The following is a 72,089-nucleotide window of genomic DNA, read 5'->3' on the forward strand; positions in this document are numbered from 1 at the left end:
ATAGTCAGAGCCTTCTGGTTCTCTCAATTTGAGTGTCCTGACTGGTGTCTACTGCAGGTACCGGAGAACGCTGTAAATAGAAAAGAAAAGAAAAGAAGAAAAAAGGAATATCCATTTAAATTAATAAAAGGGGATGTAACTAAGCTTAAACTGCTAAAAAAAAAAAATCTCTAATTTTTAATGGTAGCTAATTTGTCGGCCAGACAAATTTCAATTACTACCCACTTAATCCAGTTTAGCCTGTTCCAGCTGCCGTAAGATAAGAGGCAGGGTAGATTGGGTAGATTGCAGGCTCAGTGACAAACAACCCTGCATTCTCACATTACTAAATTAACCTAGCATGTGTGTTTTTGGAAAAGAAAAAAAACTAACCAGAGAGAATCCAGGTATACACAGGGAAAACATGGAAACTCCACACAGAAACGCCCCGCTCGGTATTTGAACCAAGAACGCCATGAACGCCATTACTCTGTTGGTAATGTTAACCTATTTTCTACATGCTTTAGAAATTCAAATGTGAAGTCACTTACATTGTTTATTTTGCAACATTGGAACAATAATATGTGTGTCACAGCTGGATCCAGAGTAGTCCAAGCATTACCTTGCTTTATCTTTATGATCAGAGAAAGGGTACAGCTTGGCAGTTTTGAGTTATGGTGCTTTTACTTTTGTCCATTTATACGGTGGCCCTGAAGTGCAAATAACAACGGCAAAAGAGAAAACACAAGAGGGGCCACCGTCATTTTGGATCAAATTTAATTTCAATAACATTTTTTACCCATGTAAACACACCTGAATGCAATATTAAAGTAATTAAAAAGTTTTTTAGTGTTTAATACATTTGTCAAGATATTTACACATTTTGAAAGAGATATAAAAACGCCCTGTACGTCTAGTGGTGATATTGAAATCTTTTACACCTGCTGCCTCATACTGTTTGACGGTTATGGTTATATGCGTTGGTGTGAATATCTATGTAGCCACTGCTTTGTAGTACGTCAACTTGAAATCCCGAAATCTCATTTCAGCATAAATGTAACTTCTCTATTTAACTTCTCTATTTTCTCCAGTTTAATGACACTTTTTTTTTTGTTATTTTGCAAGAGAAGCCTCTTTTTTTTCAATCACTTTCACACCAGAAGTAAATAACTGACATTCTGATATCCATTCCAAACTCCCTTTTTAATCACCAAGTTTTCAAGGGTTCCTTTTTAACTCCCCACCATGAGATGAATACATTTTCGAAAATAACTTTCTAAGACTGCGTATCATTATGATGAAGAGTGCTAACACAGCAGGCACAATATAACCACCAAATTGCCCTTGAGAATTAGCTTTTTCTGTAATGTATCCTCGAATGGTTTAAAAAAATGAGCTATGTAACACAAGCTTATACCTATTTTTCTCCAGAGTATCCATGCCCCTGAGCCAGAAAAGCATCTGCTGGAGGAGTTAAAGCCATCCAGCAGCTACTGTCAGTGCAGGTCCCGTTGGGCTCTGTAGAAACCAGTGATAGACACCCACACCTTTAAAGCACCTGGGCTCTCTCTGGCCTTAAGCAAATTCACTACACTTCTTTCCTTTTTTTGGAAAACTTGCCAGGCAAAAAAAAGTCAATTCCCTGAAAATGTGATTATAATAAATAGTACCATTTTGTGTTCTCAGTTAAAATGGTGTTCTCATGAGTAACTGCTGCAAAGAGATCTAAATGCGCAACCCTAAAACAACATTTTCAAGAAGTTCCATGCCTCCTCGTCATTCTATCATCATGGTCTAATCTAAGAATGTTTTGTAATGTCATTTTTTAACATTTCTGCATTTGAAACATAGAATGAACTAGACTCTTTTCCCTATCTCTGCTTTTTTTTTTTTATCATATGTGAAAACTAGGCAAAGACCATAAATCTAACAGCAGTGTAGCTGATTCAATGTATTTTTACACCTGAGGAGTCAGAATGACCTTTTTTTTTCTTCCCCTCCCAATGCTACGCAGCCAGATACAATAAGGAACAATGGACGGTACCAGATATCCAAAGTTGTCTGCAGTGTTGTCAGAGAAGCCACTGCTTGAGAACGGTGCTGTTCGATATGTCACAATTTGATTCCTCGAAGGAAGGCACGTTTCAAAGAGAAATACAGAGACATAAGAGACGGCTGGCAGCCTGAAGTAGAGAAATGTGAAACCTCCTCCATAATGGGGGAGGAAAGATCGACAGTTACTGTGTCACCACTTGTCAGAAACTGGAGTGGGGGTATACTGTGGAGCATGAGTTGTTCTCAAAGTAGTTTTACATGGTACCTTCTGCTAGCTGTCAGAGCAGCACTTGAGGAAAGAAGTTCAATAAAGGATGTCGACTATTGGCTAAAGAAGCTGATAAAGTGAGAAAACTGAGCTGCAGTGAGGTGTCAGACCACAATTAATTATCCCCTTTGAACTTACAAGGGTACAGTGGACCAAGCTGAAATTCCATGTGTTTTATCTGGGAACGTTTGTCACAATTATACATGAACCATGTGTATTGTCTGTATCCAATTAGGGAGCCAAGCTAATTAACTGTGTCACAGTTAAAAGTGAGGGGGTGGCGGTGAATAGGCTGTTGCCTGCACAGATGCAAGGCAAAGTAACACAGCCACAAAAAAATGAAATAAAAAAGTAATGGGATTATTGGACATGATAACTCCAAGCTACAGTGATAACAGTGTTGCATCACATCTGTGTGAGGAGGCACGAGCGATGTTTTAACTACACAATATGTATATAATATATATGTAATCTAGTTCATTAATTCTGTATTCATTTTCATTGTAACTATAACAGACGTGAATGCAATATCATTTCGTTACCCTCAGTCTTTCATCAAACGGTGTAATATTAATGTTGATACTGATGTTACCATAATCCATCCATCCATCCATCCATCCATCCATCATCTGCCGCTTCTCCAGGGATCGGGTCGCGGGGGCAGCAGCTTGAGCAGAGAAACCCAGACGTCCCTGTCTGTATCTATGTTATGTGACTGTTATATTTATTTTTACTGTGCAGTCCATAAGCTATGCCCCACCCAAGAAACTGAAGTCCATGTCTTGTTTGGTTTTATTGAGTTTGTCTAGTGCCATTATGCTTTTTGTATTATTTAATAATCAAGGTGCTTCATTTATAACCTTGGTTTGTATTAGAACTGAGTGGTTACTGATTGTAAATGGAGAATTTTATATTTAGCCCTTCTTCTCAGGGTCCTGTCTCATTTGATGTAGCTCAGAAGGAGGAAATGAGAGAGACAACAAAAGCTTATGTCTATTGTGTGTGCTGCTGTTTTACAAAATCTAGTCTTAAGTTTCTACAATGCAGCGTAACAGCAATAGGAATGTCACAAGGTCAAACACAGACTGCGATAATGCATTGAGTGCAGCAAAACTTAAAACAAATCATACATAAGAATTGTTTCACAGCGTGAAAGGAGCTGCATTGTCAGATTTTGTTTGTAAGTATACTTTTTGTGACAGATCAGAAATGTGAGCGTATGTATATCAGAGAAATTTGAACCAAGTGCTGCCATTGGCAGGTGTCTATATCCCATCTACCCAAAAATTGCAGCCAAATATGTCCTGAAATGCAAGATAAGAAGAAACAAGGGGAATACCAGCACACTGCTGTGTCTCTGCAGAGAGATACACCAATACACACTTCCACTGGGCAATAAATGTCTGATAATGAAGGGATTACTTTGGTGTGTGCCTGCATGATGTTTCACAAATATTCAGTTTGGTATGACTTTTAGGTTTTTGAGTGACCCAATTGTTATTCCCTCTTTTTCAAAGAGAGTTTATTTTACTTTAGCCAGGTTTAGACACAATTTAAATAAGTAAGAATAATCAAACCTTCATGTTCAATTTGCAGAATGAGTAAGAATCTATAACATCTTTTGTTACATAGTTTGATGTGGATATTGGACCCCAATGTGGCTATATTTTATAGAGCTTTAAAAAAATGGAAAGAAATTGTTGTAACATCTCCAGGATAACTTGTTAAACAAAGAGAACTCAAAGAGATAGTTTAAAGGCATTTCCTTGTTATTTTAAAGGAGGTTTTTAACCACATTTTAATATTTGTTTTAATATCAGACAAGCAAATGACACCTTTTGGGAAATCAGATGGTATTGGTGGTTTTCATGAGATGACTATATTCAGTGACATTTTTCTCAGAACTCAAGCGGCTTCCATTACTGTGTCATACTCTAGTCATTAATCAGCGATTATGATGATGGGGGCAAGGTTGCTGTGGAAGAAAAGAGGACATTTTGAGTGGTTGAGTTTAAGGTCATGTTTATTGAAATATCTTGAGCTATTACTGTTGAGTGATGATAGGTTATTGAACCTTATTACTCTGTTAAAATGCTAATGTCTTCAGACAAAATGTGTTAACATGAGTACATCAGTAGAATGAGCTTCATCTTGTAAATAACTGCTTTTAAATTAGGGAGTGATGTGAAGAGGGCCAGTAGATTAAACGTATAACAATTTGCACAGATCCAAATAGTTTCCTGTTTAGGCTGAGATTGTAAAGACAACACAAATCGATAGACATTTTTAAAGCTGTCAAGGCATATCTCTGACTTTTATCGACACTGCTGATGTAAGATGTGCAATGATTTATGTAGTTATTTAATTTCCACAAAACACCAAAGGAAGGAGGCTTGAGACTCCATAATTGCTATACTTGATATTCTGAAACCTGTCCAAATCTTACCATGGCAATACTGTGGCTGTGTGCTCCTGAAGGAAAAAGCAGGCACTGAAATAAATGAAACCGTTTGGATAGACAACAGAGGCAGTCTGGGGGGGGTTGCACATTGTTGTTTTGGATGTACAGTAATAGAATGTTTCCCCAATCTATCACCACAGGCCTGCGGTTAATCAACACTGGAGACAATAACCGATTAGTGAAACGAAAACATGGGGAGGGAAAAAATCTCTTGCATGTTTATGTCATGATCTAGGTATTTAAATTACTGTTTACAAAATTCTGATGAGAAAAAACATCACGAACAAACAAAAGGAAACTGTTACATGGCTGATGATCAAGCAGCAGGGTGAAGCGGTCGGATTTAAAAAAACTAAAAACAACAAAAAAGCGTTTGCTGGGGGGTGCGGGTCGGCCTCCCACCTTATATGCTGTATGCAGCTGGTCCATGTGTGCAGCAGTTTTTCATAAAAAAAAGTTACATAACAAAAAAATCCAGTAGATTAATAATCACAAATAAAATGACATTTGGGTCACCCAGTGTTGAGAGGAGAGAGCATAGCGCTGTGTCCTTGATACAGTCTATTCATTGATGGAAAGCATTGAAACAAAGCACACATACAAACAATATCGGGTAAACATTGAGGGACGTTTAGCAGCAAACTCCATCCTGAGTCATTTAAGATGGTTAAACGAGACATATCGGGCTTTTTCTCACAAGATGACAATATTTTCTGAGGTCTTAATGAAATGTCCGCAGCACGCTTTGTTGAAAATAACACAGAAATACAGTAAGACAGCTCGTGTTTTAGCCATCGGTTTACATCATCCTCTTTTAGAGCATGGACTGACCCTCTCAATGTAGTCTGCTATTCTCATCTGCAGGGTCTGCCTCTTTTGAAATAGACAGTACTCAATGACAACTCTGGAGGTAGATTATTTGTTGTATGTTTCCTCATACAAAAATAGAGATTTGACGCTAGTTGGCTATACTCACGTGAAATTGTACGATACTTGACTGGCAATTTTAGTTTAAAATATGTATGTTCTGTTGGACCTCAGCGCTGCGTTTGATACTGTAGATCACAGAATCCTGTTGCACAGGCTGGAAAACTGGGTTGGACTTTCTGGAGCGGTCCTTGACTGGTTCAGGTCCTACTTAGAAGGCCAGAGTTATTTTGTTACAATTGGCAGCTATGAATCTGAGCGAGTGGCCATGACTTGTGGAGTCCCCCAGGGGTCAATTCTTGGACCTCTTCTGTTTAACTTGTATATGCTCCCTTTGGGTCAGATATTGCAGAATTTTAACATCAATTATCACAGTTATGCAGACGATACACAACTTTATGTGTCTCTGTCACCGGACGACTGCAGCCCAGCAGATGTACTGTGTCAGTGTCTGGAGGAAGTAAACACCTGGATGAGAGAGAATTTTCTACAATTAAATGAAGACAAAACTGAGATCATTCTGTTTGGTAGCAAAGAGAAGAGGGTCAGCGTTGGTACATATCTTGAGACTCGGGACCTTATAATCACTGACCAAGTTGGTAACCTCGGAGTGTTGATAGACTCAGATCTGACTTTCAGCAGCCACATCAAAGCTGTCACCAAGGCAGCTTTTTACCACCTCAGAAATATCAACAGAATTAAAGGTTTCCTCTCCCAAAAAGACCAGGAGAAACTCATCCATGCATTCATCTCCAGTAGACTCGATTACTGTAACGCTCTTTTAACTGGACTTCCCAAAAAGAGCATTAACCATCTGCAGCTCATCCAGAACGCTGCTGCTAGAGTTTTAACCCGGACTAAGAGATCTGAACACATCACACCAGTGTTAAAATCTTTACACTGGCTGCTGATGGTTTACAAATCCCAGAATGGTTTAGGCCCAAAATACATCTGTGATATGTTCAGAGAATATAAACCCAGCAGAGCATTTAGATCCAAGGACTCAGGTCAGCTGGTCCAGTCCAGAGTCCAAACTAAACATGGAGAAGCAGCATTTAGCTGTTATGCTGCAAATAAGTGGAACAAACTGCCACTGGAGATTAAACTTTCACCAAATGTAGACATTTTTAAATCCAGGTTAAAAACATTTCTTTTCTCATGTGTCTATGCATGAAATATCTTTTAACTTACCTAGACTGTTGCCTGATTTTAAATTCATTTAAATGATTTTACTTGTTTCTCTTTATATTCTTTTATGTATTTTTAATGCTTCTTGCACTCCCTGCTGCAATGCTTTTATTTTATGTAAAGCACTTTGAACTGTTTGTACATGAAATGTGCTATACAAATAAATTTGATTTGATTTGATTTGATTTGAAAGTTAGTAGAACCCAATGAGGAGGATCTGCTGTTAATAGCAATGCAATAAAAGAAAAGAAAGAAAAGAATTAGGATGTCCCACCTCTAGGGTTCAGCATATCCAGCCTGATCTAGAGTTGAGAATGACTTCAGACAACCACATATATGCTCTCAAACACAAAAGAAAAGTGAGTTTTTCTTGACCCCTTTAAGGATAACTATACTGAAATGCCTCTTCAGCCAATCCTTGAGCAGAGCTGCTTAAAGTATAGGTACAACATACATGTAGGCTACTGTTTAGGAAATTTGAGATTCTCTGAGGAATCATACTAAAAAAAATCCCACTTGGATATTTATTGGAATGTACATCCAGTACAAGACAGTTTACATCCTCCAATGGCAAAGTTTAAAATTGCATATGTACTGAAATAATGTATAATACAGGTGAAATTTTCATATTTCTGGATCTAAAACTATTTACATAGAAAATAGAGAACATAGAGTCTCTGCTATGCACTCAAAGTCTATGCAGAGATGTACAGTCGTGAGTTAAATTCCTATAAGACCATCATGAAGCATTAAATACTCAGTTGTTTCCTAAATGTGTCAGAGAGTTACTGTACTGATCTTCCCACTTTCCAGTTCTTATCAAGGACTTTGCCAATGCCTTTTCCCCAGCCACATGCTCTAGCCCTACTTGGCAATCCTCCGAGGCTATAAGGGATAAGCAATATAATCCATGCAGTGTGCTCTGGGCTTTTTCCAGGTTCTCTTTCCATTTGGACAACTCTACGGGGAAGCAGTCTGATCAGAAATCTGAATTGGCTCCTCAAAAGCAAAGGTGCACCAATTTTACGAAGAGACACTTTTAGGAGAAGTACTGTTTTATATTAAAGCTAATATATTGATTGCAGTATTTCTCATGTCTTCTTTTTATAGTTTAAAGTTTTGTCAAAGTTATATTAGCAGAAATGACAGTTTACAAATTGATACATCCTAATATTTGCTCAAAATCTTAAACGAAATCTTTTATCTTAAACGAGGTTTAAGATAAAACAAAGCAACATAAACCAAAGGCATAATCATGTTGTTATCAAAATGTAAAGATATTTATTTGACACAATTTTGTTTTCATGGTTCCACAACATAATATTTTGCCTTCAAATGTTTAATGCATGTGAAATTATTTGATTGAATTCAAAATAAAGTTTGGTAAGATGGTAAAAGCAAAATATAATACAGGCTATTCAGTTGAAACCAAGCTTACATTCCCAGGACAGTTTGATGCTGGAACTAAATTGGAAAAATTCATGTTCCAGGTTTATTAATAGTGGTCCCCAACAGCAACTCACTAAATGGATAGTAAAGGCTGTAGTGTATTTATCTGGCAATCGTGGATACATCACTTTATATTCTGGGTAATTGATAAGCCTTTGGAAAACTATATACTGCAAAGATATGATCTAAAACATCATTAGTCTCACATAAGTGATAAAAATAGAAAAATCAAGTTATTTAAACTGCACAGAAATTTGATCATTTCTTTGTGAACTCTGTTCTTTTCAACTAGTTGTAAAACATGTATAAAAATACTTTGGGGCAGGTGAGTTCTGAAGTGAGATCCCCTGCCAACAGAGGCTTCAGTTTGTAACAATATTTGAACTGTATTCAGAATTTCTGATAATACACTGCAATGTGAGTTTGCCCTCAAACCTGCTGAGTCCATTTAATTAGCTGACTGTTATTTAGAGGTGTGCTTTTTGTGATATGTGAAATAGTGACACAAAAAGGAAAGAAAAGTCTTTCAAGTTGAGCAGTAGGCTTTCAGGCTTTGCTTGAAAGGTCTCTGTGACTGCCAGTCATTTTCATGTTAGTTTCCCATAATGGGGTTTTATTTTCCTTTATCCATTATTAAGCATCATCTGTGGCACATGGTATATTATTTACTTTTAATAAGTTCATTTATACTCCATATGATTTGGTCCATCTTATTTTAAATATCAAACGATTCAGTTTTAGACACTGTTGCATTTTAGCAGAAACAACTGAATGCATGCACATTTTCAGTCTTAATGTCATACAGAACAAATTTTACAAGCCTATTTTACAAGAATCCTCCATGCACAGCTTGGAAGTGCAGTCAAGAGGTGAACGGAAACAACAGAACACCATAATGAGTGGTTAAATCTGCCATTAGTCATGACCAATCAAATCACCTCTATGCTTCCCTTTCAAAGGAGTAATTCAATCAAATTTTAGGTGAACAGCGGGGTCTACAACAAAATCGCCATTAAGACAAAAATACTGTTGATGGTGGGAGGAAGAAAAAAATAATCACAAAAGTACCGGCACTAGACTTTAACCTTGGTTTGTAGAACACTGAAAAGCAAAACAAGCCCCTGCTTTCTAAAAAGAGAACTGCTGAGCACCTGCAATCACGCTGACAGACAAACGACAGTTTGAAGCATAGTAAATCAAAATGCTATGGGAGTAGGTCGAAACTGATGTGAATCCTTGAGAACAAAGTGTCAATGCATTATCTTAACTTATTCCAAGAGGGCATTTCAGCAAATTTACATATGACATTTACTTAATTCTTGGCCCTCATTCACTGGCATTGCTAAAACTATGAAAACAAAATTGACTTCCGCCATCAAATCTTAAACTGCGAACCGGAGCTTTGGAGTTTGAAAGAAAACAAAGGTTGCTTTGAGCCATGGTGGATAATAGAGTAGAGTAGCTTTAAATATATTAACTTTTGCTGCTTTGATGTCCTCCACCTTACGTTAACTGTTGGTCTTGGAAGTCCTCCAAATGTATGGAAGTGTGTTAACAAATCACTTGAAAACTCCTTCAACAAACAGATCTCTTCATGTGATTTTTTTTTTTTATGCTTTTGAGTCATATTTAAGTCCCACTGATAACATATTCAGATATTTTTGATAATGGTTCCTGTAAGTGCAAAACATGGTTTCATCAAGTAAACCCGAGGAAATTTGCTCTGGGGAGTCAAAATTGATCATCCCATGTAACAGCTGTCAGTCTTGGTTCCTGCATTTAAGATGTCAAAGGAAGCTATGAAATAGTGCCTTGAAGAAACTACTGCCGGTGAAACATGCCTAATAAAACACAGACTGTAACACTGACAACCTGGGAAAGACTCACTAAAAATGGACTGGGAAGGCTTGCTTGGTCTGCATTAGTAGAACCACTTTAGACAAAACTCCAAATATAATAAACCATGTTAAGCATGGTGAATCATATTAAGCTAAACTAAATTCGAGTCAACTGTTTTTTAATCTAGTTACGCATTGAGCACAAAAGAAACTAGATGTTACATTAAAAATTTCCCAAGGCCTGAGACTGTGCCTGTAAAAGACATTTAATTTTGCCTTTATTCCCTGAAACACTCGTTTCAAGTTCTACCTTTACTTGCTCGAGATTGTTTGCACTTTCAACATCCACCTCAAACTTGTGCAAAGATCAAACATCAAATTCTGGATAAAGCTACTGTAAACTCCAAGTTGAGGATCACCACTGCAGATGACAAGAGCTGGACCTATGGCTACAACCCAAAAAAGCTGTGCATCAAAGAGGAAGGTGCATCAAATTAAGAGTATGACTCATAACTGTACTTTTCTTTGATATTCAGCGGGTCCTGCACTGTGAATTGATCCTCCTGGGTACCACTTTAAAGTGATACTCCGGAGTAGATTCAACCTGGGGTCATTTGAACCGTGACATCCAGCCAAGTAGCCCACCCGCAGTTTTTTCGATATTGGCTGAACATCAGCTGAGTTACTGAGTTATCCCGAATAGCTTCGTACAAGGGTTAATGGATCCTGGTCCGTATCTCCAAAATTACCACACTAAAATCACATGCCATGACACCAAACTTCTACAGGAGTACAAATATGGTCTGTACTCACCAAACGTTGCATTTGGAAGTTTGAAAATAGTCCAGGAGTTTATTATTATCAACACAAGCCTGATAGCTTCTCTGCAGCTAAAGCTGCGTCGACGTCACTTCAGGGAGCTGGGAGCTTCAAAATAAGATGAGGGTTGATCTACTACTGTAGACAACAAAGCAAGGCTGCTCAGTTTCTCCATTGATAAAATAACTTCACAACTCTACAACATAACAATTAATAAAAAAACATGTAGAATATAGCATATACTTTGTTGGACTCAGTATACTTTGTTGTCTGGAGTATCACTTTAAGTCCCAGTATAACATCATGAGTAATGTGAGCGACAAGGTTGGGCACAGACAACACACAAATCCAACACAGTTGTGGTGATGTAGCTGCAGCTGTAGTTACAAATGTACAAGTGCAAATTGTCAGACATGGCTTTCAAAAGCGTGTTCAGGAGTAGCAGGAGTGCTGGGAGCCGTGTGTTGCTGCACACGCCCTGTTTTCAAAGAAGACATTTACATCAGGTACTACTTGGGCCAACGATAGGTGCATGGTTCACATATAACCCAAACTACTGGAGAATGTTACAGTTTTAAATAAAAAGGTCTTTGGTATTTTTAGCTTCGGTTTTCAAAGAGAGAAACAAATTCAAACTTCCTGTTTTGACTGCATAACCCTACTTTGGTCCAATTCAAATGATTCTGTGCAAACAGAAAATGTTTGCATGCCCGTAATAAGAGTCCTACTAATACTCCTAATAAACTAAAACTGAATAAATAAAATGGGACAAAACTCTGTTGTGCTCCAGCTTCTGTTGCTTTTAAATAATGTATTTTCTGCAGTATGTCCATACAAATAATTAGTTTTCAAATGTTCTGTGACTGACCTTGCTGTATTCAAAGTGGCTAAATGAAACTGCTGCAGTTTGTCATTTTTTTCCTTACTGAAGATGACATTGTAAAAGTGTGACCAAGGACTTTTTGCCCCAGGCAGTATCTTGCAATACAGGTAAGCAAAGTTGATTTGGAACATATTTGCAAAAACTGCCTTGTTTGATTGTGTTATTTTGACCCATTTAGGAATCAGAACATAGTTTTCAAAATTATAGATGACAGAAAAAAATGCTTTTAGAAAACGGTTTATTCCTGAAAAAAGATAAAACACCTTGAATAACTATTTATCTGGAAATAAAGTAATTTCCACAGCAGAACACTGCATTACAAAATCTGGTCAAAAGCCCACAGTGGGTAGTGGACTGTAAAATTTCTATGATATAGTGCCAGCTTGGTAAAAAAAAAAAAAGCAGATGTTTCGCTTGCTGAGCTTGCTGACTTCCATGAGGAAGTCTTCACAGACTGAAAGAACTGTCATCACTTTGGCTGGGACAGGAGCATCCTCAGGGCATTTCCTGTGAATCCACCATCCAACCCTTCTTCCTGCACACACAATCTTACTCCACTCAAATGTCATTGTACATTAGAGGGGATTTATCCCCACCAGTGATGGAAGTCTCTCCCTGAAGTTGCGCGCAAAATGTTAACTTAAATGAATTGCTGGGAGTGATGAATGACATCATACCAGAAGTGTAGGGGTGCGTAATACAGTTAAAACGTTTCATGTGACCCATCATTCTTGCTTAAATACTATAAATCTGAAAAAGTTTTTTTTTATTTCCTTGGGGCAATAATAATCAGAATCGATTATTTTCCCCACAATGACTGGGGTGACACTTTATTGTAATAGTATCAAGGTATGAAAAAAGTTATGGCATTGAATACAATTTATTTTCGTATTGCATAGCTAAACAGTGGTAGAAATGGTTTAGCAGTAGGTTTACATATGAAATACAATATCGTCACTGAAAAAAGTGCTTTAAAAATGGTAGATTAGAACACTAAAGGGTTTATGTAGTGCCTCTGCCCAGGCAACATAACTTACTTGGTAAAAATTAAGTAAAAATTAAGTCTAGAGTGAAGCAGTGCCTTAAGGGCAAAAGGTAAGGGACAACAGAGCCCGCAATCCACTACTGTAGTTTCACAGCTCAATCAAATAAGAATATGCAGAAGGCAAATCAGAGTGCATTTAAATTGGCCAATAAGTCAATGTGAACACCAGTGGGGGTTGAGAAGCTAAAGGAAGACCAGAAGGACACAACAAATCACATATAATATTGAATAACAATGTCGCCAATAAGTGAAGGAAGTATTCAAAAGTATAAGCTTCAAGAGCAAAAAGCACTTTGGACATCCAAAGTGCTCCTCACTATCAGGCCTCAGGTGCCTGTTCACATACTGACAGAATTAATAGCCATAAAATGACAGCCAACAAACTGTCATAAGTGTCCTTGGTTCAAGACCTGAGCCACTGTTGTGCATTCAATTCTCACACAGTGTCAGCTGGTGTGACCATGAGCTTCAGCTCCATGAGTAAGACTCTTCAAATCTATTCACAGCCCGAGTGTAATTATCTAATAACTTAAGAGAAATGTGAAAAAAAAAAAAAGAGACGGGTACTGGCTGATCTGTCAAACCTTTGATGGCGCCATACGAACCAAATGCATGCAAGTTCTGCTTGATTCTTCAGTCAAATATGACTGCTGAGTACTGCTCAATTGTTGTGACTGTCAAGCTTTTTGCTGGTTTGGTTCAAATATTGTCTTCTCTTTGGTGAGAGGAAGTTCTGTGAGGAAGCACATCTGTACTCAAAACAGTTGGGGTGCAATCAGAGACAATAGTACTGACATTCACAATATAATAACCCAGAACATCACCGAAATTTGGAAAATGATGGAACTCTCAAATACGTAGGATTTTTCTTAATATGCTGTTCTTCTTTGGCTCAGTATTCTCCTCTTGTAGATATTAAACAGGAGGAAATGTTTTATATCTTTTGCAATCGATAAGAATATGGATAATCGCCATTCCACAGTGGTGTAATGACCTACCGAGCGCTACCAGAACAGGGGCGTCCCTGAATATCTTCAAGAAAATCTTTAAGACCCAGCTTTTGTCGCTTTTGATAAAATCAACTTACAAATCTGCTAAATGCATAAAGATAAACATATTCTAGGGTGGAAGCAAGTGCCATGAAACCCTGCTTTCTTGAAAAATGTACCAATGATAGTTGCATTTCAGATAAGCAAAATAATTTGGACACCCAGATTTGGCCTTGACAAAACCATCTTCTGTGCTGCAAGTCAATTGTGTGGCAGACTTATTGTGTCAGATATTCCAAAAATCTACAGTGTTTACAGAAACTAATTTGGTCAGAGATGAGGCAAAATTAAAAAGCACATTTGTACACCTTCAAGGTTAGCAATATTTCAAAAGAACAAACACAAACTCTACATTTCTTCCAGCCAGTTAGAGATACTGAACAAGGGGAATCATTGTTTTTATGTGTTTTCACAATATTTTTGCCCGTTTGATCAGGCACTCATCATTTATATCGAAGTAGCAATAACAAAGTTTGAATTGGAACTAGCGAGCGAACAGTTCTGCCCTTCTCATGAAAATGTGTCTTCCCTAGACGCTAGAATAAGAAGAACTTGGGCCGTGTGTTGGAGAGGAATAAGGAAAACTAGAACAACTTAATTAATTTAGTCAATGCCGGAGTAGAAATGCTGCACAGCAACAGATCTGGCAACACATCAGCAGAGCATGCAATGCTTCACAGAGGTTCTAAGGCTGCACACCTACTCATAGAAAGGAAGTTTCAGGAGTAGCTATGGTCTGTGGAGACCTGGTGGACTGATATTGTGCAGAAACAAGGTGTAAGAGTTGAAGATTACCAGCCTCGTTTTTTTACCTGGTAGTCTCAGCTGGGATCAATGGATACTCAGATACATGGCTACAACTGCTGGCTGGAGTTTCTCCCTTCCTGGAAGAATCCTTACTGGACTAACCAACTAAAAAAAAATGAAGTTACACAATCTAACAATATCGGAAACTTAGTCCACAGTTGCAAAGTAAAAGAAATATCTGACATCTGCAGTATGCACTTGTGATTTCACATGTAAGCGGTTCACTCCAGCTAATGCAAGCTCTGTTTGACTGGCTGACTTCAAACAGTGTCGAACGTGACTCGTGCATGTGCTTTGCTGACCTGCTGCGTTGTGACTGCCTGTATGTATCCACACCAACATCCGGAACAGTTGTTCTAAAACACAGGCATGCCTGTGGAAATGACCACAAATACAAAAGTTGTGTAATCCATTGTTGATACTAATTAAGTAGTGAAGACAAAAGTTGGCAACAAGCAACTTAAGAACAGTCAGATTCAGTTTCACTGAAATCATTCATAATTATCATCAATCATCAGAATAACAGCTTAGCTACATGTAACATATTGCCTACACACTTTCTGCTATTAGGTTAACCCTCCTGTTGTCTTGTCGGTCAAAAGTGACCCACTACCATGTTTAGCATAGAAAAAATACCTTAAACTATCTTTTTCCAACTTGAAATTTTATGACTTTTCCTAAAGGGACCCCATCATTAGAAAGAGTCATATTTTATTTTTGTTTATGTTTCCATGTGGGCTGTACACCACTAGGGCACAAAGATCGTCTTATGGGTCATTTTTGAGCTGTGAATTATAAAAACACCTCCCTTTCAATATAATTAATTCAGAAGTAATTACTTCATATTTATATAATAGCAATAATAAACCTTTATTATGTAAAAGAAAACTGAGAAAACAAGAAAACTGTTGGTCCAACTGACAGTTGGTTTGTGGTTAAAAAAAAAAAAAGTGTAATCCTGAAAACTGGTGATTGTCTTTTTGTATTGTGTAACAAAAAATAAATTATACAAAAAATGTATTGAATTGAGTTGAATAGATAAATAACAGGTGGTTTCATCATACAAAGTAGATTTTGGATTTAAAATTAAATTAACTTTATTTTGGGGCTTTGGTAGAGCGGGTCATTTTTGACCCAAAGAACAAGGGGAGTAAACACAATGTTAAGACACCACAGAGCACTGCTCATTTTCTTATGATTTTGTTTCAGTCATTCATGTAACACATTTTTCAAATTTCTGACAAACTCTGAAGTCAGATTTCTTTCTGTTTCATTCAAACTTTAAACATAATGCAATAAAATACCTTTGTTTCGCACTTTCTCGAATTGTCACAAAAACTATGGCAAGGAGGTAGGAGGGAATGGAGGACAGCTTTAATCCACAGACTTCCAAGCAAAAAACAGAAAAAGAATGGTGTTATGACTAATTCCCAAATATTGTCTGTGATTTGGACAAAAACAACAACTACACATTCTGGAGTGGAAAGAACTGATCCCCAAATGGCTTCAAGTTAAACAAGACTATTGCATCATTTTCATTCTGTTCAACTTTAAATAGGAAAAAGGAAGGAGGCAACATAGTTTGGCCCTCTCAGGAGATTTGATCTCATATATAATGTTTACTAAGATCTCAGACCTTAATTAGTTTCTTGGGTCTGTAGCATGTTCACAATGCCTGTTAGGAAAAGCCAAGTGAAGGAACTTTCAAAGCTCTTGTCCCGACCATCAGCAGATCCTCTAAGCAACTGTGTAGAAGTTTGAAAATTAAAAGAATTAACTCTGACTAGGGGTGCGCGATCTGACGATATAAAATCGTGACTGGCGAGGAAGAGTGGAGAATCGCAGGCGATCTACCAAATTAGAGAAACCGTATAGATTGCCTTTGCCAATCAGCGCAATGATTTTTTATTATTTTTTTTTTTTTAATGCTGGTGTATGGTGTGTGTCCCCGTTAAAAGACACGGATACAGATGTCCAGTTTGTGGTGGATTTATTTGGCATTTACACACAATAAACCCAGGGTGTACAGGCTAATGTTAGGTGAAAACAGCAAAGGGAAAATTACAAGCTGTTCACTGCTGCATCGGGAGGAGAAACGAAACTTTACAGCGACATCGTCTCAAGCACAGGTGCGGTACATTCAGGAACATCGGAACGTCTATGGTGCGTTCACGAACGTTGGACGTATGAAAACTCACCGTAAAACACAATATAAACTAGAAATGCACTCAGAGAGTGCAGACCTCCGCCGGGTCGCGCCACCTTGTGGCAGGTCGCAAGATTGCAGCACGAACAGACGAACATCCAGACAGACAACCAACAGACTCGAGCGATCACATAACCTCCTTGGCGGAGGTAATTAATGTATTTAACTGAAAATAACCAAACAACATGGGCTTTCTAACAGGTGGAGTCAAGTTGTCATCAGTGGTTCGTTTTTCTAGTTCCGGTTGCTTCACTCTCACTGTGTCAGATGTCATTAATTTAATCATTATTTTTCATCTTGAATTGGCTTACAGTTGAATTACAATGTGTTGACTGCCAAATTCTTTCTTTTACTCCTTAGCTCTTCTGTGGTTCAGCATGTCGACTTAACTCTACTGTAATTGGTCTTTCTTTTTTTTTTTTTTGGATGGAAGATCGTGATAAAAAATCGAAATCGTGATTTTATGCAAAAAAATCGTGATACAACATTTTTTCCATATCGCCCACCCCTAACTCTGACAAAGGAGGAAAACGTATAAGGAGATAGTAAAGTTTCTTAGTCATTTTGCTCAGTTCATAATACAATTAATGAATGATGATTAACAAAGGAAGACCAAAAGAACTTAAGATTGCAAGAGAGTCTGAAGAGGACCTTGGTCAGACTGGATTGGTGGTACACTGTTCTAATCTGCTGAAACGCCTGCACAAACATGACTTTCATAGTGTCATCAGAAAAAAACTTGTGCCAAATCTTCCCCACAGGTTTCAGTGTTCGAGGTTTACAAATGAACATTTAAACAAATTTAAACGAATTTTCATTCGTTGTGTGGTAAGATGAAGTTAAAATTTAACTGTTTTGGTAACACACTCGTAGCCTCGCCCCCATTTCTTGGTAAAGCTTATTGAAATTGTACAAAAGCTGATGTACTGACCAAGGTTCAATTCCATCCTGGACCTTTTGCTTCACGTAATCTCCTATCTGTTCCTGCCATCTTCCGGCATAATAAAGGTCATTTTTAAGGTTAAAATGAAAACATTTTAAAAAGCAACTTCTTGGCTGCAAATTGCATCAGAAATTGTTTGACCCTCATCAGCAGTTACATGACAAAACAACTGAGTGATATTTCTTAGTAGCTGGTGGTTTTAACCAAACATTCCATCAGCAGGTTAACACCTCCACATGAGGATGAAAGATCCTGGACATTACTGGCAGTTACAAAAGCCTCCCACGGCCTATTTTGGGTCCACGAGACCAAGTTCTTCAGCTAACTCACTCGTATTTGATCGTGCTGCTCTGGTTTCCTGTTTTTATCTCAGTGGATTCATTGATTCATTTGAATGACTTTTTACAAATCAAAGTCTTACCAAATATATTTGTCTCATTTCTAGTCAAAATATCTCATTACACTTAATATAAGACAAAACTGCCTAACAAGCACTATTTCAGCCAGATATAGGGACTTGTTTGAAGACAATACATCTTGAATATCTTGTTAAATGAAAAAGTCTTTGAAACAAATTGTTTTGAGTCACATATCACATGAAACAAGCTTTTTTTTACATTTGAAGAGGTTTTTAAGCTAATTTCAAGATCACTTTTATCTCAAAAGTCCTAAATATCACATCTTATTTCAAGAAATCTTGACAAGCCGATTTTCACTAGTTCCATTGGCAGATTTATTTTGCGTATTTCAAGCAAAAATGTTCTTACTTATTTTTGGAGGGGCATTTTTTTCCAGTGTGTCATTTCTAAATAGGGTGAAGGAAAAGAAGATAGAATAGATATCTTAAACACACCTCAAAATCTACATTGAAACTACCTCAAAAGGAGCTACATATATCTATCCTCTGATACCAAGCTATCGCCAGAAAGAAATGTATCTCAATGGGAAGTTCAGGTCGTGTCTCCAACTAATTTTGTAGTTTCCAAATACTTTTTAAATGCAAAACCCCTTAAAAACACTTTAGTCCTCGATGCAGTTATTTTCTTATCCATCAGTACTGCAAAAAATAGCAATCTAAATTAGTAGACTGTTCTCATGGAGCTATAAGATTCGGTAGGCGCAGCGCTCTACTTCTGCACCCACTCATGTCTATGAGTTGCGCAATGCGAGAATGGACCTGCACTACATCGAGCTGAGTGCAGGGCAAGGTCAAGCACGCTGTGCTGAAGTTAAAAGAAGGGAACAGCACTCTAAGACGACATATCGACATGTCCGATCTGGCAGAATTCAAATCATCCACTTCAAATAAACTGGCAGATGTTCTATAGAGTGATGGCTGCCTGAAGTTTGTTCTCATTTTTTTGATGATTCCCCCCACCAGAATTGCGCTCCACTAGGCCTGAAAAAGACCTGGAAACATTTTTAAGGTGTAGATCCAAAACGAGCCACGTTTCGTGTTCAGCCCCACAGATATTAGGAAACTCCACCCTCTTAAAGCTCGTCTCCTCATCAGTTACAGTAATGCCAGGGGGAAAAAAACACAAACTTTGCTTGATATATGAAATAAATCTCTCTCTAGTCGAGAGAGACTAGAGAAGTGCCTTTTGTAAATCAGGTTATCATTTGCTCACTTTACTATAATCTTGGTTTAAATTACAAAAAGTGTAGTGAGGGATGAGAAAGAGGGTACATTTTAAATAACTTTATATCGATTTAGCAAAGAACTTTCTGTGTTCCTTGAATTCCCTTTAAAAAAAAAAATGTAAAATCAAAATGAAGTTATCCTTGCATGGTTGTAAACTGACGGTTCCTTTGATGCTAAACACTTGAAAAGCTTGGATGTTCAACAAGAAGAAGTAAGTGCAGAAAGATAGACACTCAAACTTTTGCCGGGCAAATTGTAAAAGATCTTCATATGACCACTAAGCAAAGCAACAGAAAAAAGAAGCTCGCGGGGCCCAGCTATTGTGGTCTTGTTGTTGCCATACAGAGATCTGTATCAATAACCCATCAGCAGCTGCAGTTGTTATGCCAGCACAGCAAACAGTGGGTAGACATCTGCACACGAGCGTTCCTTTGGGAAGGCAAGGGAAATCAGAGAACTAATCAGTGGCAGCAAGGACTGTGGAGGTGAATGAAAGTGCAGCGCATCAGTGATGCTGATGGGGGCTGACACTGAGAATTGGGAGAGGATCAGGAGACACCCTTTACTTAAGGAAGATGTTTCTTCAGCCTGGAAAACTTTTATTTGATGTAATTGAGCCCTCATCGGGAGGATGAAAGAGAAAAAGAGTGTGAAAACTGTTGGCCTGTGAAGTGAAGCTGAAGAATGCAGAAACATGTTATATATCCTGAAGTAGTTTAGTACAATGCTTGCTTTTGTTCTCTGATCTTTGCAAAGTTTTTTGGACCGTGTAACAACATCGTAATTAACATCCCAGGGGTATAAATAGTAAGTATATTAATACTAACTCTATGCAGAGATTTACAAAACTACCCTCTTTTTTTGGTGTGGCTTGTTAGCGATAAAAGCACCACAGACGCACTCGCAAATACATGCACAACCATCCCGTACAGACACGGGTAGAAGTAAACACGGCGCACCTCTCCTCCCTGAGTCGTACATACAACTGCAGTACAAAAGCCAGCACATGCACATGTGAACAAATACAAACACACACCTACTGCTTAATCTCTCAGCGCCATGAACCCAATGAGGGAGTGAATTATGAAGTGTGAGGACTTGGCTTGGTATCAGAGGGAGGCTACCTCACTGCTTGTTTGGTTGTTAATTAGTTTGGCCTGTTTGCATTTTTATTTATCTGGTGCAGAGAGTTTGAGCTGATAATCTATTCACACTGATACGAGGGGATAAACCTTCAGCTCAGATTTGGTTGGCCGGTGAAACTGCTGCTTTCCTTAAATTATTCATCCACAGCGCAGCTATGATTGGCATCCCATCAATTTCAAAGTCACCACACTCAAGTGTTTATCTGGTTATGGTATATATATATATATATATATATATATATATATATATATATATATATATATATGGGAGAGGATATCGGCATTTGAGGAGGCATCACTTCCCGTCTATTCCCTTCTCACGTCTGAGCATCAAATACCTCTATGATGTATCAGTCCTGTCTTTGTTCCCTTCAGCGAATTGAAATGTTATATCATTCTCAATAAGGACGTACTGTATAGAGACAGATTGATATGCATCCAACATGTGGCACGTAATGAGAGGAGATGACAGAGTGGCTGGACTGCATGTGCACCTGCCACATACTGCCGGCCAAGTCAGACGAAGATCGAGATGAACAGGGCAAAATGAAGCCCCCCCCCCCCCCCCCACCCAAACTCTCTGTGAGGCTGATTTACAAGTTATGGCCTTTTTCTCCTTCATTCTGCTGCCATTGAAAGAAGATTAGATGGGGCCGATTGCTTTAGACATCAAACACCGTACAGTCGATCCATCAGCAAGCACTTTCAGAGTGCATTCGCAGAGTCCACCCTCTTCTTCAGCCTCTAACCTCCCCTGTTTCTCTATTCCACACTCAACTGATGCACACTGGGATGTAAGGGCACTATTTTCTCCCTTCCCCACGTCTTCTCCTCCCTCTTCTCCCCCTCTTTCCTTTATCTGTAACGTCTGAATGGCAGCCAATCAGGGGCAGAGTCGCCTCAGCCTCAGCCTCGGTGACATCCACCGCCAGAAGTGATACACTGCTGGAGAAAGACGGAGAGGAGGGGACAGAGAAGGAGGAGGAGACAGAGGAAAAGAGACACAGAGGGAGTGAGAGGAGATGAGAGAAAGAAAGTGCAGAGGAGGAAAGGGGAGAGGAGCAAGAGAGCAGGGAGGAGAAACAGTGCGAGGGAGGGAAACAAGCGTGAGACTCTCTCCCATCCACACACACTCACGCACAGAGACCCATACACATTCGCACCAGCTGTGCTGTTGTCAGTCCTGGAATGTAAGCACTGCCGTGAGGAGTCATATTCTCCGCCGCTAAGCACTGCAAAGGAGTCGGAACACAGTACTGTGCACTCAGTGACACAGATGGATGCTAAGCTGTGAAAACCAAAGGTATGGGCTTTTTCTGATTACTGTTTCGGGGTGAGTCTTTATTTTTTTTTTACTGCCTCCAGACTCCTGGGGATGATCTGCTCCTTGCACTGTGACAAAGCCACACTAATGGAGCAGTGATGATCTCTCATAGAAATGAGTGTTGAAACTTCAAATAAGCTAAAAAAAACAAAAAAAACAGCCGTGTTGACTGAACCTGAAAATGATTCAATTTGTGCTTCAATTTTCTGGTTTCTGTGTATGTAGGGTGTGCTCGACATGGACAGAAACTCCACAGAGCAGTACTTCAGAGGGTTTCAATCATCTGACTTTTGACAAATTGAACTAAATACTCCCTGATAATGCTTAAAGAAAACAAACTCTCATTAAATTAATTTCAGTCCAATTTTATGACACCTGTCTGACAGCATAAATGTAACTTTAAGGTGGGTGCTCTTGCTTCGGATCAAACTGTAGACTTGTATTAACTTTGTCACTTCAGCACCATCCGGCTGCTAAAATCCTGTGCACCAACGATGCCTCCAAAGGCTTGTGTGCATGCACAAGTGGATGGCAGGCGCACAAACCTGTTTAGGCGCACATGTGCGACATATATGACTTTCTGCAAGTGTGGGCATCTGAGTGTGTGAGCATATTTTTGAGCCTCTAAACCAAGCTGCGTTTGTATGTGGCCGTCTGCTGAGAGGCTGTGAATCGTTTCTGAGGTGTGTGCTATGGGCAGATTTGATGGAGAGGCGTTGTACCATTCATATCTCTAAAAACGCTTCAAGGTGTTTATCATGGTGTTCGAGCAACCGGAGCAGCCAACAGTGTTGTAGTCTATGTACGGACTTAATCCAGCCTCGACTCCCCATTTCTTGCTTTTTCTCGCCCGCCTAGTCCTCTGCGAGCTGCCTCCTCACAGGCAGCTTTGAAGGCGCCAAAGTGATATATCGGGGTTTAGTGGCACGCTCCAGGGCATCAATGCAACGCCATTATTGTTTAGTACAAATTAGCCATTAACAGGCTTCTTGAATTATTGTCTGATGTGGAGTGACCTTTCAGCTTCGAAATGAAACGAGGTGGAAATCTGTTCTCCCACACAGCCAATTGGCTCCAGCAGAGCAGGTTTAAAGGTTTAGACATGAATATTTGTTTGAAAAATATAAAAGTGAGAAAACAGAGACGAGAGAAAACAGTGTGTGAGAAGCAACATATTTGCATTACAGTATTTTCATGTCTTCTGCCAGAGTGTCCTTTCCTTTTCGTCCAATTTCTGGACAGACTTCACAATTGCGCTTCTGAAATGCATACCCCTAACGGCAGGCATAAAAACACAAACTGCGCGTCTTTTTTCAAACAACAAATAGGTTGGATTATATGTCACCCTGTTACCGTCAGCATACCCTTTAGAAGAAAGTTCCTCCAACCCTCAGTAGCTTTCCAACGGGCAAGTGTGCACTGTATCACTAAATTGCTTTGAGGATTTTAAAACATGAGTAAAGCTTGCTGAGGTTTGCCAAAGACTGCAGCCACCAAAGGCCGATTTAGGAAGGTCTAGGGCTCCACCAAGTGGATGCTTGCACAGGTGCTGCGTCTTAGTGCATCAACGCCCCTCATGCTAGATTTATACCCTGTCCGTACAGGTCTGTCAATACCAGCAAGCAATCACTGGAGCCACTCAAACTGCCAATCAAATAACACCTCAGGGAGTTTAATTTAGTTTTTTTCCTCCTTTATTCTCTCTTCTTTTCTTCTATTTGTCGTGACAAAAATATTGCAAACTGGACCAACTAATAATAAAAAGACAACCAACAGTAATCCTGACACCAACCTGATGACCATTTCACCTTCATGTCCCATCCTTCCCAACTTGTTGAATTATTTGATCCCAAAACCTTGGACTACAATTTAAATTGGGTTTTAAAGCCAGCAGTTTCAAACTGGATAAATATTTGTGTGAAAGGTAGGAGGATTTGGATAGCTGATGCTTAATTATGTCGTCGAAGCTTTATGTAACGATGCATCTGTGAATGAATGTACCTGCTAATATACTGACTTTAACTTTATTATTACATGCAGTATAATTAAATATGTACAGAAAGAAATGCTTTTCTTCGTGAATAACCAGTAAGAGCTTGAATTTTTTTGTTAAGTTCTTCTTTGTTGCTTTTATTTTTATACATTAGATCCCACCAAAAGTATTTCACTGTGGATTTGATTACTTTTATCAAAACATGATAAAGCATCACCAAATGTATTAATTGCATTAGCAGTTAAAGAGCTATGGTTTGTAGCAAGATAGAGAATCAAAAGTCAGTTTATTTCCAAAGTCAATTTATAGCTTTAACAGTTTTCCCTGTGTAGAGAATTGTCAATTTACTATGCTTGTTAGACCTCCAAAGGTGGTTTACCAGCCGGACTTCTTTTGTGCCAATCATTTTTTTTCCTCCTAAATTCTGAAAATCCACAAAAGTGCTTAGTTGCACAGCTCAGTTTTGGGTTTTAGGGGAGCTCGCATGTTCAGTTTTAAGACGCATGTGCATGAAAATTCATACAGGCGACTGTGCAAAGCTGTGCTTTTCTTGGAAGCATATTCTGATGAGCAGCTCGTTCATATCTGATCAAATATATTCTTATTCAGCAAAACAAGAATGTATAATTTGCAGATTAGAGAAATGGAGCACAGAAGAGCTGTTGCCACTCAGATTGCGTATTTGCCAAGATTAAGAATAACTCCTCTGGACAACCCTTAAAAGCAAATTTAACAATTTGGTTCCATCGTATCCTTGTGTTTTACTGCCAAGCCATATACGCTGCCTACAAGTTAATCTAATCATACACAACTTTTTTTTTAATATATGCCACTTAATAGCCTGAATAAATTGAGATAATTCAGCTAGAGTCTATAGGATCTGGCATGAGTTCAGTGCGCTCATTCATCCTTTAATGGAGTGTTTGGAAGAATTCTGCGAAGAAACATTGGCCTAATGCTTAATAAGCGCACCCCATCAAAGATTAATATCCAGAATGCTATTAAGACTCAAGGACAGGCTGGAATGATAATTAGAAAATGCAATCACAGGCATCAGAACAGATTAATTGCAAGGCGGCGCTTCCTGATTTCGGTAATGCATGTGTCACACTTATGTCACATTTCATACAAGAAAATAAGCAAGAAAAACATTGCACTAATCACTGATGTAAAACACGGTTTATATTTTGCTCATGATTTGCACACAGTCAGGGTTCAATAATGTCATCGATTCTTGGAGGGTTCTGGGTGATTCTAACATGCTGCCACTGCTATGGCATCGACACGTATTCCATCATAAAAATACTGCTGACTGAACATATTGAATTAAGTTTACCTGCTCGAGTTACAAAAAATAAATGGAACGAGTCATGTTCTACACCGAGAGCTCATTAGCTATATGTTGTGTTTTTCTATTCAAAGGATTACATTCATTTATATTTGGCACTTTGCTTCCATCAGTTGAACAATAATACTAATTTGTTCATAGACTGTAGCAGATCCTTTGTTCATACGACTTACTCCACTGACACAACAGACTTCATTTAAAAACTCTGAACAAAAGGAGAGGAATTGACTCACGTGTGCCTTAAATACAGCATTCCCTGAGGTTGCCTAAACAGGTTCCCTAAACAGCGAATGGTTGTCAGGACAACTCTCGTACTCTAGCCTTTATATAGGAAACCTACTAAATGGGTTCTTTTAGAAAGAGTGAAAAGATTTATTAGGATTAACTTCCAAAAGACCATAAATTATGTATGCACACCAAAATGACCTATCAGGGTCCTGCTGGGGACTCTGCCCTGGTGAACTACTGGAAGAAGACTGCCGATATCACAAAATAGCTAATGTGAAAAAAATCAATGAAATCATCCATCTGTAATGGATGCAAGAATTAACTGCGGCTAAAAATTGTGTGGAAGTGTGAAAAGGTGTGTTGAATGGACAAAAAACAACTCCCTTTAGCAATACAATCAATTTTCACATGTTAGTGGAGGTGGTTCTATAGCTGCACACTGTGGCAGAGTGTGAAGCAGGACGTAAAAATAACAACTGTGTTTGTAAGGAGAGTGTTTGGGTAGTGTCTCTTCCTCATGTCAGAAGCACTCTGCTCCCACAGACACATGTATTAAGCTATTCAAACATGCTCAGTGGCTTTGAAGCACATCCATGGCCTAATGCAACTAATAATTAGTGAAGTGCTGCTCACGCTAATTATGCATGCGTACTAAAAAAAAATGACTGGCCTGTAAAAAGTGGACATTTGCAGTAGAACATATACCAGGAACCTAGCGTAGAATAACTCCAACTGAAATGATATGATTTGATGACAAACTCAGTAATAAAAGGAAAAGATAGGTATGACAAAGAAGCACAAATAAAAAGGTTGTAGACAGATAACCGCCTCTTGGAAAAGAAAAAAAAAAGGAAGCACCAAAGACAAAACACAACGCAATTTTAATACAAAACAAGACACAAGTGATTGAAGTTAATTAAAACTGGATATTCACTACATTGAGAATGTTTTCAGAGCATTTGTTTGACATCCTTTCTTATTATATTCTCATTTCAAAATAAGAAACATGCATTATACCTAAACATTCTTCTAAATGGCTTTGAATAGTTGGCTTTAATATTTTTTTGCTTTATGAAACAATACATTTCAATCTAACTTTGCAATTAATTTTCTTAGGCAAGCTCTGGCCATCAAATGAAAGACTGTTATGCTTATCTTCCAATTCAAAACGCGTGTGGAATGTTTTCCTCTTTGTTGACTGTTTACTTCTCTTTGCTGCCCTCATAAAACACAAACCAAGAGTGACACAGCATAGAGTATATTTGCCCAAAGCGTCTGTGTATACAAGCATAGCAACGTTGTAATCTGCATGCTATTTCAGTGATTTTTCAACCACACTATGCTTTTAAGAGATACATGAAGTATCATGATGCTCCTCTTAACAGTAGTTATGTCCTCTCTTCAAACAGATCTAAAGGACATTAATAAAGGACTACAATGTCTCTTGTGATGACACCACCTTCCAGTGTTCAACCTCTCAGAAGCTTATCTCCATAACTCAGACGTCATTCCGGGCGTTTCCGATCCGATTGGGTACCATGATAACCAATCAGGTCCTGCTCCTTCTGATGCTCTCTTTCCTGTGGCCCAGTGATGCCCTTCCTTTCACACCTGGGAATATTGGGAATCTGTTTGGGATGCCAGAGAGTGATGGGAAGGTTCTTCAGCGTTCCAAACGTGGATGGATGTGGAATCAATTCTTTCTGCTTGAGGAGTACACAGGGAATGACCATCAATATGTCGGCAAGGTAAGTTGCTGAAACAAAATGTCTGCAGAAGTAATTATGGAGGGTTTAGCTGGTTGACGGAGTATTTGATGTCATTGGCTAGAGATGGATGGACTGCCAGAAATCTGGCCATTACAGAAGCAGTCAACAAGAGCTATCAGATACACATGACTGCAAACAATTGCTGTCTCGTCTGCTTTCTAGAGTTCTCTTAATCCACAGGGAAAATTAATAATTAAAATTTTGTGCAAATGTCTTGGACCAACCCTAATTCATATATTGCCCAGAAAATGGAAACAGATTCAGCAATTTATTGAAACATATAGAATTATACAAATGAAGGCTTTTTTTTTCTACCACCTTTATGTCTTTCAGTCAGCCTGGACCCACATTGACCATGCTTTCAGGAATAGTTCTCCAGGCTTCTTGAAGGACATCCCAAAGCTCTTCTTTGGATGTCGGCTGCCTTTTGTTCCGTTCTCTGCCAACATGATCCCACACTGCTTCAGTAATGTTGAGGTCCGGGCTCTGGGGAGGATTCATCCCTCCATCAGACCTGCTGCCACTGATTTTCAGTCCACTTCTTGTGTCCTTTGGCACAGCTCAGCCTTTTCTCCCTGTTTCCCTTCCTTAAGAACGGCTTCTTGACAGCCACCCTTCCATGGAGCCCATTTCTGATGAGGCTTGGGCCAACAGTAGATGGATCAGCTGAAGGTCCAGATGCATCTTTCATCTCTCTAAGGACATCGCTTTCAGATACTGAAAAGTGTAATGAGAGTAATGAGCTACAGGGGCAAAACTAACAGTAAGCAGGTCTTTTCTACACAAGGTTCAAGAATAGATAGACTTCTCAAAATAACTCCTTAGTGAGTTTTATGGCAAATGCAACACGTCATTAAATCAAAAATCTTCCCAAAGCTTTGATAATGCCCTCCAGACTGAACATTTAGTAGGTAGGAACATGTATTTCTCTGGATGCGTAGGAGTTTGTTTAAAGAGATGTCCCATGCAGGTGGGATTTCGAGGTAAAACCACAAATGCAAAGATAGGTATACATTTAGTAACCTATACAAAGTCACAGTCAGAACAAGGGAGTGTTTTTGAGACCAAATTTAAAAACTAAAGTTCCTGTAACATACTCTTCTCTTCGAGAGATTGGGTGCAATGCAACTCAGCCCAGATCAGAGAGGTTCCTGTCAGCTCACCCGGGCTAGCACTGTAAAGACAGGTGTGATGTGGAACGCTACAGTTATCAACTCGAAGGGAAATGAGGTGACTGTCGACAGCCAATTTTCTCAGAGGAAGCTCGCTTTCATCACACACCTCACTCTCTGGAGTAAACAAGTGCCTCATGTTCGGTTGAGTAAGGGAATATGACAACTTCTTTATCAAAAACCATCATTCTGATGTGGTTGAAGAAAAAGGAACACCAAACAATAAATGGAAAAGTGAGAGATGGAGAAGGAAAAAATATATCATTCAAAAGGGCCAGTAAAATTCACCTCTTGCGTTATGTGATGTAGCAGCAAAGCAAGTGCTAAGTATAAATGGGGCCATGTGGTGACACGTCAGTGACTGGTGAGATGTGTCTTTTTTTCTTGACTCTTTGATGCTTCTTGGCACCCAACTTCTTTGGCATGACAGCAATCACATTCACCAGCTCCACATGCTTCCTGTGTCCAATATCATTCACTATTAAACTGTCAGAGAAACACGAGGCAGTAATTTATTACTGGTGGGGGGGAAATAGGACAGGCACGTGCTACTATTTTGCTTTACAGACGAAGCTGTGGCGATGCGCATCACACATTTTATCAGTTTAATTTTGGAGTTTTAGCATCAGTGGTGGTGACAAAGAGAAAGATAGAACAAGTTGAAGGATAAATTTGTGAATAAAAAGCAAATCTAGTGTCTGCAGGAAATTAAAAATAGTATTTAAGTGTTGATATATGAGATGTCTTATCATAGATGTACCAGGCTCAATAGAATTTGTGGGTAAGTTGGGCTGATGGTATTCTTAATGTATTCCAATTTTGGCCCTTGCCTACATTTTCTGATCCCTCTAAAGGATCCCTCCTTCTATGCATAAACCACAATAACACAAAATTCATCTCGTCAGGCTTGAAAATATATATAATTACAGTCCTTAGTAGCTAAAGCCAAATACAGCTCGTGTTCAGTGACCGATTTGACTGGATGAAATTTGCTTGGAATGGTGATAGTCCAATGTTTCACCAAATCAGTTGGCAAGTACTTTTTTGAAAGTCATTTTAACCAACAGCAATTGGTTGTCATTATCCTATTTGCTGACAGGCCGGTTGCTGTCAACACGCTAAATATTGGCATTCCTAGTAACAAACCAAGTTGTGGCGGTAAGGTTACCACGATTATTAGAAAAAGTGATGCTTTGCATAAAGTGGGAAGGGCCTATTCAGGCCTGCATGGCTAAGCAATCACATCAGACTGGCATTTTCAGGATGGTAATGGTCTCATTAGCCTCCATTTGACAGTACATATATGGCAAAAAGGGGAAGCAAAAGCCACTTCTATGGTACTTCTGTGGGAACTTTGAGCGATGTCTTGATGGAAAACAAGTAGACTTGAAACAATAAGTCAACCAATCAATGAGCTGAGCTGTGAAATGATGAACTGCTAAGTGTTTGCATGATTCTTTTCAGTGGTATTTCATGCAACACTGCCAAGTGTTCTCTGAACCCAGAATTATACAGCAATTATATGGTGTTAATATGAATGATACATTACATAAATTGTATAATTACATATTCATAAACAACACTGAAGTACGGAGAAAAAAAAAGATTGTACAGAAGAACAAAAGGAGGGCATGCAGCATGAAAGAAAGATCGAAAGAAAACAGAGGAAGCAGAAAGACTCATGCCCAGCACAAAGCCATCATAGCCTTGATGGTCTTCCACATAAAGATCACTTAATGGCCTTTTCCAGTGCACTGTTGGAAACCTTGTTTATTTCACATTGAATCAAAGCTCTCCAATCAGCCCGCATGCACTCACTAACTGTCATTAGAGGTTGATTTCTTGATTATGGCAATGGAATTTGATGTAAAGAACAGTCACACTCTTGTAAAGCCTTTTTGCCTGACAGAAAAAAAGCAGTACATTTACTGCTCTCTAATAACTGCGGCTCATATGCTTATCACCATGTTCAAAAGACATGCTGCTTTGAGGCTTAGCATACTGAACAGTGCTGACTTTACTTTGCAAAATGATGGAGACAAATAATTAGAAAGAAAGTTTCTAATATTTTGAGCACTTAATGGGATCAGGAGCAACTGCCCACATTATTGAAAACAAAAACACATCTTGTGACTCACGCATGTTCTATAAAAGTGAACAGAATGATTGTAAAAATCCCCAAATCTCATTTTAACTGACTTTCACGGGGCCATTAGTGAGTGTGAGCACTCACTGTCTGCAGCTGTGGTGCCCTACTTCTTAAGCAGGGCTGTGAAGTGTGAACACTTGCAATGCTGAGCAATACAACCGCAAACTTGCACTGGAGTGGTGTGTTTGAAGTGAACTAAATCCTATTAAATTCTTGGTACACTGCATTGTGCTGTGCCTTGTAAACAAAATGCGTTTCCCAAAATTAAAATATTCAAGGTAGCTGACTTTGTTGTGCTAATATTTGGACAATAAAAAGCCTTGGGAATTTGCAAGGCCTTGTTCGATCCGTCTCTGCATAAATTTTGTGTAAGTAATGGGAAATATAAAGCACATTAGAGATACTGTAAGCTGAAACTTTAACCTGCACATTTCACATTATAGTACAGGGCTCCAGTTGTAAAGAATTGCAGCCTAGGTCTTAAAAGAGGCAAGGAGAGGGGGAGAAAGAGTAATTATTCTGTATCCGTTCTGCACTCTATTTCGCTATCTCCTCTTCGCAGCACCAAGCAATGCCTACCAGAGACCTGACAAGAATTGCCAATGATTTTGCTGCTTACCGACAATTCCTCAGTGTTTGTGCAAGGCGATTTAACTCATCAAGGCTCTCTTCTGTGCTTCTGTTGTAAGGACTAGAAAAGGCTGTGTTTGTGCTGCAAGGTCTTGAAAGGAGAGCCACTAAGTCTCTGTAAATATACTGTGGTAGTGCTAACATTTGATTTTGTAAGGGCTGTGTGGAAACAATTTATGCCACACTTTCTCAAATGTATCAATTACTTTTTTCCTTTTTTTTTTTTTTGTCAAATCTGTAGTACATATTCTATACTCATGCCACATCCTAGATAGAGTTTAACACAACAAAATCACTCCTGGAACATGTCAATAAAACAGCATCTCGACCTCTACATTTTCAGAAATCAAATGACATGAAATGCATTAAACTTTAATAATTTATGTGAGATATCCCAGGAGAGCGCCTCACTGATCCCCATTATTTTTAGACTGCATGTAATCTCTAACTATCATTGTTTACTTATGCACAATCGTTCCTCATTTGCTCCACCACTCAGTCACAAATCTATATGGCATGGGGAGATTAGTTTTTTACCCATATGATTAAAGAGCCAATGGTATGTAGACATCCAATAATTGGTGCATGAGGTAAAGGCTGCAGGCTTCTATCAAGACTAAGGTGAATATGTGAAATACAAGGTTCTGCAAAGAGTGTAAAATTCCTATTATCTTGCATGCAGCTTGACTGCATAGGTATAGCTCCCTTTGATGGCTTCTTGTTTGTTGGTTTTGCTTCTCAGATTCCTTTTTACAGGATTAACAGCCAAGATTGGGAAATATGGTAATGATCAGATTAAAACTAGGTGAGAATACAATCAAAAGCTTTAGAGAAGAGAGAGAGAGAGAGAGAGAAAAAGGGTAATTGTCTGAAATGGCATTGGCCTAATTATCAGTGTAAGCACAGACGTGTGCATGAGCAGTTCCAAATAGCAGAAATAAAATATGTTCCTCTTATGCCACAAAGGAGTTCAGTCTTGCATGGTGAGCTGACCTCTTACAGACAACATGTGCTACATAAACAATAAGTTTCATCGTAGCTAAAAAGGTGACCATGGAACAATTCTACAAATTTTAATGGGAAAACTGAATATATCCCAGATATTAAGCCCATTTAAATGCAAAAGTTCATACAAACACTGTCCTGCTTGCCAAAACTATCCCATCATTCATTGTCAATAGCAGTAAGAGCCTTAACATCCATAGCACGCCTTAAATCCTCGGTTCAGTAGGACACAGCTCAGGGGGAATTGAAATTCACTAACAATGGATAGTGAACATTCAAGCCAACTGATATCCCTCTTTCGTAGACTTTGTATAATGGAGTACATCTGCATGAAAATGTTTTCAAATGCAATGCCAAATACCATGTATTCTGCTCATCTGAACTTCACAGGCTCTCATTTCCATGTGTGTCCCTGTTTTTTAATTCTTCCTTAGAATAGCTACCTCTCTGGTAATGCATTTCTGATTCCCATCCGAAGCTTTACTGTTGACATCGCTCTTCCAAATGCAGGGAAAATAATTACTTCCCTCACAGCATGCGGGCATTAATATTAATAAGGTACCAAGGTACAGTCTGCGTCCCTAACTTCTTGTCATTTAAAATGTGAACCCATGAGATAGTGCTCTAAATATATCTGCTGACAGATCCAGTGCAGTAATGAGCTTGAATCAAGTGTCTGTCACAGTATGCCGCCATTACTCCTTTGTGACACTTTAAGGCTCTTCAAGGTGATGGATAGGTCAGAGGTGACTAATTTTAGCAATTGTTGCTGTAGGTCAGGTTTTCATCATTTTTCAAAGGCACAGTCTGGAAGAAAAATCTAACACTAATTTCACTTGGAGTAATAGACTATGTAACATTTGACTCTATGGCTGCAGAAGCACTCTTCCGTACTAAGGCGGTTTCCTCAGTGGGTTTACATCATTATTTCACTTATACTATATATTTAGACTTTAGTGGAAATGTGGATATCTGTAAATCAATTTTAGATGCAATTCAAAGAGGAAGAGATAAGAGAGATAAAGATACAAAACTGACAACCTGGACAAAAGAAAAAAGCTAAACCAGGGATCCAATAATTCTTGAAATAAATTCTTTTTGAAGTAGTGCTCTGTTGGTTTTGCAAGCAGAATTGATTTTTGCGGTAAGGTTATTTTTATTGTGTGTGTTCAAAGGCAATTTCTGCTGGTAAATATTCGGATAATTTATTTCTTACAAAGATAATTTATTCTTAAATGATTCTCTAGAGTTGTCATTGGTTACACAGAATGAATGTGTGACTGAGGGCTGGAGCTGTTTGTTTAGTCAGTACATGACAGTTAAGAGCATGACAAAGCCCAATACAACACAATAGAATCTAAATAGGCCTGACAATATGCTCTATTTTCTTGTGTTTGATGAGTCTCTCTAACTTTCAGCTGCACTCCAACATGGACAAAGATGATGGCAACGTAAAGTACGTCCTGACTGGAGATGGGGCAGGCACCCTGTTTCTGATTGATGAGAAATCCGGGGATATCCACGCCACCAAGAGGCTGGACAGGGAGGAGAAAGCAATGTATACACTCCATGCCAAGGTTCTGGACAGGAGGAGCAACACAGAGCTGGAGCCTGATACTGAATTCAACATAAAAATTCATGACATCAATGACAATGCGCCAAAATTTGCAAAGGAAATCTATTTTGCCAGTGTCCCTGAAATGTCTGAAGTTGGTAAGTTACTGCTTTTGTTTTATCTTTAAACTTAGCTGGTTGGTTTATCTGTCAACGTAGCAACATTTCTTACGTTTCATTGTTGTCTTTGATTTTTTTTTTTGCATCCTGTTGCTGTGAAATGTTTGTTTGGTCCAATGATATTGTGGTTTGCTATCATCAGTGCATTCTCTAGACATTTTTATACACTGACAGTTTTATAATCATTAAAAAGAAAAAATAGCACATAAACTTATAGGGAAAATCATTTGTCATAATTCATGTGTTTTAATAACTGACAAATGACATACAGAAAGTGGCAAAATACTTTCACATGTAAAATGTAGAAGATGCCCACCAGTGTGCTATCAGCCAGACTGGTCCAATATAGTGCTAGCCTTCAGTTCATGAAGCTGTTTTATGATGTTGATGTTTGTAATTTGTTTGGTCAGGCTCATTGGCTATTCATACGACGTATTGTCATTTGCCATTTTTAATAGGCAGTAGAAATATTCAAAGTTTAGATTGTCATAGTCTTTCCTATTAAGTGTTTGCTTCATTGCACTTCACTTCATTCCATTCAAGGAATATAAATAAATCGGTTAGCATGAATATAAACAAAGCTTATGAAAATAATGCATGCAAGTTGAAATCAATCTTCAATTATGCAGCCAAAATTAATACATGGGAGCAATCAAGGGTAAATCAAAACCCAATTGCCTATATGACCAATAACAATACTCAATTTGGAATTCATAAAGCGGTGTCCTTAGATTCCCCAGCTGCATGGACTCTATAAAGAGGTGGGTCAGGGTCACTGCTACTCATCTCTGGACTAATAAAGTGCCTCACATGTTCAAACTGAGCACATTGCTTTATCAAGTCATCCAACCATGAAAAATCAACCCCCTACACCCCCCTTTTATACTATCAGTGCTGGGACTAAGTGGGACAGATGTTCAAGGGTTCATTGGCATGCACGGAGACAGTCAGACCCAAACAGGATACGGCAGAAGTCTCCTGAATGCCAAGGACAGTATTTGCAATGTGGCGTTAATGAATCGCTTGACTGGATAAAGCTTAATATGGAAGGGATTCCAATGACAGGATATCTGAGAGGAACTGAGCTCTTCCAGACTTGGGTGCTTATTAATTTGACTATTTTCATACACAAATGATACATCTTCAAGCATCTATCACTAGCATCTGCATTATGTATAACTGCATTACGTGTAATGAACGTGTGATGGTGTCTCTCAAAGGTGATGGTGTTTTATTCAGGGATCAAACACTTTCCAAGCTGCCGGTTCAAAGCTGTTAACAAAAAAGGCAGTGTATGTGTCTACTGCAGTACTGATTAAAAGAATTAGAAATATACTGAAATGGCAAAAAATAACTCCTCAATGTTTATTTTACTTTGAGTAAAAGTCTATAAAAAACTATACACCTCCAATTTAAACCTCAAATCTAACCTTTGGTAAGAAACAAAGACTGTTTCATGCATTGACATTACTTTGTGGCTGTGACAGATGGCTGATCTGTCAGATTAACCACAACCCAGTAACATATACTACTGTCACTGAAGGGCCAAAAAAAATGAGCCACAGTCTGCAAGAGCATCATTTTTGTTTTGTATTTTCGCCTTATGCAGCAGCTTCCTCTGCATTGCTGTTTTTTTTGGGCCAGCTCAATTGATTTACTTCAGCAGCCTCAGGTTTGACATGAAAGTTAGAGATTAGTCACTGGCTACTGGTTAAAAACATGAGTAATGTCAGAGCACTGCTGCTTTTAAAAGCCGTCCGTTGCATGGCTGAAAAACACTCTGAGGCTTGGAGCCAAACCCCGCAAATTCAAAGTAAACAAAAATATGTTGACTCAGTTTCTTGATCATGACTCGGGCTCGGTATCACAGTCAATTAACTTTGGCTTTGCATGTTTCTCTTTCGCAGGTACGTCTGTTGTCACAGTAACTGCCAATGATGCTGATGATGAAACATATGGGAACAGTGCCAAGCTTGTTTATAGCATTCTACTGGGACAACCTTATTTCTCTGTGGATTCTGAAAATGGTAAAACAAACTCCACAGGAATCCTTGGATGGAGCTTTTAATGTTATGCAAACAGATCTCTTGCACTGCATGGAGAAGGAATTTATTTGATTCTGAGTGACTTTAATCGTAATTAACTCAGCATGGTTTCATCTAAAGAACACATCAATAAGATGTGTTCTAAATGTAAAATTATGTTGTTTTCCTTCAAGTGAAAAAAATATGTACATTGCAAATTTCTATCAAGAAAAAATAGATTTTCTTATTTTTCAACTTTGTCTGTGATGCTTGTTATCCTAAAATGTCTAAAAGTCCATGACCTGTCTCATAAGAAATCACTAGGCCTTGCCACTCATTTCATCTCGGACTTCTAGAAGCTTGGAATTACATCGTAGATCATGCATGATACAGCTTTAAAGTAAAATTTTGGGTATCTGAACCTTGACTGATCCAACAAAATACCCAGCTGAATCCAAAACTGAATATTTAGCTTCGTTCAAAAATCAAATGATAGTTTTTGCTTGATTTAAGAAAATACAGAAAACCTTATTTTTATTTGCTTGGACCTCATCAAAGACAGGACTAAAGAAAGTACTTAAAACACAATCTACTCCGATCATGTGCTACGACTTGCATGCAATGAAATTTAATCCGATCAATAATTATCAAATCATAACTGGCAATCTACATTAGATAGTATGAATGCAATTTTCATGGAGACAAGGTTGGGCATGAAGGTCTTGATCTTATCTAATTTTCAGTGAGACGTTAAATAAATATCCTAAATAGAAGATTTTTTTGAACCAGTTAAAGTGGTGGAAATGCTATTTTATTCCAGGCACCATTAAGACAGCCCTACCAGGCATGGACCGAGAAGTGAAAGAAAACTACCAAGTTGTGATCCAGGCTAAAGACATGGCTGGACAGATGGGTGGGCTTTCAGGGACCACAACAGTCAGCATCACCCTCTCCGATGTTAACGACAGTCCACCACGCTTCGCTAACCGTAAGAGGCCATTTGTCACCATAAGTTTGATTGGTAATAGGCTTTTTGATGCTAAAGAAGATTTGTCCCCACTGTGTGAAAGACAAACCTCTTACAAGTACAGATTATATCAATCTCACCGGTAGGCATGTTGAAATTAATCCCGCTCATTCACTGTCATGATTAGATTCCTTCCGTGTGACCGCCGTGGAGTCAACAGAGATTGGTGGAGCTATTGGCCGAATTAAGGCTGATGATCCAGATATGGGCCGTAATGCTGAGATGGAATACAGCATAGTCGGTGGTCATGATACATTCAATATCATCACTGATCAAACTACACAAGAAGGAGTCATCATAATCAAAAAGGTATACCATCCTCATCCACTACACCATTTTTTCTTTGGCGCGCTTCGAGTGTCTGCATAATCCTTTGTAGTCTGCACTCAGCATCAAACGCAACTTTAGTTGGCGTTCATGTAACAAGTAGTTGACTGATAATGGCTGTGCAATGAGACATCACACTTCTTGTAGAGATATGTTTAGAAATAACAGTAATGAACAGCCCTTCTGTCTTCAAGAGCTTCACAAAGGTACCATTCAAACACACACACAAAACAATGTCATTAAAAAAAATCTCCTCTATTTCCTTTACTGCCTTTAATCCTTCCAACTAACAGTTTTCTTTGAATATTAAGAATTTGAGAAAAAAAATGGTCTGGTTGAGATTAAATCCACACTTCTTGCACATTTCAATTCGAATCAAACTTGAGCTTTCCTTTGATCTTGTCTTAATGTATAACATCTCTACCCCAACCATGATACAGAACTTTTATTTCAAGTAGGAAGACAGAATAGCATAGTTTCAGATCAGACAAATGCCCCCTGAAAGCAGCTATTCGTGTAAGAAAGATATGACAGAATTTATTTTTGAACTGCAGTGTAAAATCTGATACCATAAACCTATAAAATATTATAAAGTAATCTTCTGCAACGGAGTCTTTTTAGTTTTCCCCTAAGATCTTTCAGATCAGTATTCCTCACTTGGATTTGTAACTCGGAATTTAAAGAATGACTAAGATAAAGGCAGACAAATGAAATTGCATATCAAAATCCTGGAGGCGGACTGTTTTTATGGAGAAGTCTACCGCTTTCCCTCTGATGCTCTTTCATCTCTAGGCACTGGATTATGAAAGTAAGAGGGACTACGAGTTCAGAGTGGAGGTGAAAAACACCTACTTAGATGCAAGGTTTATCCATGGTTTGCAATTCAAAGACTACGCCACGGTCAAGGTAACGGTAGAGGATGTGGATGAGCCCCCTTCTTTCACCAGGAACCCTTACATCATCGAGGTGCATGAGGACACGGCTGCTGGCAGCTTCGTCGGAGTGGTGTCGGCCAGGGACCCTGATGCTGAAAACAAGCCAGTCAAGTACGTTAAGAAAAACAGCAAGATGTTATTAGACCTTTAATCGTGCTCCTTCTGTGTTTTCACACCGAGTTTAATTTACTTGGGATTAAGTACTTAGTAAAAGTAAACTTACAAATCAATAAACCTTTAAAGCAAAGATTTCCTCAACAATGAAGAGGGTGTTATGCTTTATTCCTGTAATGCGTTTCAAAACTCGTTATCCCAGCTTTAATGAACTACTATAAAATCAATACAAAAACAAGCAACCGATATATACAAAGTGTCCTCTTATCAATTTTATAGAGCCATGATGAAAATGTGCCCACCCGGTTTAATCTAATCCATCAGCCCAGCCACGTGTCAGTGCGGAAGAGGGAAGAAAAGAATATTATTCATGGGTCCCTCCAGGTGATTTCCCAGCGGAAAATGGCGGCAGCCCTGTGAAGTGAATACAGACACTGTTTATTTCCCAGAATTATGTAAGCCCTCTGTGGCTCTGCACAAAGTCAAAGAGTCTAATTTGCTGTATCGATTCACAGAGCTCAGAGCCGCCATTCCTCACATATGGTGCCCACCCGTCCCCGACACAGAACTGTGCCACTCTCAGTCCGTGCCACATGGCGTTTTATATTGCATATTCAAATTTCAGCTGAACGCAAGAAGCGACTATGACAAATGAGCATGCTCAAGGAAAGACGCATCATCTTTTTGACAGTGGAGAAGAATAGATGGAATACATTTCTTTTGTAAACAATGGGGGCTGTACTGTGTATGAATAGAAGCATTTTTTTTCTTTTCTTTTACCTATGAAAACAAATCTGTGCAGAAATAAACAAAGTTTGCTTTGCATTGAATCGTATTAAGTTATTAATGGTAACCTGTCTTATTCTTGCAGATATTCAATTGATCGACACACAGATCTTGAGAGGCTGTTTAACATTGATTCTGTGAATGGTACAATCACAACTTTGAAGGCATTGGATAGAGAAATGTCCAAATGGCACAACATCTCTGTGGTGGCCACTGAAATAAGTAATTACATTGTATCTATTTTTAGAAGTTATGTTTTTAGTGGACATATTAGGAGTTGTTGACCAAAGTCTTTCTCTCCATGACAATTTTAATTATGCATTTACTTGTTTTAGATAATCCTCGTCAGACAACCCGGGTGCCTGTGTTCATCAAGGTGTTGGATGTCAATGACAATGCCCCTGAGTTCGCCATGTCCTACGACACATTCGTCTGTGAAAACGTCAAAGCTGGACAGGTGCATGAAATTCATGGTCCCCTTTGTGAAATATATCAATAACAATGTGTTAAACGAGCAACAATTTACACATACAGTCAGATTTAATGACAACAAACTGTGGTATTGACTTAGTCTGTCATGCATTATGTTGATGGGTTAGAATCACAATAGATGACATGACAGTGTGATTGCAGTTTTATAGATATACAGCTTTACACAGTAATTATCTTCATAGATATATAAAGCATTTAAACGACTAATATATCTGCAGGATGATGTTGCCTGGATGAAATGTTACGAGGCAAAGTTCTGAGAACACACACCAAGCAGAGTGTAATACCTCATTTTTAGCATCTTAAATCTATTTATACTGTTGAGCTATAAAATGCAAAGTAATTTCAAATATGGTCTAATTATCCAATTAGCCTGACTAATAGAAGATCAATTCAGTTTCACATCACATGTTTTACACACTCGCCAACTCAGAAAGAAACAAATGGCAAGCATTTGATTGTTTTCTCATGCTTTTATCCTCATGATTTGTTGTGTTCCTTTGCAGCTGATTCAGACAATAAGTGCTGTTGACACAGATGAACCCCTTGTTGGACACAAGTTTGTCTTTAGTATAAGTGCCACCAACCCAAATTTCACCATTGTTGACAAGGAAGGTAAGATCTGACATATCCCCCCCAAACACAGCATGTGTTGAATTATTCTTCATGTTGTGATGCCAACTGTATGGTGAGAGTGTGGCAAACACAGGACTGAGAAGAACATATGCAGTACACAAAGAAATTAAGATTGCATGATCATTCAATTGAGTTATATTGCTGTGTATTTTTTAAGCCCTCAAGTTCTTTTCAGTTCAACTGAATTCAATTTGTTCATTTATATTTTGCCAATTCAGGGCAAAAGTCAACACAGGAAACTTCACAGAGAACGTAAACAAGTTCAATAAGATACAGTTCAATCTAATCCAATTCATAGTCTTACTTTTAGCAGTGGTTTGAATTAAAAAGTAAAAGCATCTTTGGAACTGCAGTTGACAATAGAGACTTGATTGAGACTGGGAAAATTAGTTGATTCATTTATAATATATATATATATATATATATAAAAACTCAGTATGGAAAATTGCAAATGATTTATTATTGTCATTTTCATAAAGAGGGCATCTTATCCATAACATATCCTTTAATTTTCTGTTTAAAAAAAAAGTTTTCTTGGAAACACGTGTTATCAACAATGCAATTAGTGCTTGTTTTAACCACCATTTAGATCGCTCAATAACTGCTAATGGTCATGCAAAGTGATTACAGGCCATTTGCCACAATGCAGCGAAGATTGTAATTCTGTCATATAAGATCTTTTAGCTAAGTGAGCCATCACATCACAAGCTTTGCCCATCTGTATCTTTCCGCAGATAACACTGCCAATATCCTGACGCGCAGGGGAGGCTTCAGCCGGCGCGAGATGAGCATGTACTTCCTGCCTGTAGTGATCTCGGACAACGACTACCCCATTCAGAGCAGCACCAGCACACTGATTGTGCGTGTGTGTGCTTGTGACAGCCGTGGAAACATGCAGTCATGTAACCCTGAGGTGCTGCCCTTCTCAGATGGTCTCACAACTGGGGCTCTGGTGGCCATACTGCTCTGTGTCATTATTCTCCTCAGTAAGTCCCCGCATATAGGAGTATGTGTATGGGCATGCATCTGATCATGCATAATTGAACCCCGTTGTCATTCTTGTGATGTTTGTTTCTTTGATCAGCCACAGAAGAAATTGCTGCTCATAGTAACCACTTAGTTTCTATCTAAAGCATCTACTTCAAATAAACATTTCAACCACAGCATCTTTTCCCAGCCAGGGACTTTTGGAGGGTCCTTTCCCTGACCATCAACATTTCCACAACAGGAAGAAGGAACTCACCATATCTAATACATTCTGGCATCTTTAATTGACACTGTAGGAATAGTCATTGCCATTTTTCAATGAGTGGGGATAGGGGAGCAACAGAAAGAGCTACTGTGGTGGTTGAGTGAGCTTCTGAGAGGATGTCATGAGCGGCAGGTGTGAAAAGGTAAATCCTAGAAATTAAATTTCAATTGTTTGATTGCTTCACAGTGGTCATATACTTGAGTGGAAACGAAAAAATCCAATCCTTAGAATAACCCCGTAGAAAGGTGTCCCATTGCCAATTTTTGAATTAATGCAGCTTTAATATACTTCCGTTTTGCTGCTCAGTGTCTGTACTATAAAAGATCCTGGAACAATAGCAAGGAAAGACATGACTAATTAAGGCATGCCCACTTTAACTGCTGCTAATATTTGAAGATGGTTCATCCAGATAAAGGGATTTATTAATGGCACATTATCTCCTTTATTTCTCAAATGTCATAAACCAGGGCTATTCAACCATTTCAGACCAAAAGAACAGCAGAACTGGATCAACACTGAAGCTGCATGTCCTAACACAACCGCTAAAGAAGTCTTGTTCTTTCATGACATCCTATCTAGTAATGTACTAAAACTAGTTTTGTCATGTTATTCTCCATATTTCTGAAGAATAAGAGAAAGACTTTGAGGTTCAGAACTAGCTGAACCATACACAATACTATGTCAGGTAACACATTTTGGGTTGGGGTGCTGGTGATTAGGCGAGTAAGCTTCTGCTTTAGCACTGACTGGGGAAAAAAAGTTGGCAAATAATCAAAAGACATCAATCTGTTCTTTTCTTGCCTTCTATTTTGTCCTACAATGTAGAAAAAAAAGATATATATATATTAGTTAGTTGATAGATTATGATAGGAGAACTAGTTATCAGGGACGTGAATTAGAAAGTGATCCGTTTTTTTTACATAACAGATATACTGGCACATCTTAAGACAAACAGACCTTGCAGACACAAATATTGTGCATATAAAGCCCATCTTTAGTTATCTGCCCATTCATTACTAAGACTATCACGATTGTGCTGAGAACCCGCCACTCTTTTAATAATTGTACTAAACACGTTGTGGCAGAAGACCACAAGATAATAAAAATGATAATAACTGTCATACTACTATGAAGTTGTGTGGGCAAATTACATATAAAAATAAAAGAAAAATTAGCACTCCGGGCTGGTCTTACTTTCACAAGTGACATGTTGCAGCCAATTCACGGTGCAAAAGTCAATAACATGGACATGCTTGCTCAAGTGCATGCTGCTGAGTACTGACAGTACTGAGGGGAAATTGGGGGGAGAAAAAAAAGGTACATCTTAGTCGTTACAAAGTCTAACACTACAAACAAGACATCGGTTAACAGCTCTGACTCCCATCTCCCTGCAATCAATAAAAGATGTTCCTAAAATGATGTCAGTTGTTCCACCTTTGGCTGACAGCAGCTTGGCATCTCAGTGTATCAAAACAATAATTAACACAATATTAAGCATGGAGATAAACAGATGTCATCATAATAAAGTGTTATCTCCCAATGCAGATACCAAGTGGTCAATGATATCAATCAATGATAAAAAAAATGACAAAAAACAGACGTGTCATACGACAGTTTTAGCTAAAAACCTGTGGTTGCCTGTAGTGTTTCATTGAACACAAGTCAATCTAGGATGATTCCAAATCTCTTTCTTTCTTACAACTATTCTCAACACCATCTTTATTCACTGGAAAATGTTGCCGTATGTTCAGAAGCTGTTGGCTCATGGCTGGGTTTGTGCCATCCCTGGCCTTTCTATGTTAGACATGCTCAGCGGGGTGATGGTTTCTTTAAGCGCTTGCACGTTTCACTGCAGTTGAACGGGGCTTTTGTTTGAGTGATAGCAACGTTTTGCTTTTGAGATAATGATCTGGGAATTTAGAATCTGTTAATATCTTGAAAGAGGCGCAGTGCACTTTCTGTATATTCCAGTATCTGGTCTGTGCAAATCAACCGAAACGCTGGCAGAAATTGAAAGCTTTGTGTCCTCATGTTAACTCATGATGAATAATTTCTAAGCTGATGACATGTCAGCATATATCTCGCTGTGATGTTACAGTATGTCACCATAAACATGACGTTAACGGCCCTGGGGCTCACATGTAAATTTGACTCAGCTATATGTGAAAATGATTGGGTGGTCATGGCAGATCAAGCTTAAAAATGGTCACTCACCACTGATTGGTGTGTCACTTACTACATGTCAAAACAAGATGTAAAAATGTGCCGTACCTCCCACAACATTGCTGTTTGATATAATGTAAGCATTTTAAATACTTGGTTACATTGCTGGTGGGACCTCAAAGGGTACATGATACAGGAAGCTATGCAAACACTAGATCTTTCCCCTTTTGATTTGACCGAGTCTGGCTGTGTCACGTCCCGGCTGCCTCATGTTACCGCCATGTTGCAGCTCAAAAGCAGCTCTCTGTGAGGATTTGTTTGTGTCAAGAACATTTCTGACAGAAGTTGCGTCAACTTGCACCCAGCGGATTTGCCAGGAAGGACGCTGGACATGAAAGCATGTGAAAATCCAGTCATTTTCTCAAATAAAAGAATCCTCACATCAAGTTATTAACGTAAATGCCTCACCACAAGGTTAATCAGGAGGAATGTAACACCACAACTCTTTTTTTCCATGAAGAAAATTGAAAATTAAAAGGGATATTTTGTTCTTTCCCCCCCCCCCTTCCTTTAAAGTGATAGTTCGAAGTAGATTCAACCTGGGGTCATTTGAACCGTGACATCCAGCCAAGTAGCCCACCCGAAGTTTTTTCGATCTTGGCTGAACATCAGCTGAGTTACTGAGTTATCCCGAATAGCTTCGTACAAGGGTTAATGGACCCTGGCAGTATCTCCAAAATTACCACACTAAAATCACATGCCATGACACCAAACTTCTACAGTAGTACAAATATGGTCTGTACTCACCAAACGATGCATTTGGAAGTTTGAAAATAGTCCAAGAGTTTATTATTATCAACACAAGCCTGATAGCTTCTCTGCTGCTAAAGCTGCGTCAACGTCACTTCAGGGAGCTGGGAGCTTCAAAGTAAGATGAGGGTTGATCTACTACTGTAGACAACAAAGTATATGCTATATTCTACATGAATTTTTATTAATTGTTATGTTGTAGAGTTGTGAATTTATTTTGATAATGGAGAAATTGAGCAGCCTTGCTTTGTTGTCTACAGTAGTAGATCAACCCTCATCTTACTTTGAAGCTCCCAGAAGTGACGTTGACGCAGCTTTAGCAGCAGAGAAGCTATCAGGCTTGTGTTGATAATAATAAACTCCTGGACTATTTTCAAACTTCCAAATGCATCGTTTTGTGAGTACAGACCATATTTGTACTACTGTAGAAGTTTGGTGTCATGGCATGTGATTTTAGTGTGGTAATTTTGGAGATACGGACCAGGATCCATAAACCCTTGTACGAAGCTATTCGGGATAACTCAGTAACTCAGCTGATGTTCAGCCAAGATCAAAAAAACTTCGGGTGGGCTACTTGGCTGGATATCACGGTTCAAATGACCCCAGGTTGAATCTACTCCGGAGTATCACTTTAAGTGAGGTTTTTTGAAGTACTTATGATCAGCCAGTCTTTTATAGGCAGTACACAGTGGTCAGAGCACTCCAAGTTCAGAGAATTTAGGGATAAATTCTTATGAGGGAGTCAAGCTAACAGCTAATTAGAATGGGTGGCTGACTCAAAGAGGGTATTTTGTAGGCCTGTAAAGATCAACTGATTTTAACATTAAAGATGTAATTCATCAGTATGTGGGTTGAGTAAAATGTGTTACTGTATTAAAAATAGGTTGAATAAAGTTTTACTGCAGATCTTGCAGAGTCAGGGCAAAACTTCCTTCCCAACATTAGAGTTAGTTGTGTAGACTCTGCTCACACGGCATGCAGCCTTCAAAGTAATGGGGAAACTTTGAGTGCTGCATGCTGAGTGAGCAGAGTCTGAACTACAGTAGATCAGCTGCTCTATCAGCGGATGAACCATTCAGATCTAGCAGAGAAAGGGACACTTGCGAGGACACAAATAAAGCTTGTCTGATGACCAACTCTAAAATATTTATCATGCACCATCAAACATAACATCTGGAAATTATTTGGATGTTATAAGATCTGAACAATCACGTAGCAAAGCATGGCGAAATACTTGGATGCTAAAGCTATAACAACCAAGAACAACAATGACAACACAAAAGAAACAGATGAATATGAAGAGTTTTTCTACCTACAACTTGGAGATAACTCAGCAAAGGTTAAAATAATTACAGCATCTACTCTGATGTATTGCGAAAGATTTAGAGCTTACAGTGTTGCTTAGAGTGACAGCTTTGATGTTATGATGCTATTCATACATGAGAGCTTAAATAAAGATATGAAATAGAATGTGTTTCATCAGAAATTGTATGCCAGAATTTTGAGTTGAGTGTTGGCCAGCTGTGCATGCATTAATGTAGCAGATTAGCGTAGCAGATATTCTTTATTTGATAAAGAAGAGACAAAGTAAAGCAAACATCTGGCGTTTGCTCAAACAGATATGACATTTCTTATGTACCCTTCTAACATGCCAAAGCAACTCAACCCTCCCCAGTATCTGATACAGCATGTAATAGCATACAGGGAGCAACAGCTACAGCGCCTATCATTTTTTCCCAGCAAAAGGCAGGAACGTGTCGAGCTAATGGTCAAGGGCATTTCAATAAGTAATGGCTTTCATCCATCGCTGAATGTCCGCTTGCTTGGCTAAGCATAATGCTCGGCAGGATCATTTTAGGCTTTCTAAATATCGTGACAGTAAAATTCCTTGCATGCTACTGAATGTAAAACAATAATGAGCAACAATTGTACATCCACAAAACTGCCCTCATGAATGTGAGAGTGCTCTCCTGTTCATTCCTCTTTAGAAAAAACTCTGACCTCTTTCATGTTTTTGGCTAACCCTTTTTTTATTTTTATTTTTTTTTTTTCCTCTGCCACAATATTATTTTGGGGCTTAGTGTTCTATTTCACTGACTAAAGTACTGGTACAAGCAATTTAGAATAGACAAGCTTTTCCTCCATCTGCCTGCTTTTAATTCCAAATTTACAATTCTGTGTCCAGCGATGGGCAGATCTCCACGAACATATGAAGCGAACTGAAGGTTAAACTTCATGCTCCCCTCTTGAGCAAAATATCATGACATCTGCTCATTATCTGACGCTTTTCGTGCTTTATCCCCTCTGACAGACTGTCTCATTCACCTCTGTTTGACTCTGACAGGCAGGCACTGAGCTAGAACAGCTTGCCATATCTGGTCCTCCTCACTATACTCATCTATGTCTTAAACCACACAATGGTCAGTTACAAATGTAACTGAATCCTTTTAATAGTCATCCCCAAACCTCTCCGACCCACGTTGAAAGATTTCCAATTAACGCCCAGGTCGGAGACAGGTAGAGAATTTATTCGCCTGACGTGAGAAGGGAAAAAAAGGAGAGGAAGCAGAGGGAGAGGATTACAGCTGAGGCAGGATTTGTGTTTGTGCTAAACAGTAGAAAAAAAATCACGAGTTTATTCAAAAACTCGCATCTACATTGAGTAGACCCTGAACGTGCTCTTTCCACAATATGTGATTGTTTTTTACCCCTGAGATGAGATATAAGGATGCTTGTTAAAGAGTATGAAAAGGGATCCTCCAAACCACCGTGCATTTTACAAAGTGAATGTGCCATTCAAGAAAAAATGGAAGCAAAAAGCTTTCCCACTGAAACTTTAATAATAGGAGGTGAACGCCTAAGGCAGAGTTGGGGATTTGTCACTGGTAGCAAATGTGTCTCCCCTCTGCGCCTTTGCTCTCCCTTCTTAATGCATGACACATGTTAGGAAGCACACGTCTTACGCTGCGCTTTCTCTCTCTGCCTTTCCCACTGTGTTTTTTTTTGCAGTGATCGTGGTGCTGTTTGCTGCCCTGAGGAGGCAGAGGAAAAAGGAGCCTCTGATCATCTCCAAAGAGGATGTCAGAGACAACGTTGTCAGTTACAACGATGAAGGGGGAGGAGAGGAGGACACTCAGGCCTTTGATATCGGCACACTGCGCAACCCAGAGGTGATGGATGCTAACAAGCTGCGCAGGGACATCATACCCGAAATGCTGTTTCCCTTTCGGAGGACGTCACCGATTAAGGATAACACGGATGTGAGAGACTTCATAAATGGGAGACTTCAGGAGAACGACACAGACCCCACTGCGCCCCCTTATGACTCCCTGGCCACATATGCTTATGAGGGCAGTGGTTCATTGGCAGAATCTCTCAGTTCTCTGGAGTCTGCTGCCACTGAGGGGGACCAGGATTTTGATTACCTCAGCAACTGGGGACCTCAATTCAAAAAATTGGCAGAAATGTACATAGGAAGAAGCCCTGACAGAGAGACCTAGACAAAGCCATTAGTCTCTCTTATTTCAAACCTATTTTTAATGTCTGCCTATCTAACTAGCTAGAAAGACAGCTACTTGTCTAGTTGGTTAGCGAGCCAGCTAGTCGACTGTCTGCCTACCTATCTATTAAGCTATCTGTTTGTCTACTTTGCTAGCTAGCTCGCTAGTTAACTGGTTGTCTATTTGACTCACTTACACGTGTGTGCACAAGCACAGACACTGAGACAAAAATCACTGCAATTCACATGTGGATGCTGAAATGGAAACTAAGACTTGAACTGAGCTATTTTTTTTTTCTTCTCATTGATATAAATCTCAAAGTCTTGCTGTCTCTGGTCATTATCAGTAAAGATGCCTTTAAATTTTAGGACTTTTTGTGAACAATGGTGTGGAAATGTGTTTTGTAATAAACCTGAGAGAGAGTAGTATTGTATACTATCAATGTTCAGTAGTACTGACTTGGTTTGGGTGGGGAAGGAGTCAAACGGCTTTTCCAGCCAACTCCATTAAATACTGTAAATGTAAAAAGTGTTTTTAATGATGGTACATCCTATATACTATTTGCTATCTATGTTTGACAAGCAATGTTCATGTGAATGGTTGGTGCAGTTTATTTGTCAAACTGAATTCATTTCATCATTTAGGTGTAACATATATTGGAAAGTGTATGTTGTAGAAAACTGTCATACACTGATTTCACGTTGTTTGAATGCTGAGTCATACTGTTTTATATTTATATTTTTATACTTATTTTATTAATAAAATGTAAAAAAGAAAAAAGATTTTTCCAGTCAACTGTCAATTTTTTTGTTTAAAAGACCTTGCTTAATGGTGCATTGTGAGAAATACACAAGAAAAGCTAATTTTGTATCATGTTTCAAGTTGGAAACTGTTCCACCCACTATTAGGAGCATTAAATGTGACATATTTGGTTAATTAAAACTTCTGTGTTTATTTTCACGAAAAAAATCAAAACGTACAGAAATTGACACAGGATAACATTTTGGAAATTTAAGCCTTGTTAGCATAAGCATTTTGGCTGACACTGACAAATTACCAGCAATGACAAGCAGCCCTTTAAAGGTGCTCTTTGTACAAAAAAAAAAATCTAAAACACACTAAAAAAATATATATATTTCTGTCCTAGCTACAGTTACGCTATACTTTAACCTTCCCATTAATCATTATATATTTTTAGGCAATTTCAAGGTCCAGAATGTTCCGTTTGCTTGTTAGTCAAATGTCCCTATATGGTAATATCACAACAGAAATACTTATTTTAGTCATTTTTAATAAATGTTTTGCATCCAAGCATTTCTTTTATCTGATTACTTGATTAATCAATAGCATAATCTATACAATACAATATAAGCTCTATTCAACTTTAATAATGTAGCCTTTAAAAGTGACTGATTTTATTTACAAAGTCTGTGGTAGCTTTTAGTTTGGCTGTTTTTTCAGTTTTATTTTCCCCTATTTTTAAGTTATTGCAGCATGCAATTGTTCCACAGCAATAAGTACTGCATACCCTGAATAATTATGCTATCTTTCACCATAAAAGAATGAGAAGTTGAGAGTTTACCGACGAGCTGGTAGCAGATCTACTGCCGCAGTCCTAAAAGGGGAACTACCATAGCAATTTGAAAATATTAATATCTAAATCTCTCCTAAAATTAAAGCTTTGAATACTTTTTGCAAAGTTTGTTTCTTAAACTTTTTTTCTGAGCTCTAAACAAGACCTCCATCATTGTTTAGAAGACAGTCCTGCTCATTTTCCAAAGTTGAGTAAGAACTCAATAAGTCACATCTCATAGAATTGAGTGGTGATTGGGTTCACCCATACAAGCTAAATCATCCAAAATAACAGCTTTGCAAACAAAAGTATTTTTTCTGAACATTTTACTTTGCAGTTGTCACAGAGAGTATTAAACTGTGTAGAAGTCTGTGGGAATGTGACCCTTTTTTAATTCGATTTGTAACCTCAGTGAACCCTATCTAAATGAGTTTATTGTCTTAATTGCTCATTTCATGTGTTGTCACACAGAGCAAAGGGTCTATTTTGTGAGCTGTGATGATATTTGAAGTGAGGCTACTTTGTGACTGACACAATAGGAAGACCAATATGCTGTCAACCAAATCACAGAACCCAAGGAGTCACAAATCAATGGGTCTAAGCGGCTTCATGCATCAGTTGTATGTTGTTTTCCTTCCAAAATAAAGGAAAATAAGTTCAATAAGAAACACTGAAAATGAATAATCAATACCTTCCAGATATTATTTGCAGGAACTAAATTTAGCATCAAAAACATTTTTTGTAACGTGTGTTTCTACAATAAAGCCAACACAAGGCAGTGGTGGCTGTGCTTCTTTACATGGTAGTGATTACCTGAAGAGCTGAGAGGGGAGGCTGAATCAGATTCCCAGGAAGCCTTTGGAGCCTCATTAGTTCAAGCTTCATCTATGATGTGGCAAACTCACTGTATCTCCGTGTCAGACAACTGTTATTTTCTCTCCTGTTGCCTCTACCCTACCACAACTTACAGAAAGCGTAAGAGACCTGCTGAATACAGAGATGTATTCACATATGTACGTATGGGCATGCTCCTGCATCTGCTTAACAGCTCTTTAATAACCCTGATATAGGATGTTGTGGTAATCAGCTATTGTTAGCATTATACCTATTGGTGAGATGTTGTTAAATGTCATTCAGATTCATCATTATCGCGATACTATTAAAAAATATGGGCAAGTGTTTGACGCATCAAAATGTGCATTAAGATTTTTTATCAGAACTTTTGTTATATAAAACGTGAATAACGTGTTTGTCGGAGAATGTGCTCTGAATTTCTTGCTTGTCGTAAATTAATATGTTCTCTGTCCAGTGGGATAAATTCAAAGAAATGTTCTTTACTTGACCTGCAATTCAGGGACTCGTGTGCCTGTGAGAAGGGATTACTCTTTCATCTTTTCATTAATAGTGCATCACAATTAGCTTTCACGGCTTGTCGCTAATTTGAATAACAGTGAACTACACTGACACTAGAACATACAAGGAGGGACTCCTCACCCCTCTGGATTTCTACTGCCTTTCGAGGCAGATAGAGAGAATATTGCTATCCACTCTATGAGGCCGCTCGCTCAGATGGTATGAGAAACATATCTCATTTGATGTAAGGAAAGCATGTTACATTGAACTATACAAGGTCAATTATACTCAACAGTAAACCAGCTGCTGCAAACTACTTACTCCAAATTTATCAGTTCAGGTGATGTCCAAAGAAAAGAAAGAGAAGACAAGAATTTCCGAATTTTGTTTCTGTGAATGACATGTTGCAGTACGTGACTGCAGCCAGGGCTTCAGGTTATGCTCACACACTGGCAGCCCGTCGGGAGCTCTGTGATATTACCCTGTAGCCTGACATGCCAGATGGTTTGTTACACAGAACCACCTGGGAAGTCCTCCGTAGAAACCGTTTGGAAAAGGGCAGGCACTTTAAAAAAAAAATACTCTGCACGAGATTGGATGAAGCCTCTGATCTACAAAGTGCTACAAGCAGAGGCAGTCAGTCAATAGGAGAAGCCATTAATGACGGCCATCAAAATCCAGTTCCCTCACAAGAGATATTTCTCTGAATTAAAGTAAGTTTTTTAGAGGGTGTGCTTAGGAAAAATGATGACACCTGGCTGCATATATGTCAGCTGCCTACCTGCTTCTTTGGTGAAAGACTGTCAGGAGAAAAGGAAGGGTGGAGCAAAGATGGAGAGAATAAAAACAGAAGAGACGGGCAAAAGATGCACCAACATAGTGCAAATTTAGAACATTTTCATCCGTCAGAGACCAGGTCACTCAAAAATACAAGCTAAGACGTACATTCAAGACAGACCCAGCAAGGCTTAATGGGGTCTGTTAGGTATAAATAATTGAAAATGTTTTAGTTGTTAAGTACTTTATGAAGTTTTTCATCAATTTAGTTTAGCAACTTAAGCTCAGTTTTAGTAATTGGGAGTTTTCATGGACACATCTGCTCTTGAAATTGTGAAATCTACATCCATGGGTTGGTACATGCATGGGTTCATACTGCAAGTATGCTGCATCGTCTCAGTTTCAGTTCCAACTCGCTAAAGCTCAGCTTTAAGATTAGCACAAACAGACTGCAGATGCCAGGTTGATACCACAATGCCACAATTTAAATAATCCGGATTTTTTCATGCCCCCTGCAAGGCTCATTCAAAACAGGCCCAGTGTCATGCTTTATAATGCATGATGTTTTTTTATGGGTCTATTGTGGCTGGAAAAGACTAAGAGACGCAAAGTACTTCAATCAATAATGCAGGTGACATATTGGTATGCAGACAAGATGTGACAGCAGCAGCAGACCGCCTGAGGCTTTTTTCCTTGTCCTGCGCCTGCCTTTTTTTATAATAGTCCTCTCTCGCACAGCATTTGCCCAAACAAGTTACAAGTTGATACCCAAGGCACCTAATTTCTCATACTCCCTGCGTATCAGCTTAAAGTGGCTAAAAAGTAACAAGAAGGTCATTATTTTTTCAACAAAGTCCGATTACGTAACTGCCCATCAGTCCACTTGTAAAACCTCAGCTATTCCACTTGATTTTTTCCAATAAATAACCTTTGGAACTTTGAATACCCATGTGCCAATGCAGGTACAGTTCATGAAACCTTCTTATAAATTATTAAAACAGCTTATACATACTGACACTCTAGGGAAACCTGCAGCTTATGGATGGTATTTATCAAAGTCCGCATCCTTTGGTCCTGTTCCTTTTGTTTTCTAATCCTCAGCATCAAGAAGAGTCAATTTGGAACGTTTTTACTTTGAGACTGACTACAATTAGTCTGAATGAAGTGAAGCTTGGCCAGTTTTGTCCCGGTTGTACACCTGAGGGCATACTGTCATCAGAGAAATCACAGCTTGGCCAGGCATGGCCTTGTGAGAAGTACTGTGAAGCTTAGATGAATTTTAGGGGTCTTGAAATGTGATGACACCTGCCTTGTTTTACAGAAATTGGCTCTTCACACTATGAGCCATATATAGAGCATGACCTTAGCTTGGTGAGTTGACAGTTCATATAAATGTATGATGAAAGAACATCAGCTCCAAACTGGTTTCTCATGCTGGAAATCTTTAAGCTACATCCCCACATTTTGGATGAATTCAGTGCTCTATTGGCTAGTAGTTACAGATGTGGGTTGAACATAAAAGAACACAAGGCAGCTTCTTTCCCTTAGGAGAGGAAAATTACTTCTGAGCACAAGGGAATGCATCAGTGACATGGCATATTGCCTAGTTTGTAATAATTACAAGCAAAAGCAGTTCTGAATAGGCATCTTAATGACCAAACAAATTGTTGCATATTTCAAACCCATCTGGATCATTTTCTTGGGGGGGAAATGTGATTACTGTTCAGAAATGGAGAATACTATCTTTGTTGAGAAAACTGTACAAAATCTTACTGGCACAATTTTTTTTTCCGCTGCTGCATTTATGAAACATTGACCCTCATGCAACAACCGTTCGTACGAACAAATTTGTTCTTTAGCCGTGCGTACGAGTGATTTAGGAAAATTTGCGCATTCACCAATTTTTTCGTATTTTAAGTTTTCTTTCAGGTACGAACAGAATTTACGAGTGATCCAGAGCTGTCATAGGAGTTTCGTAAAATAGTCCGTTGTTATTCGAATGAAGTTTGCTTGACGAATGGATTGTATATTTAATTACTTTGAAGCAATTATAAATAAATATATACATTATACCCCATAATGATGCTGACATTATTCTGTTTGACTTAAATTATGCACTAATTGAAGGTTAATTTGACTCTGTATATAACAAGGTCAATGGGAAGCGCAACCAGCGGCTGACTTGCTACTTTTGGTTGCCATAGCGCGTCAGGCTCTTGGAAGAGAGTGTGTGCTCCGAGACCTAGATATCCTTGCGGAGACATATGAATGGCTGACATCGCGATTTAGATTGGCAAGGACTGTGCTGCTGTAAATATGCAGCTTGCTAGAGCCACAACTCCAGAGAGAAACCCGTCGATCAAACCCAATTCCACCACACGTCCAGCTCCTCACCACCCTTAGATTTTTGGCCACCGGAACCTTTCAGAGGGAGACTGGAGACAGATCGGGGGTGTCCCAGTCCTCTGTGAGTCGAGCGCTCCTCTTGGTCATCAAAGCTCTCATCAGTTTATCACCCATGGTACATCAGATTCCCATACACCGCTGTCCAACAAATACAAATTAAGGAGGCTGAAGGCCAGGTCGGTGTGTCTCAACACAGTGGGGAAAAAAATGCTCTATAGCCCAGAGAATCTGTCATGCTGCGTTTTGCACAATATTGCCATGAACGAGGATCTCCTACTACCTGAACCAGCCCAGGTAGACCAGAAGGTGTGGTGCCAGAAGACCCCCCTCATGGACCACCCCATCAAGGTGCCATCATGATGAGGCAACAACTGATTGCACGGCTTTAGTTGCAGTCATCGAGCGCATTTTTAAGTCATTTTCATATCAAACCATTTATTCTTTATTTCGGTGACATTACGAACTACAGGCGATGTGGAATTAACTGCACTCGTAATAACTTCCCATTTCTTCCATTTAGCTTTAGCAGGTCCCGTAATTCCACTGCTGACACCGCTAAAAATGACAGATTTCAGAACTTCAATCTCAGAGCCCGTAAAGTTGTTCTTTACATGCCTTGATGCCATTCTCATGACTCAACACTCAACACTTCCTGGTACAGGAGAGAGGTAGCGTAGCCTTATATGGTATTATTTTGGGCGTGGAGTATGCAAATCTACTATCCTAGTGCACGTGCACTTCAATACGCACGGGTGGCATTCATCATTTACATGGCGTGGCGTGTTCGTACGAGACCTTTGTACGGAAAAAGTGAGTGAAATTTAAAATAAAACTACGAAAATGTTCTTGCATGAGCCCCATTTTTCTTACAAAGCAGGTGCGAGTGTGCCGGTCTTCTGACTGTTTATGAGTTCAGCCTATATCAAACCTTCTTTTAAGGAGCTTTCTCATCAAAAGGGAATCTATCAAAAAACTCTTGATTAGCACAGCCCAAGACGCACTGCAATTTTCAACTTCCAATTGCCAAATCCAAACATTTTGTCCCAAAGTATGTAGGACATCACTATGTCACAAAGAGGCTTCTTTAGCTAGTATTTGTCTCCATCTACTGGACGACTAAATTCACAACATGTAATGGCTATAATTCCTCCATCATTGGTCATCGTTATCATTATTACCCCTCAACATAAAATGAGATTTGTGTCCCACAAATTACAAATAATCATTTCAATGTGCAAATCACTCAGTAGAGGTATCTTTAAGATAAAACAGAACAAAAACACTGAGAATATCTCATTCATATATGTTAAGTTGGGCAAAAGGCAGAATCACAGACTTGCACCAGTAGACTTGCTGGAAATATTAAGATGCTCAGATAAATACATGCTACACACTAGAGTGGCAAGTTAGCACCTCAATTCGCTCATATGTGCATTATCTGGCATTTCAGTCTTCATGTAACATATACTTATCTTATTTGGATTGCAGTGTTTGGCATCCATGGATGTCAACCTATCAACAGAGGGCAGCAGAGATCTTTCAATACGGAGTGGTGACCAGCAGCTAGTACTCCCCATGCTCCAAACATGGATTTCATTTCATGCACACTGAAATTTCAAGAATTCACAACACCGGAATTTTTTGTCCTGCCTTGTTCATATGAGGACGTCGGTAAACCAAAAGCATAAATTGGAAAACGTTACATAATACCTTTCAAATGTATTTAGTCCTTGTCACAGTATATAAGACATATGCATGACATGTGCTCTGAAGACTGTTTTTTAGCGCCTTCCAACACAGTGTTTTGGATTTGCATCCCATAACTCACAGAAATCTCAATAGTTCTTGTCAATTTTCAGGTCATAGTCAAAACAGATGCACTCGTAATAATTCAACTCCGATTTTAAAAAACTTTTTTTTGTGAAAATTACAGAGGTGTAACAAGTTTCCTAAAAAGCCACCGTTGTTCTTATAAGCATCTTTTGCTCATTTCCAATGTCCTTTGTAGATTTACACTGATAGACGGTTGGCTGCAACATCATGCAGTAGCTCCTGGACAGACATGGGATTCGTGTTTATTATCATTTAACCGCTGACAGTAAAGAATGGAAGCTTAAATCCAATTCAATCAAGCCTTTTCTCAGGTGTTTTGTATATTTATGCATATAGACTCAGTAATTTGCTGCATTTTAGTGTGAAATAAGCACATGGCATCATTTAGACTGCTGGCGAGCATCAAAAAGAAAGTGCCATTTTAGCACACAAACCTTGCCAATACAGAGTGCAGTGTTGAAATGACTGACAACAGCTGTTGATGTCTTCACATTACATCTATTCAGCAATTTGCCCCATCCAGCGCCTACAATAATGGACATTTTATTTTCAGGTTATGTATATGAAATGTACCCTTAGTGGGTATACGATATGGATGATTATATTTCCTGATTAAGACTTGGCTTTGCTGTCACCCTACTGACAATGAAAATATTTTAAAGACAGAGTGAACCTACTGACCCAAATTCAACACCTTAAAAGTCTAAAAAAAAAAGGAAAGTTTAGGAGTCTTCCATCCATGCAAAGCCATTACAACATTTTGCAAAGCAAGACAATCATCCAAACAAGGTCATTTGCAAAAACCAACATATTAGGAATTGACATCAAGTTTGTGTATTGGTTCATTCGGCCCCCTTTACATAATCTGTGACAGCAGCCCCTAGCTTTTGTGTATGGAGTGTGTTCCAGAGGTCAGCCCTGATCTCATCTTCCATTTTCTGCGTTCGTTAAGCTCCATTCTGCTAAGCGTGTCCAAATTGGGTAATTCGGTGTTCAATTAAGCAGTGCAGACACAGGACATTCAACACAATGTCAATGAGATGCCACTAAGAGTGAGCTATCAATTTGATAGACAGTCAGAGAGGTGGATAATAAGCTGTTGTATGTCCCCTGATTCTGCACCACCCAAGGCCATCTCTACAATTGAATTACACCGGTGCATCAGTCAGTCACTGCTGATAGGGCCTCGTGCATTGAAAAAAAGCACTTTGCAGTGACTGACTGACTATGTTGTATAATTGTGTGGTTGTCTATAGCTATCATAGCAGTGTCTCCCTACCAGCCATGACAATAAAACCAGTATAAAGAGACCCGCTAGGCCACACAAAGCACTGCAGTTGTCTTTAGGCAAGTGTCCAGTGAGAGAGACAGGAGTAAAGATGGGAATTAGGGGGATGGGGTGATTCTGCTATGCGCAGTGAGCCAAATATCCCTGGGCCACACGCCAAGTGGCCAGTCACAAGGATGGCATGCCAAGAGAATGCCATCCGGCCAGGTTGCACAGCCAGATAAAAGGCTCCACGGACTGCCCGTGGCTCCACACATACGTCCTACAGTATAGCAGCCTTTTCTCTTCTCACTGGTTTCTTTCCATATCGCAGCTCACAGCAAGAAAAAAAATTGTGCTGTAGTTACTGAAAAGACAACCCTAACCACTACCAAAACATTCCTATAATCTCAAGGTAACACTGATCTGGAAAATAAAAGTTTATCCAGAGGTTGCTTAAAAGGAGAAAAAAGATTCAAAGCTTTGATTTTGTTTGGACACAAGGCCCAGAGCCAAAGCACTGACATTTTTGTTGTTCAGCTTTTGAATAGAATATCCTTGGGGTGTTCAGCATCCACCTATTGTATCTCAGAAAACAACAGAAAGAAGGAAAAAGTAGTCGGGAAAAACTTCTAGTGTTGCTCATTATTCAAGTGCAGAATAGAGTAAAGGTGACTCAGCGGTGACTTTGGTCATTTTTCATGATATCAATAAGTTGTGCTGAATAGTAAATTCAACAAGGATTTATGACATGTGCCAATACTGTGACCCAAAAATCAGGATGAATTTTTATTAGAATCAGAATCAGAATGCCTTTATTGTCATTATACGTGGTACAACGAAATTTAAAGCCACCAAAAACAGTGCAAAGAGTGCGAATATAAAAAATATAAAAAATATATAAGGAATGTAAAAAAGGAAAGGATGTAAGATGCACAGTTTTTTACGGTAATAAAATAAATAAAATCAAATATGGTGTTAGTGGTAATAGATAAAATAAGGTGTTAGTAGGTTCAAGTATGTGGATATATTGCACACAACAGAGTTTGGCCATATTTTTTGAATATTGCACAAGAATAGGGAATTGTCCAAAGGGATGATCAGTGAGTGTCAGAATTGAGACTGGTTATGGCTTTAGGGAAAAAGCTGTTTTTAAATCTGCTTGTCCTTGTCCTGATGCACCTGTAGCGCCGCCCTGAGGGCAACAGGTCAAACAGGGCAGAGCCAGGGTGGGAGCTGTCTTTGGAGATTGCCTTGGCTCTGCTGAGGCAGCGGGAGGTGTAAATGTCCATCAGGGAGGGGAGAGGGCAGCCGATGATCTTTTGTGCTGCCTTGACGACTCTCTGCAGCCTCCCCCTGTCAGCGGCGGTGGAGCTGCCGAACCATACTGTGATACAGTATGTCAGCAGTATGTCAGAAGTTCACTAAATTAATAATCTAACGTGAAGGAAATGTGATTTTCTACATTATTTGTTCTGAGGTAACAAAAAAATGACATCCCGTAGGAATATAATATTTGTGGAGGGAAACACAGTAACTGAACTGCAGCAACCTCTGGTAGACAGGCGAGATGGCGGCCTTGCAGACACCAAGAATTCAGGGAATAATGGAGGGAGTGGCATTAGATGGTGTTAGATGCTCCACTTTAGAGCAGAACGGCTGTTGGTCCTGACACAGAGTGATCGACTGGTATGCACATCAGGGATTTACACCCCCAGCAGTGATGCATTTACAGAATAATGGTAGTCGCATGTTCACTCAGAAGATCTACATTACCTTAAACAGGAGTAAAATATAACCCGGAATTGAACTGAATAGAATTGAACAGGGAATTTCAATAATCATGAAAATCTGGAGCATTTCTCTCAATGTTTGGCCAATTTCTTTAATGCATAATGAATTCCTAAGCTACTTAAAAATCCTTCTACCTGTTCATACTTCTTTTTTCACCATAGGGGCTGTTTAAGATGCTTCATTAAAATAAATTTTATCTTTATTAGGATCTAATCTTTCATTTTCAGCGGATAACACCCAAAAGAAGAACGTATTTGCACTAAGAATTTGATCAATATGGCCCCAGGTCTAAAATGTCTGGTGGAAGTGACTTAAAGAGCGATAACACAAAGAGCCACTAGGAGTTGAGAAAACAAAAGCCAAAGGTATGAAGAAAAGAACAAAAAGAGAAAAAGAAAGAAAGCAGTAATCAGCAGATGCTAATGAACTAATCAAAACAATAAAAGAATCAGAAGCAGTAACGAAGCCAAAAATGACCTGTGTGTACATTGCTTGTTTAGTCCAATGGACAATCCAAAACTCAAAGACTCCAACCGTTTTCACCAGCAGACACAGTCTAACTTATTAAGTAATGCACACAAAAGAGCTGTGATTGACAGCAGGTCAACACCCCACAGGTATCACTCATTTACCTACTTATTAAATCAACTACACAAGTGTTTGGATTAAAACTGCAGCTTCTAAACTCATACCAACAACTCCATCCGTCACTGTTCTTATACATAACAAATTTATGCGAGAATCAAGCCGTAGGTCAAAAAAAAACAAAACATCCCCATAAGAAGGTGGACAAAGTGGACAGATGGGTCGACATAACCTCTGCCCTTAACAGGAGAGGCTGCTGTTCATTTCATTATGTTAATATAACCCTAACACAGAGGGCTCATCTAAATAGACAGTCTTTCCCCAACCTGCACTTATATAACTTACTTTGTCCTTAAATGTGTTTTTTCTTTGAAACTCATCAATTTGCGTTCATGCCTAGATCTTCCTAAAACTCAACCACAACACTGTCATCACAGATTTCACCCTCACCCCAAGCCCAGAAATGATTTGTAATGGTAATCCTGCAGATGGGAGATAAGGGGCATGGACAAACGAGGTATTTGCCTGTTTAATTTGGAGGATTTGGTGCCTACAAATATGTCAGGGAGATCCTGTGAAAGCTTTTACAAAGTCATGAAATGCCACTGAAATGAGGGCTTTAGTGTTGGAAAAAAGAACAACAAACATTTAGACTGCGTTTTAACATGCAGACGAGCTGATTATGTAACACGCTTCAAAACTGTGACATGTGCTTCAGTGCAATCTGAAGGTTAAAGCTGTACACAGAGTGAAAGCAATACATTCTAAATATACACACCCACTCCACTTATGAGAGCTTTGTCTCAAGTGGCTGTGGAAGGTGTGGAAGGGATGGTGTGGTAACGTGCATTTCTTTCAATCATTCATGTGCTTATTATTCGATTTTAAGACTGATCATGGATCTGTCTTACATTCCACAAATACTAAATAGACAACACTTTACTAAAACTCATCTTTCACTTCCTGGTTGGGTTTAGGCAGTAAAGAAAGATCATGGTTAGAGCTAAATAAAAACATCAGCCACTTTGAGGCCGTTTGCTGGTTGCCTTGTTTACATATAAGCACAACATGATACAACAAAACTTTGTCATATCCTGGTGGGCTTAGCCAAAAACTTCACTTGGCTACAGTTAGAAATAAAAAAAAAAAACTGCTTACTAAGGGTTAGAAAAAGATCAAGGATAGGACTGGAACACGTGCTTTTTACGCCACAAATAGACACATTTTTTTTTTACAATCTCCATGCAGCTGATCTCACAACCATCAGAGGTAGGACATTCAACTAAACTTAAATATGAATCATTTTGGCCTGCATGAGCAAATACCAGTGGGAATGGTATTTTGACAGAACAGAGTCATCCAAAGTCACCTTAAAGTCAAGTTATAACTAAGATCCACTGAAAAACTTCACATTAGATGTTGGTGACGCTCAGTCAAAACAACATCTGTATGTTGTTGCATGTTGTTGAGTCATTCATCAAAACATGTTCATTCGATCAGTATGAATCATTTGTATATGAAATACTATATCAAATACATATGCAGTCTGCATGATGAATTTACAAAGCGGCTGTTGCTTTCATTCTTTACTCTCAGGACAGACAGTTATGCCATCTTTGAAGGCACTGAGCTCTGTAACAAGAGTTGAGTTGTGGACCATTAATCTGGCTTTGCATGTGCCCCATGAGTAAAGCATCTTGAGGCTTCTGTGACTGGAATCGTCTGGGCTGTGCTATGAAATATCATTGATCCAGGTATCAATTATATGTTGAAAGCAGCTCAAAAGTAATGGCAATGCCTTGAATTCAAATAGAGTCCTTTTCTCTTTCCAATTTAAAGAAAAATGTATTGAATATTTTTTTCCACTCTTTTTCCCCCCGCTTAAATCTAAAAGCCATGAAAGAGCAAAGTTGGACTGTGCATTGGGCTGGTGTTTACTTTAAATTAGACACATGGGGGAAAACTGCCTGGATTCCTTATGCTTTATTGCCATGGCCATTTTGTGATTGCTATAAAACATATGAAGACCATCATTCACTTTGTCTAGAGAACACCAATGATGTCAGTTGTTGAAATTAAGTCAATGATGTAAAATAAAAAAAGACTGATTGAGCTACATTTTGGCAAAAGTCCAGCATAAGCACATTTCACCTTTACAAAATGTGTCCAAATGTGGCCTGCAGAGATCCAATAAAAGGTGGAGACAATAGAGGACACTTGTCTGTTGTTTCATAGGGAGCTCTCCTGCTGATGACGGGTGCCAGCTTGGCTAGGCCACGTCAATATATATATATTTGTTTCATATGTACAACGTCCTCTCGTTTTTTTTTACCCTAGGAGCCTGTAATGCATTATTTATGTTGCCATGGAGACATATTGAATTTTGCCCTGACACCTCAATAAGAGTCTGTCTAACTTAAGCGAGACAAAGAAAAACCCTAATATTTATTCAGGACCAACAAACCAATGCTTTCTCTTTAATTTCTGGTAAATATTGATGTGCACTGTAGTAAAACCAATTTCAGACAATATCGGAGTAGCAGTTTGCTTTGTTAGAAGCCTCTGCAATGGTTTTCAACACCCCTGTCCCAGATCTATTGTGGTTCATTGTTCTTTGTCATGTTTAACATTAAAAGTCCATGAATTTTTAATCATCAGTGTGATAACAGTTGGGCTTTTGTATTGGCAAAGTCCTATTTTTAGCACTGAGCTCAGCCAGGGAGGCATATCGGCTGGAGAAAGGTAATATGACCTTAATGTGTCAGAGCAGGAGACCTCGTCTGTCAATATTACATCAGGATCAGCACTTTTGAAACAGCACAGAGCCTCCCTACCTGAATCTCTGAAGCATTTGCTGCAGAGCTATTCTCATTTACCTTTTACAAGCACCATTCCAGATTGTACTCAACCATGATGTTTTGCTGCTTCAAACATCTCTATCAACAAAGGTATGTGTTCTTTAGGTTGGACACTATAAGGCCATGTCAATATAAGATTTATTGGACACAGGATATAAAACGTGGTGAAACAAACAAGTCAAATAAAGTGGTTTGACACATACTATACATCACGTTCCATTTATCTCTAACAACGTCAAATTGTTTCTTAGATATTAAACTGCAGGTCCGGTTTCAGGAACTGCTATGTGCTAAATATTTAAAGTCTGACCTTGGTTAAGTTTCAGGCATATTCTTCTCAATGCACACGTTATCTTTTCACATAGTTGGAGCAGGAAAAATCTGTTCACCTTTAAATTCATTGAGATGAGATGTAGCCAAGCTGTGGAAGAGTGTTCATTTTTAAGACCAGCTGACACACGTGGATGAATGATTATTGCCACTGATCCTAGAGCCAAGGTCTCAGTAAAGTATTGTGCATTCTTGTGTCCCCAATTGGTCTAAACAACATCTTATTCAGTCACAAGACTTTGAGTTTGGAAACTTATAATCCATCTTAAAAGGTAACTTGCACTTGGCTTCGACTCTTCTTGGCCACAGAGTAAGTGAACAAACATATGCTGAATTTTAAATATCCAGCTTAAAAAAAGCTGAATGAAAATTATTTATTCATTGGATCTTAGCATAGGAATTTATAATGTCCTATAAATAACCAAAGTACAGATTCACTATTATTTTACACTTAGTTAAACCGTGTTTTGGCATTTTACTCAAAACTTCTGTTGTCTCGTAATCCAACGGTTAACGTACATCATCTAATAGTTATTGTTGTTATTTTATTCATTTTCTGAAATCTGAAACTTTCATATAGCAATCATCTCTATGTCAGGTTCTGCCAGAATAAACTCCCTGAGGCTTTCAGAAAAGTGCAGAGGCTTTCAGACAAAAAAGTTGATACAACAGAACGAACACAATCAGACGGACCATTTCCAACCTACACTCTTACTTGACCTCAAAAAATATACTACAGCTATGCAACATTTACCTTTTTGAGACCCTAAGCGCAACAATTTTGGTGAAAACGGTAAATCTGACCAACCCGCTCCTAGAGTGGTTTTACCTTGATAAATAATTCCCTTGTGACTTTAATATTTAGAAAGCCTTGGTTGAGCTGACATGGAATGTCCCAAAAAAAGCATTCCAGTTGAAAGAAACTTGTATTTCACACACAAAAAAAAAGAAAGCCTGGAGTGAGCACAATTACAGAACAGCAGTATGTGTTAGTATTCTGTGACTGGCTGGAAATGTGTTAGAGTACGTGTTTGAATATGAATAAAAGTAAACAAAAAGAAAGTGAGAGCTACAAGAGATTCGTCTATGAAAATGCATACCTGTATTGTATTTCAGCGCTGCAACATGCATGTGTACCAAGAAGTTTTATTAATAGACATATAAAGACAGTGCTGAAATAAAACAAGGCATCTGAGGCAAAGATCCCTGCAGCATCAGTAACACCCCCTCCACAGTCTGTACTAAAACAAATAACATCTGCTTTTGTTAACGCCACCTTCGCTGCAGCTGTGTTGATTTCCCATAATCCCCAATGAATATAAACCCCACACTGCTAATGCCTCCACGACTGTCAGAACTGCTTCATCAACACGCAAATAATTGTTTTAGGTTTTTTTGTTATTATTCATAAAAATGAAATCAGGGCACTTTCTTGTCTGCACCGGGCAACAAGTTACTTTTTCTCTGATCCTTGCAATGGCATGAAAAAGATTTTTTTTTTCCTAGCTAAAAACAATTATAGTGACAGACAAAAATCTAATCAATGTGTGAGCAAAGAAGTTCTACTGTTGCATTAAAGGACATGAATGATGTCCTGTCTACAGTTTATGTCAAGCAAACACATTCTTATTGTCTGTGACAGTTATGGAACTCCTCAGTGTTGTCAGGTCAGACACACTAATGTATTGAATATGTCACACAGTTCTGAAAGGATATTGTGATATTTGATGAAAGAAAGCTCATCTGCCAAGAATAGCAATGGCTGATGCATTTGCACAGGTGGTGGCCTAGATAACAGTAACCGTGATGAATTCTTCAGCACGAACATGAATTGATTTTGCTCAGTTTGTATTCTTATAAAAAAGTGCTCTCTTTCTAATCAGTAACACTGCTTTGCCTACATTTATGAACATTGTGTGATGTAAAATCATATTTACTGTTTGACAGAATACATTGTATGTTTTTGGTTCATTTACCTGAGCCACTGAGGTTATTCGACTCTGACCTCCAATTCTACAATCTTCAGTATGTGGTAATTTCCTCCACTGCAATCGGGCTGCAGTTCATTTCATTGGAATTCGTGCTCAGCACTGAAATAATTTCATGTGTGGGAATCTCAGCAAAGCTAATCTCAGATAAACGCATCTTTGCCACACCACCCTGATAGGTGTAAAATATATCAGCAATCAGATATAGTTTCCTATATTGGCTTTTCCGTTACATCTGACCTCAAAATAGAGTGAGGCCATCTTTGAATGCATCAGTGTGTGATGCCCTACTGCTGATTGCACCTCACTGAGCATCAGCTCCTATTTGTGATGCACTTCCCTGCTTCAACAAGCAGTGGGATCCCAGGGAACTCTAAATTGGACAATCAGTAATGGTATTTGATGGCATTAAGAGCGGAGATGAAAGGAAGGACACTTCTGTTATCAACAGTATAATGGGGCTGCTGCCTTGCACTTTGTGACCAATGAAATGGGACCCAGTTAATTATCCTTGCCATTAATTAGGCCATCCTATCAAGGAGAAAGGGTTTGCTCTCTATTGACAATATACCGTATTATACTGCATTAGTGGCATCCAGAAAGGAGGTTGTTCCATTTGTGTCTGCACTGAAGTAGACTTGAATTCAAAAAGTGCCTCACGGAATCTCACCGAAATGCCCACTCAAATATTTCCAAATGTTTTCTTCAATACTACGTGTTTAAATCTATTTGTTTTACTGAACCAAATGGTCTATGGTTGAACTGGGGTCAAAAGGTGGCTAATTCTATCTGGTAAGGCTGTTGCCACTGGTTCATCATAGATTCCTAAACTTAACGTCTGAGATAGTACCAATGGGCCGTGTACATGTATATTATCATTGACTCTGGCTTCTAGTGTAGCTACTAATTGGATTATCTATTGTCTCTGTTTGGCATTAGCATGGGGAGGCTAACAACTATCATCTTCAAGCTTGTGATCCACTGGACCGGATAATCCCTCGACTGCGCATTACCATAGTGATGTTGGCGATTAGCATTTCTAGGCTCGCAAATATAATGCTAAAGCTGATGACCTACGGAATATAATCTACTGCTTTGGTTACTAGCTTTCCAAAGATAACTGGGTTGCTGAGTTAGCTAAATAGACAAGAAGGCAATATAATAGAGTTAAAATAATACAATACAATTTAGTTCTATAATTTATGTTTGCGTATTTTTCCAACAAGAGCAAATGTCAATCATATTGAGATCAAATGTCTTTGAGAGCTTGAAGCAACGGATCATTTGTGTATGTTTTATCTGACATTCCACAGAAGTTTAGAGACAGTTGATAATGCATTATTTTCATCCTAAACGAATCTTAAGCAAATTTGTTTTTTCAGGAGATCATAGGAAATCTTTCCTCTGCTTGAGCCAGGAGAACAGACTAATGCTACCAAAGAGAAGTTACCAATTAACTCTTATGCTGACAAAAAAAGTTTAACCTTTCCATAACCTGTTTTTGAAGCAGGAGTATGTGGCATTTTTTTAATTAATAGGATTCTGCTGCTGCTTTGAGCTACAAAGGCTATTGAAACAGACTCTAGTTAAAAGCAAAGAATCATCAAGTTAACACTTTATACAAACCACTTGTTTCTTTACGAAGAGCAATGTGCAGGTGTTTTGCGTGTGCTGCAGCAAAAGAAAACCTTGCTTGTGGCTGAAATCTTGAAATTTCAAAATTGTTGCTAAAGACAGAGCATCAGCAAGGCAAAAAAAGACATCATAGTTTTTTTTGTGTTTAGCTATTTGAGTCCAGCTTTGTTTTTCAGCTGAGTCTCACAAGTTCTTAAGCCCCATACAAACACGTCGCTGCTATTTACTCGCTCAGCGAGTGAAGTCAATAGAATGTCTATGTGTTCACGCGAGGCGAGTAGGCGAGGAGAGTACAAGCGAGTACAAGCGATGCGATGTGGGCGGATTCCGAGATGAACATATTTCAACTTCGAGCGACGCGAGTAAGCGAGTAAAAGCGAGTAGCCAATTAAAATGCAGAATACAGATTATTGACAGGTGACGTTCCCCCAGTGTTCTCCAAACAGTGGCCACCCAACTTCTACACACCAAGTCAGCAAAAGCACCCAAGCGAGTGGCGAGTAGGCGAGTGAGCGAGTAGCGAGTAAATAGCAGCGACGTGTGTGTATGGGGCTTTAGCTGTATCTCAGTCAAGAGAAGGTACCACTATAACCTCTTTAACTTTGTGTGCTCAGTCATAACCAGAGTAAATTTAAAGCTGGCCAGAAAAAGCAAAGACATGGCCAACCGAATTGTAATGCTAGCAACGAGAGAATAACGGAGCAACCTTTCACCCCAACCTACATTTTTGGATGTCATGGATCACCGTATCCCTGATTTACTCATTCCCATTCAATCTAAGGTATAAGATAGAATAATACAGGCAATAAAGACAGGTACATGGCATCATGCCACAAGTATATGACCTCTGTCAGTTGCTCAATTGTCTCAATTTTGGCCTTTTGGCTGCACCAAAGTCAGACAACATTTTACATCCAGTACTGCCTTGCTCGTCTGTGTCACCTTCACTTTCTCACTTGAGTGTAGGGTTGCCAATTATCGTGAGAATCAAAAATAGTCCCTAAAATGTCAGTGGAATAAATGAATAACATGGCGCTTTATATGAAAATGTAAGGTAAACTTGCTCCTTGGTCCTCTCCTGCTCTGTGACCAATGAGCTGACAGCACATTCATAAAGGAGTATGATAATATGGAATCCCGCTCATCTCATTGGTCGAGGTTGCCTAGCTGCGAAGAAGATAGCGGAAGACAACAAAGCATGGATGACCGTGACAGTGACACAGACGCCGGCACTGCTGCGTTAAAGTTCTTGGACGGTACTCCTCCGAGAAAAAAAATAAAAAGACTGCAAAAATACATAGAGGAATGGAAGAAGGTGAAGTAGTGTTGAGTTGCGCATGCAAAATTGCATTGAGTTGTGCATTAAGTTCATAAGTTCTATTTTTAAATATGTTTACAAGTTTACAAGCCTGTTTGCACTTTTGTTATTGTCTATCTATTGTTTTATATTTACTTATACAGTTTTAAGTTTAAGACATATTTCTGTTTAAGAAAGATATTTATTTTATTCAATTTATTTTGTTATTTTGTAATAAAGTACATTTCTGGTTAAACATTTGTTTTCCATGTGTTTATATCACTCAAAAATATGCATTTAATTCAATTCAGGTTCGAGTCAAATAGTTAAAAAATCATTTCACTTACAAAAAAAGAGCCAAAAAAAAAATCACCACGCCAGGAAGGGTGAAGGCAATCATGTCGGCCGTTCCTGCCAATGAGGTGTCCCTTATTTTTTTTTCAAGGAGTTGGCAACCCTACTTGAGTGCTACGCTAGCCATTTGCTAAGTTAAGAGCTTTCTTGTTTTTGTGTTAAAGAAGACCGCTGAATTGTAAAAGGTGGCAAGCAGACTTATCTTTGTTTGTTTCGGTTCCACCAGAAATACTTACAAACTCACTTCTCAGATGTTTTGACATTGTCATTTTTCTCTCAGGATGGCTTTGCTTGTTATTTTCTTCTACTTACAAAGCAAACGTAACATTGGCTAAATTTACGAAGAAATCAACAGGGCATGCATTAGGGAAAGCTAATAGCACCCTCTGCTGACACAAAATACAAAATAACAGCATCACTTTCTAATGGTTAGCTTCGATTAGCCAGAACATTGGGCCTCATGCAAGAACATTTTTTGTATTTTTATTCTAAATTTCTCTTACTTTTTTCGTACGAAGGTCTCGTACGAACACGCCACGTCAGATTCAGCAAACGCTCTTAACTTCGGAAAAAGTGTGTAAACGACCTGCGTAAATGATGAATGCCACCCGTGCGTATTTAAGTGCACGAGGATAGTAAATTTGCATACTCCACGCCCAAAATTATACCATATAAGGCTGTGCTTCCTCGCTCCTGTGCCAGGAAGTGTTAAGTCATGAAAACGGCATCAAGGCGCAAAAAGAACAACTTTACGGGCTCTGAGATTGAAGTTCTGCTTTCAGAGATCCAAAAAGGAAAATCTGTCATTTTTAGCAGTGTCAGCAATGGAATTACTGGACCTGCTAAAGCGAAGAAATGGGAAGTTATTACGAGTGCTGTTAATACCGTGTCACCTGTAGTGCCACTGAAATAAAAAAGAAATGGTTTGATATGAAAATGGCACGCCATGGCCAGGCGCTCGATGACTGCAACTAAAGCCGTGCAATCAGTCGTTGCCTCATCATGATGGCACTTTGATGGGGTGGTCCATGAGGGGGGTCTTCTGGCACCACACCTTCTGGTCTACCTGGGCCGGTTCAGATGGAGACCCTCGTTCATGGCAATATTGTGCAAATCTGGCATGCCTTCTCTGGGCTATAGAGCAGTTTGTCCCCTGCTGCATCGAGACACCTGGCCTTCAGCTCAGTGCGCTCCATGACAGCTCGGGGGCTTCGATGCGTATATGTGCAGTCTATTGCTCCGATTATGTTTGGCAGTCCAGCCAAGGCATGAAAGTCCCTCTTACTTTGCACTTGTTGGACAGCGGTGTATGGGAATCTGATGTACCATGGGTGATAAACTGATGAGAGCTTTGATGACCAAGGGGAGCGCACGACTCACAGAGGACTGGGACACACCCGATCTGTCTCCAATCTCCCTCTGAAAGGTTCCAGTGGCCAAAAATCCAAGGGTGGTGAGGACCTGGACGTGTGGAGGAATTGAGTTTGATCGGCGTGTTTCTCTGGAGTTGTGGCTCTAGCAAGCTGCATATTTGCAGCAGCACAGTCCTTGGCAATCTAAATCGTGATGTCAGCCATTTGTCTGTCTACACGGTCTCGGAGCACACATACGCTAAGGCATCCAAAAGTTGCAAGTCAGCCGCTGGTTACGCTTCCCATTGACCTTGTTATATACAGAGTCAAATTAACCTTCAATTAGTGCATAATTTAAGTCAAACAGAATAATGTCAGCATCATTATGGGGTATAATGTATATATTTATTTATGTTTGCTTCAAAGTAATTAAATATACAATCCATTAGTCAAGCAAACTTCGATTGGAATAACAGCGGACTATTTTACGAAACCTCTACGACAGCTCTGGATCACTCGTAAATTCTGTTCGTACCTGAAAGAAAACGTTAAATATGAAAAGATTGGTGATAGTGATGTCTGCTAAGATTTCTCTTAAATCCCTCGTACGGACGATTTAAGAACAAATCTGTGCGTACGAACGGTTCCTGCATGAGGCCCATTGTGCTTTAATGTTATAGTCAATGAATTTTTGTTTCTTTTTGTATAAAAGTATCTGTGGTAATTTATGTTACCATGCCTTCATGGGATTCAATTAATGTACTAAGGAAAACGAGATTCACAACAACGCATGCTTGTACTTTAAGTTCAAACTTGCAGTTTGCCGTCTTAGGCTACCAGAAGAGCTCATTTGAAAAAGACCGTCATAGCTTTGCTGAAGTTATATTAGGATATTGTGAGTAGAAAATATCTTCTTCTTGATCCTCCCTCTTGGCAGTGACAGCAAACTAGTGAACAACCTTTTGCAATGCAGCCACAGAAAATGCACCACACGGAATCTGTCACTGAAGTTAGTGCTATACTGAGCACTCACGATTTATCGCCAATAAAACAAAAAACTGCCAGGTGTCATCAGTTCAAACAGGAAGAAATCTTCAGTGTTATAACAGTAAGGTACAGTGTTTGGCTCGATACTGTTCCGCTTCGTTTGATCAAAGTCCCACAGACAGGATGCATTTCTCAAGCCTCCTGATAAACTGTCTAGCTTGAAGACACTTCTATCACAATGAGGCAGCATGAGCTGCTGGTGACTTATTGCAAGTTGTGTCTCCTGCATGTTTATCTGTATTTTATTGTTAATCCTGGTGTGGTTGTCGTGCTGTGCTGTCTCTACATTCCTAAATGGCAAGCTCCACAGGGTAAAGTTTGATACCTTTCTGACACTTTTTTGGATCTTTTTCCATTCCATATCACACTGATAGCAAGGTGTTATGAAATGTGTTAGAAATAAACAGGACAGTGTTCAATGCTCAATCTCAACGTGCCAGCAGCTCTCTGAACCCCCAGTGGACAAGCATCAGGTGCTTTGTATGGAACTTGTGTTCCTATGAAAAGATGAGCTGCTGAGAACACAATCTTGGGCAATGAACAAGCTGTGGAAACGTTAAACTTGCAAATTTGAAGCAGGAGTATTAGGTTTCTGTTCTGAAAGCTGAGGGATAATCTTTAGGTGAACTGAGATTACCTTTATGAAAAACAGCTGCTTACTTTTGGTTAAACCAACTTAAACTGCACAAAAGCCTGAAATAATGTGACATAATTCAAATGGCAAAGCACATTTTTCTCAAATCTCCTATGGTAAGATAGTGCTCTTTTGGAAGAGCCTGTGTGATGGACAGACGCGACAATTATAAAAATGAAAGGCTCTTAGAGGATTCCAATTTCTCCAACAAAGTGCAGATATGTTGCCCCAAGTGGGCTGCCAAAAATGGGAGGATAATTTGTTTTTATCACCTACCAAAAGGAGCTACTAAAGGCTTCAAAGATTCCTTTATGTCAGCGCTAAAAGATAACACAGCCAACAGACACAGCCTAATAAAAATATAGCAAATTAAATATATGATAAGAACCAAGGTAGTTTATGTGTGTACATTGCAGAGGCTATGCAGAGGAATTCTGTGATAAGTTTAAGCTTAGGAGTTGAAACCATCATTGTTTAAAACAACACTACTTGGAGCATGCTAAAGCAACTCAAATTGGCCCCAAGAAACATCATAGATTGTTTTTCTAATCTGTTCTGCAAGGAATCATTTTGCTAACCCCAGGTCAAATTACATTTTAATTGAGCTGCATGATAGGAGTTACTATTCACGAAGATAAGAGCAGCCATATGTAAAAAGGCAGATAGATTTGAGATTTTATGTTTTTTGGTCATTATATTATCTACAAAGAGATTAGCTTGAGTTCCAGAGCAGAACTCCTTCATGATTCCATTTATGTAAACATGCAGTACTATCTTAAAGCCTATAGTAAAGTAATGACAATTAAAACAGTACATCCGAGGTATTGATCTTTACAATCTGTTGATGAGGAATGATTTGGTACAGAATAAAGTAAAATAAT

At 38.9% G+C, this 72,089-nt stretch overlaps 1 protein-coding gene across 1 annotated transcript; it reads left to right on the forward strand.

The window, feature by feature from the left end:
* Positions 1-21,729: 21,729 nt before the first annotated feature.
* On the forward strand, positions 21,730-49,044 carry LOC142369958 (cadherin-10-like). The gene is made up of 12 exons (XM_075452374.1): positions 21,730-22,010; positions 27,010-27,348; positions 33,744-34,038; positions 35,967-36,086; positions 36,904-37,071; positions 37,238-37,419; positions 38,230-38,483; positions 39,358-39,494; positions 39,608-39,729; positions 40,271-40,379; positions 41,135-41,386; positions 47,635-49,044. The coding sequence occupies exons 2-12, from the start codon at positions 27,139-27,141 to the stop codon at positions 48,123-48,125; spliced, it is 2,340 nt and encodes a 779-aa protein (XP_075308489.1). The 5' UTR covers positions 21,730-22,010; positions 27,010-27,138; the 3' UTR covers positions 48,126-49,044.
* Positions 49,045-72,089: the final 23,045 nt, after the last annotated feature.

This window comes from Odontesthes bonariensis, chromosome 20 (genome assembly GCF_027942865.1).
Source record: "Odontesthes bonariensis isolate fOdoBon6 chromosome 20, fOdoBon6.hap1, whole genome shotgun sequence".
Classification (NCBI taxonomy): Eukaryota; Metazoa; Chordata; class Actinopteri; order Atheriniformes; family Atherinopsidae; genus Odontesthes; species Odontesthes bonariensis.

Coding starts and splice junctions, on each gene's coding strand:
- LOC142369958 (XM_075452374.1), top strand. CDS start 27,139: ATGATAACCAATCAGGTCCTGCTCCTTCTGATGCTCTCTTTCCTGTGG. Junction 37,072..37,237: donor TCCACCACGCTTCGCTAACC/GTAAGAGGCCAT, acceptor TGTCATGATTAG/ATTCCTTCCGTGTGACCGCC. Junction 41,387..47,634: donor CTGTGTCATTATTCTCCTCA/GTAAGTCCCCGC, acceptor TTTTTTTTGCAG/TGATCGTGGTGCTGTTTGCT.